Source organism: Rutidosis leptorrhynchoides, chromosome 4 (genome assembly GCF_046630445.1).
Source record: "Rutidosis leptorrhynchoides isolate AG116_Rl617_1_P2 chromosome 4, CSIRO_AGI_Rlap_v1, whole genome shotgun sequence".
In the NCBI taxonomy this organism is placed as follows: domain Eukaryota; kingdom Viridiplantae; phylum Streptophyta; class Magnoliopsida; order Asterales; family Asteraceae; genus Rutidosis; species Rutidosis leptorrhynchoides.
This window is the reverse complement of record NC_092336.1, coordinates 277,477,867-277,549,955: the sequence shown is the minus strand read 5'-3', so window position 1 is coordinate 277,549,955 and position 72,089 is coordinate 277,477,867. Positions and strand designations below refer to the sequence as shown.

Here is a 72,089-nt window from a genome sequence, read left to right as displayed (position 1 = left end):
AGTCCTCAATTATATTGAGACCAAACGAATCCTGCCCCTCTGCTGCATCTTTTGGCTATTCGAAACGTGGGCAAAAATCAGAAAAGTCTATTGATTGGATAACTTATTATAATTTTTCTTTCCTTTTAAAAACTAATAGGATATTCAGTGAATGCACCGAGCAAGACGTTCACCACCTTTTGTACGTTCACCACCTGTAACTAGATCAAGACATTTAGCAAATATAACCGCCGTTGATTTCTCTTTAGAATCGTCATCCAGTCGACCAAGTACTTCAGTTCAAATTTCCGATAATCCATTTTTTGAACCCGACCTCACAATTGAGAATCCGGAGAATATTCAGGAACGATTCGTAGATCCTGAACCACTAAACTTTCCTCCGGAACCACCAATCATTCAAACAGAGATTGTTGAGGAACGAACCATTAAATCATAATCCTCTAGTGATTCCGATTCAACAAATTCAATTATGGAGAATCTGGAACCTTTAAGTATGGAAGACCGAATGAGAGCTAAACGCACTGGCCAAGGTCACGCAATTACTCATCCAGACATTAATGCGCCAGATTATGAAATCAAAGGACAAATTCTACACATGGTGACTAATCAATGCCAATTTAGTGGTGCGCCGAAGGAAGATCCAAATGAACATCTACGTACCTTTAATAGGATCTGCACACTATTTAAAATCCGAGAAGTGGAGGATGAACAGATATATCTCATGTTATTTCCCTGGACTTTAAAGGGAGAAGCCAAAGATTGGTTGGAATCGTTACCTGAAGGGGCGATTGAGACATGGGATGTATTAGTTGAAAAATTTCTTAAACAATTCTTTCCGGCATCTAAAGACGTAAGACTTCAAGCAGAAATTGTTACGTTTACACAGAAGCCAAATGAAACTCTATATGAGGCGTGGACAAAATATGGAAAGTTATTAAGAGGATGTCCGCAACATGGTTTAGATACCTGTCAAATAGTACAAATATTCTACCAAGGATGCGACATCACTACAAGGAAAGACATAGATATAGCAGCTGGTGGTTCTATTATGAAGAAAACCGAAACTGATGCTTACAAAATTATTGATAACACTGCTTCCCACTCACATGAGTGGCACCAAGAAAAAGATATCGTTAGATCATCTAAAGCAGCTAGAGCCGATTCTAGCCATGACTTAGATTCCATTTCCGCAAAGATAGATGCTGTCGAGAGATGAATGGAAAAGATGACTAAAGATATACACTCAATACGAATTAGTTGTGAGCAGTGTGGAGGACCACATTTGACAAAAGATTGTCTTAGTATTGAATTAACAATGGAACAAAGAGAGAATATTTCATACATAAACCAAAGGCCTGGAAATAATTATCAGAATAATTATCAACCGCCAAGACCGATTTACAATCAAAACCAGAACTATAACCGAAATATTCCATACAACAACCAACAAGGTCCTAGCAATCAACAAGTATCCAATAATACTTACAATCAGCAAAGACCTAATTTTCAAAACAAACCACCACAACAAACCGATGATAAAAAGCCGAATTTAGAAGATATGATGACGAAGCTAGTTGAAACTCAAACGCAGTTTTTCACATCTCAGAAACAAACCAATGAACAAAATGCTCAAGCATTTAGAAATCAACAAGCTTCTATTCAAAATCTGGAACAAGAAGTAAGTAACCTAGCAATGTTAATAGGTGAAAGAAAACCGGGAAGTCTACCTAGTGATACAAATGCTAACCCCCGGAATGAAACAGCTAAAGCCATTACCACAAGAAGTGGTACAACACTTAAACCACCTGAAATACCTGTAACTTCTGATGAAGCTATTCCTACTCCACAAGAACCCCAACCTAATCAAGATAAGGAAAAAGAACCGGTAGTTGAAAAGGTTAATGAAGATAACACAGCTAAGGATAAACCTTATGTTAAACCATACCAACCACCACTTCCTTACCCAAGTAAAATGAAGAAAGAGAAACTTGAAGCCGAGCAATCCAAATTCTTGGATATATTTAAACAGATAAATGTAAATCTTCCTTTCATTGATGTGATTTCAGGAATGCCTAGATATGCTAAATTCTTGAAAGATCTGATCACGAATAGAAAGAAAATGGAAGAACTCTCGGCTGTTACTATGAATGCTAATTGTTCAGCAGTGCTGTTGAATAAGATACCAGAAAAACTATCTGATCCAGGAAGTTTCACAATTCCATGTTTTCTGGGTAGTCTTAGTTCAATAGAAGCATTGGCAGACTTAGGTGCTAGTATAAATCTAATGCCGTATTCACTATACGCTAAACTAGACCTTGGAGAATTGAAACCAACCAGAATAAGCATACAACTAGCCGATAGATCAATAAAATATCCTAGAGGGATAATGGAGAACATGCTAGTTAAAGTTGGTACTTTAGTATTTCCAGTAGATTTTGTTGTTCTGGACATGGAAGAAGATTCTCAAGTTCCTCTCATATTAGGAAGACCATTCTTAAACACGGCTAAAGCAATGATAGACGTGTTCGGTAAGAAACTGACCCTAAGTATAGAGGATGAGAGTGTTACCTTTTCAGTTGATAGAGCAATGCAACAACCACAATCTGCAGATGATACATGTTATTATATTCAAACTATAGATGCACATGCAGAATTGTTAGAAGAATTTCCAGAATTACAAGGAACAGGAGAATGTTCTTTAGGAGAAGGTAATGAACCAATTGATGAAGCTGAAATGTTAGCTACACTTATAGCTAATGGATATGAACCAACAACAGAAGAAATTCAAATGCTAAAAGAAGAAGACAGATATCGATACAAATCATCGATAGAAGAACCTCCGAAATTAGAGTTAAAGCCACTTCCAAACCATTTAGAATATGCTTATTTACATGGTGAATCTGAATTACCTGTAATAATATCGTCTTCTCTTACTGAAAATGAGAAATCACAACTCATTTCTGTGTTGAAAGCTCATAAACCAGCCATTGCATGGAAGATTCATGATATTAAAGGAATAAGTCCTTCGTATTGCACACATAAAATCCTTATGGAAGAAGGTCATCAAACGTATGTGCAACGCCAACGAAGACTAAATCCTAATATGCAAGATGTAGTTAAGAAAGAGATTATTAAACTGCTAGATGCAGGTTTAATTTATCCAATCTTTGATAGTCCATGGGTAAGCCCAGTTCAATGCGTGCCTAAGAAGGGTGGCATGACTATCATTACAAATGAGAAAAATGAGCTTATTCCTACTAGGACTGTAACAGGATGGCGTGTATGTATTGATTATAGAAGATTAAATGACGCCACCAGAAAAGATCACTTTCCCCTACCTTTCATAGATCAAATGTTGGAAAGATTAGCCGAAAATAGTTACTATTGTTTTCTAGATGGATTTTCCGGATATTTTCAAATTCCAATAGCACCCAAGGACCAAGAGAAAACCACGTTCACGTGCCCTTATGGTACTTTTGCTTACAAACGCATGCCATTTGGACTTTGTAACGCCCCTGCAACCTTTCAAAGGTGTATGATGGCGATTTTTCATGACATGATAGAAGAATGCATGGAAGTTTTCATGGATGACTTTTCAGTCTTCGGTGATACATTTGAATCATGTCTAGTTAATCTGGAACGAATGCTTATTAGATGCGAACAATCAAATCTAGTACTTAATTGGGAGAAATGCCATTTCATGGTTAAAGAAGGCATCGTTCTTGGTCATAAAATTTCAAAAGAAGGAATTGAAGTGGATAGAGCTAAAGTAGATGTAATTGCTAAACTTCCACATCCCACCAATGTTAGAGGAGTTAGGAGTTTTCTAGGGCATGCCGGTTTTTACCGACGTTTCATAAAAGATTTTTCTAAAATTGCCACTCCTATGAATAAACTCCTAGAAAAAGATGCTCCATTCATCTTTTCAGATGAGTGTATCAAATCTTTTAATATTCTTAAAGAAAAACTCACTAATGCGCCGATCATGATAACACCAAATTGGAATCTACCATTTGAACTAATGTGCGATGCAAGTGATTTTGCAATGGGAGCCGTTTAAGGACAAAGGATTGAAAAACGATTTCAACCTATATATTATGCTAGTAAAACGTTACAAGGAGCACAAACGAACTAGACAACTACTGAAAAAGGACTCCTTGCTATTGTCTTTGCTTTTGACAAATTTCGATCATATCTCGTTCTAGCAAAAACGGTGGTCTATACCGACCATTCTGCTCTTAGATACCTATTTTCGAAACAAGATGCTAAACCAAGATTAATCCGTTGGATCTTACTCTTACAAGAGTTCGATATTGAAATCCGAGACAAAAAGGGAGCAGAAAATCTCGCCGCTGATCATCTTTCTCGTCTTGAAAATCCCGAATTAGAAGTTCTAAATGAATCGGCCATACAAGACAACTTTTCTGATGAATATCTATTAAAGATAGATTATAATAAAATTCCATGGTTTGCAGACTATGCAAACTACTTAGTATGTGGATTCCTTGAAAAAGGATGGTCGTACCAAAAACGAAAGAAATTCTTCAGTGATATAAAACACTATTTTTGGGAAGATCCACATTTGTTTAAAAGTTGTCCCGATGGAATAATACGCCGATGTGTATTTGGAGATGAAGCTATTAAAATATTAAACCATTGTCATACAGGACCAACAGGAGGGCATTATGGGCCTCAACTAACAGCAAGAAAAGTTTATGATGCTGGATTCTATTGGCCTACAATTTACAAAGACGCACACCTTCTTTGCAAATCCTGTGATGCATGTCAAAGGGCCGGAAAAATAAGTCAACGTGATGAAATGCCACAAAATGTCATCCAAGTATGTGAAGTATTTGACATTTGGGGTATTGAATTTATGGGTTCATTTCCAAAATCTCATAATAATCTATATATACTCGTAGCCATTGATTATGTATCTAAATGGGCGGAAGCACAAGCTCTCCCAACTAACGATGCACGAGTTGTAGTCAACTTTTTAAAACGTCTTTTTGCAAGGTTTGGAACACCGAAAGCTTTAATAAGTGATCGGGGTACTCATTTCTGTAATAATCAACTTGAGAAAGTTCTTAAAAGATATGGAGTAACTCATAAAATCTCCACCGCATATCATCCACAAACAAGTGGACAAGTTGAAAATACCAACCGAGCTTTAAAACGTATTCTAGAGAAAATCGTAGGATCAAATCCGAAGAAATGGTCCATTAAATTGGAGGATGCACTCTGGACTTTTAGAATAGCCTACAAAACTCCAATTGGAACCACACCATTTAGACTTGTTTATGGAAAAGCATGTCATCTTCCAGTAGAAATTGAACACAAAGCATTTTGGGCTTTGAAGACATGTAATCTTGATTTACATGAAGCTGGACGTCTACGATTAAGTCAACTAAACGAATTAGAAGAATTAAGACATGAAGCATACGAAAATTCGTTAATCTATAAAGAAAGAACGAAGAAATGGCATGATAAAAGAATCAGAAGTTCAAAAGAATTTAAAGAAGGAGACAGAGTTCTTCTTTTCAATTCACGATTCAAGCTATTTCCTGGAAAATTGAAATCAAGATGGTCTGGACCATTCATAGTTAAAAGAGTTTTCCCATACGGAACGATAGAATTAATAAATTCAAATGGGATTGAATTTAAAGTTAATGGTCACAGAGTTAAACATTACATACATAGTCCGATGGAAGTCGACAATGAAGTTAATCACAATTTCGATACCACAGCTAACTAAGTGTGGGGAGAATCAAGTCTTTAAAGGGGTTTATGTATTTCTGTTAGAGTTAGATTGTCTGTTTTCGTGTAGTTCTCGAAAATGGAACCCGAATGGTCTTTCCCTAGCAGACCCTAAAGAACTAGTCTTCTCCCCCCATTCTGAATTTTTATTTTTTTTAGGAAATAAAGAGTGCCTGTGAACTAAACCATGGTCTAATGCTACACGCTTTGATCACTAAACGTAATAATGACACACTTCCGAGTGAAATAGTATCAGTAATCAGAGAAAGAATGGACGGAGTTAGAAAAGAATCCAGATACGAAGATAATAAGTTACAATTTGGTAAAGGAAAATCAAAATCCGCAGCGAAAATAAGAGCACGACACCTAGAAAGATGTCACAAATGCGGAAAATGGTCATATGGAGGTAAATGTTCAAATAATCAAACCTATTCAAACACCGAATTTGTTACTTTATGCAGAGACGGACCGTTCATATGTTTAGAAGAAAAAACACTGAATGCTCGAGGTTACGCCTATGTAGCTATGGAAAACCAATTAAACCGACTATCTTATGAATGGGATAGATCATATAACTAAGAATACTATCTCACAGGTAAGTCTGTACAGTTTTTATTTTTTATTTATTTTTATTTTTAAACCTTTTGATAATAAACGCTAATTTGTTCGCTATAAAGTATTAAATTGGTATTAAATAAAATTAGGTTTGGCGACCGAAATTATTGATATCATTCAAAAAAATTTATTACATCACTGCGAAATTTAACTTTTATTCTTAAGGTATAAATATCTTTAATCAATCAACCCAAAATATTTCAAAAATTCGTCATGAGTTAAATTAGGTCTTGGAACCGAAATTACTTTACCGAAAAGAGGGGCGCATATTTTTGATAATATTTGATTGATTAAAGTGGGATAAAAAGCCAAAAAGATTTTTAATTTTATTTTTACCATGTTTTTAAAATTAATATTTAAATCTTAAATTAATATTGTAAACTTTGTAAAAACAATATTTTAAAATTGTAAATATTTTAATATTTTAAAATTAATATTGTAAACTAATATTGTAAATTAATATTTTAAGTTTGGTGTGAATTTTTAATATTAATTTTGAATTTTATTTTTAAGTTGTGTGAATTTAAAAACAAAAATTTACTTTATCTCATTAAGTTAAAAATATGATTTTTAAAATTCGTCGTAAGTTGAAGACTAGGTCTTTGAACCGAAATTGCTTTACCCGAGGGAGGGACGAGAACTTTTATTATCATTATTTTTAATCTTATTGAATTAAAGTATGCAAAAAACATTAAAAAACCCAAAAATCTTTACTTTTAAAAACCGCGCTTTGATTTGACAAATTTTAAAATTTTGTCGAGGGACAGACTAGGACAACGATCCGAAACGCCCTCGCTCCTAAAGGAAAACAAAATTTTTAAAATTTAATTAATTATAAGTTTTATAAAGTATAAGGTTTTATAAAAAAAAAAAAAAAAAAAAAAAACTGAAAACACTGTACCCGGACCCCCATGCGATCGCATGGGTTTTACACTTCAACTCCATGCGATCGCATGGAGCTGAAATCCAGGCCTGATACATACAGCAGCCTGTTCTGTCTTCCTCACCACAACACACACACATTCACGAAACTCACCCAAAAAATTCACCAGTTTTCGCCATTTTTCCACCGTAATTCGTCATTTTTCTTGCTCTAATCATGCCTAGATTCTCATTCTTCAGCAAATTGGTAAAAATTACACCCCTAAACTCTATAAATTCCTAGTTTTTGTGATAATTACCAATTTTTTACCTAATGCAATTTTGTTAATTTTTAGTGTAATTAGTGTTAAATTGTTAGTATTTTATGCATATATAACCTAGATTGATGCTATTTAACATGATTTGAAGCCAAAAACTTCAAAAATTTTAGAAATCTAGGGTTTGTGTTCTTGAGCAATTTGGGGCTTTTTGATATAAACAGGTTATGGCCGATTTTTGTCATGAATTATTGCTAAATTGAGTAGTGTAACATGTTTAGATAGTTAAATGATCCAAACAATGATCCTAAACATGATTTTTGGAGATTAAAGTGGACTTTTTAAGTCCAAAATTCATGAACTTGATTAATTTGATATATTTGCCATTTGAGACTTGTTTAATTATTAGTAATGAATATCTTGACATGTTATTTGGGTTAAATGGTTATGAATTTTGTATACATTTTCATATGTGCTTATTTGAAAAGTGTAGAATTGTGAAAAATTGTGAAAATGTGTATAAGTTTAATTTTGATTTAATATGTTATAGTGATTGTTTTAAGTTGTTATTTTGCTAACACTAATGCATATTTGGATGCACAAATTTTGTGTTTAATGTGTTTTACAGAGAGCCGATACTGGAGGTTCAGGAGCATCATCATCTAGACGACCAGCACCAGCACCAGAACCAGAACCAGAAATGCAACACGAACAAGAACCACAACAGGAACAACAACAGCCTGATCAGCACATACCTTATTATGATCCGGTACAGTTTGTTGATGAATTCATAGTATTCCCAATGAGGCCGCCAGTAGAATTCCCAACGATTCCTGAGCACACTCTACATCCTAATCTGAGATTTGATAGAAGATGGAGAGATTACGAGACATATCAAAGGAACAAATTCAAATTGGTAACAAAAAATGTAGAGGTGCCAAGGGTAATCGATTGGGTCCCTTTGGAAACGGTCCATCTAGCTGACCGTGTTAGACAGCTTTTAGTTCAAATGTATGGCAGTTCTTCTTTTACAGATTGGGAACGTCTTTTCACCATTCGTAGACCTGTATATAAGGAATGGTGTGTTGAGTTGATGAGTACTGTATCACTTGATACAAATATAGTTAGAATAGATGATAGAAGATTTCTTAGGTTTATCCTTGGCGGTAGGATGTACAGAATGTCCATGCTGGACATGGCCAGGGCTTTACAGATATATACTCCTGGTGAGTTGCTATTACCCGATTGTACAAACTTGATTCATTATGGTGAACGGGTAGATAGTAACTTTGACGCTGACGCCATTTGGAGGCGTATGTCACATTTTGATGTTTTTACACGAGCAGGAGGACACTCCTATACACATATTGACAGAGCCGAGCTTCGTATTATTCATAGATTTTTGGCTAACTCGATTACACAAAGAGGTCATAATAAAGAAAAAATTACCTTATATGATTTATTCTACCTAAAGTGTACTCGGGATCCTAGAAGCTTTGTCAATATCCCTTACTGTGTTGCTTTTTATTTATCTAAAATGGTAGAGGGAATGCAGGACGGGAGTATAATAGGAGGAGGTATTTTTGTTACTCTCATTGGAGAGTATTTAGGTGTTGATAGGAACCAAGGGGGTCCATTACAGATTTGTAGAGAACAGGTTGAGCCCTTAGGATTGAAAGTTTATGTGGGTGCTAAGGTATTTAAAAGTAGACGTAACCAGGCAGTACCCTATGAGGGATCTCATCCTCAGGTAGAGAGAGGCTCAGACGAGGAAATGGAGGAGGCGGAAGACATTAGGGATGTCTTTCGAGATGCTATTCTTGACGTCCACGTTCGTATAGATGAGGAAGCAATGACGAACGTGGCCAGACATAGTATGTATGAGCAGTGGAACTCCGAGCGAGTATACGAGGATTATAGGCGACGCCAACACGATAGCTGGTTAGTTCATCAGCACCAAATCATGAGCCAGCTATCATATCAGGTACCAAATAACTATGTACCTACTCGACCTGCTCATTTTCCGCCACATAGCCCCGATATCCGACCACCCTTTAACCGGTATGACTATAACCAAGCCTATCAGAACACCTATAACCAACAATGGAACCCACCCGATGAGATGAACTGGAACCCCTATCCAGACTGATTTAGTTCCATTTGGTTATTTTTATGATTTTTATGTTTTTATCTTTTGACTTTTTCATGTTTAAACTTATGTTATTGGATATATTTGTGTAATTTTTATTATTTTATTATTATTGTGTACTAATATTTCATATTTAGAATTTGAAAGTGGGATATTAAGTCCCATTTCAAATTGCCATGCATGATTATATTTGTATGTATGTATATTGTCGATTGTACAAAACAGGGTTAAACAGCGCAATTTCAAAGACTGGCATTAAGTTCAGCAAAAGCTACTAATTTTGACGACAAGATGACAAATAAATGTGATGTAACAACAGACGAAATGAACAAATGCTATGCACCATTTATCATTCAGCAAACAAACACCAATATATTTGGAAACTTTGGTAAAATTTAATCATTTCTACGCTAATCACCCTCAATAATTTAAATTGTACTGATTTCTTGCAAATGAGGGCATTGCAAGATCTTAAGTGTGGGAAGGGGTTAAATTCTTGCGGATTTTTAAAAATTTGTATCTTTATACACTTGGTTACCATTAAAAATACTAGTAAAGCAGTAGTTGTATTAGAATCTAGTGCTCTCTGATAATAAAGAACAGCCCTAGTCTTATATACTGACTACCCAATTCTAGTAAAAAATTTCAAAATTTTCAATTAAATGAACTCAAAATCATGTTTATACATATTTATGAACGATAAAACTAGGTGTTAACACCGAAATTATTGTTACCTCGGAAAGGACATAAATTGAGAAACAAACCAAAATGTTAAAATTCATTTAAAATGGAATAGAGGACAATAAAAAGGAAAATAAAAGCCAAGTGTGGGAAAAATTACCAAGTTATCTTAAACATATGTCACATATTTCTGTAACAAATAACTCAAAATACTTTTGCTTTGGACTAAACTAAACTATTTTACCCGATGAAAGAAAAAAAGAGATGGATCTACACGATGAATCAATTCCATCATTAAAAGGAAGTAAAGTCTTCCGAAAAAGACACGCGCTTCTTGATTTAGGTCAAGAAGTTGTCGTCCAGACCAGCTGCAGGAATCCACGGACCTCAGCATTAAACAGGGTCACCAAGTGGTCAGATTTATCCTAACCATGAGAAGGATTTATCTCGTACAATGGGGGGGGGCACCATGCAAATTAGCTTGATAAGACTAATGAATCAGATCCCCAGAAAGGATAATCTCCTTAAAGATTAAAAATCAGCTTTTAAGCCTGATATTACTCAATCCTAGAGATTGACCTTAAAGATTGAGAATTCAAACTCATGGAATTCAATGATATCTAAACTCGAGCTTGAACGAGAAAATATTTTGATCAAAATTACAAACCGATTTGTTTTCTGAAAACCCTATTTTCAATGCGTTCATTACCATTGAACGTAAAATCCTAGGAATTCACCTTGAATTCATTAGGTTACCTGAACCAAATCGGGTGTCAACCGTAAGAACGGTGGTTGCATAGCATGGTCAAAGACAGGACCTTGTGCCAGACCGAAAAATCATAAGGGTGAGCTTTACTATTACTCCTACCAAGGATAGTAATTGCGTCTGACACGTTATAGACCATAATTAAAAGCATGTCAGGGGACATTGCCTTAACGGTTGCTTGTTCAACGCTTTCCTTTACAACCGGACGGTAGTTTATCGAAAGGTAATATACGGGACAAGTAAACTGGACGTGTTGCTTTCCAAATACAAGGTTAGCAAGTGGGTGACACAAAACCGCAAGTTTTGAGCTAAAATTTTCAAATCTGAAACCCAGCAAACCCACAAAAATATTTTGCAAACACCGGTGAAGGGTTATTCCGGAAAACTTATCTAGGGTAAAAGCTAGATTGAATTTTCAAAAGATCAAATATTTTCATAAAGATCCAATTTCCTTAAGGATCTACATTTTCATAGTCATGTGGGACTGTAAACCGCCTTTCAAATGTGCACTTTGCTTTGGAAACCGAAAGTAAATCGGCTATTTGATTGCAAGTGTCGTTGACCTAAACCCGAGGCAACTGTGGATGACACACCCACCTTTAACCATGGTTCTATCGTTACTATCATTGTTTATACCGCCGTATAGAAGTCACTGATGTACAAAGTGTGAAGAATAAAGAAGTGATTCTAGTATTTCAAGACAATATTGCTTGAGGACAAGCAACGCTCAAGTGTGGGAATATTTGATAATGCTAAAAACGAACATATATTTCATAGCATTATTCCTCAAGAAAGATAAGCTTTTAGTTGCAATTGTTCTATTTACAAGTGATATTCGTTTAAATAATAAAAGGTGAAGACAAAAGACAGATTCGATGAATTGAAGACGCAAACGACCAAAAAGCTCAAAAGTACAAAATACAATCCAAGAGGTTCCAATTATTGATAAGAAACGTCTCGAAATTACAAGAGTACAAGATTCAAAACGCAAAGTACAAGATATTAAATTGTACGCAAGGACATTCGAAAATCCAGAACCGGGACCAGAGTCAACTCTCAACGCTCGACGCAACGGACTAAAAATTATAAGTCAACTATGCACATAAATATAATATAATATTTAAATAATTCTTATAATTATTTAATATATTATATTATTTATAAAACCGTCGGCAGAAGAAAACAACCAAATATGAGCCTCCCGAGCTGGCCATGCGATCGCATGGCCTGGAAGGCTTAAATCCATGCGATCGCATGAGCCCCAGTTCCAGCCCACATGCCTATAAAAATCGAGCTTTGGTGCACCACAAAAAAAATCTATCTTTCTCTTCTCTCATATATACGTAAAATATATATATATATATATATAATTTATATTTTAATTTTAATTTTAATTTTAATCCTAATAATAAGGGTATGTTAGCGAATATTGTAAGGGTGTAAAGTCGAAATTCTATCCGTGTAACGCTACGCTATTTTTAATCATTGTAAGTTATGTTCAACCTTTTTACATTAATGTCTCGTAGCTAAATTATTATTATGCTTATTTAATCCGAAGTAATCATGATGTTGGGCTAATTACTAAAATTGGGTAATTGGGCTTTGTACCATAATTGGGGTTTGGACAAAAGAACGACACTTGTGGAAATTAGACTATGGGCTATTAATGGGCTTTATATTTGTTTAACTAAATGATAGTTTGTTAATGTTAATATAAAGATTTACAATTGGGCGTCCCTATAAATTACCATATACACTCGATCGGACACGATGGGCGGGGTATTTATATGTACGAATAATCGTTCATTTAACCGGATACGGGAATGGATTAATAGTCACTAGAATAATTAAAACAGGGGTGAAATTATGTACAAGGACACTTGGTATAATTAATAACAAAATATTAAATCCTTGGATTACACTCAGTCGACATCCTGGTGTAATTATTAAACAAAGTATTAAAATCTTGTTACAGTTTAAGTCCCCAATTAGTTGGAATATTTAACTTCGGGTATAAGGATAATTTGACGAGGACACTCGCACTTTATATTTATGACTGATGGACTGTTATGGACAAAAACCAGACGGACATATTAAATAATCCAGGACAAAGGACAATTAACCCATGGGCATAAAACTAAAATCAACACGTCAAACATCATGATTACGGAAGTTTAAATAAGCATAATTCTTTTATTTCATATTTAATTTTCTTTATTTTATATTTAATTGCACTTCTAATTATCGCATTTTTATTTATTGTTATTGTTATTTAATTGCACTTTTAATTATCGTACTTTTTAATTATCGCAAGTTTATTTTATCGCACTTTTATTATTCGCAATTTCATTATTGTTATTTACGTTACGCTTTAATTTAAGTCTTGTATTTATTTTTAATATTTTACATTTGGTTTTAACTGCGACTAAAGTTTTAAAATCGACAAACCGGTCATTAAACGGTAAAAACGCCCCTTTATAATAATAATATTACTTATATATATATATATATTTGTATTTTTATAAAAGTAAACTAATATAGCGTTAAGCTTTGTTTAAAAAGATTCCCTGTGGAACGAACCGGACTTACTAAAAACTACACTACTGTACGATTAGGTACACTGCCTATAAGTGTTGTAGCAAGGTTTAAGTATATCCATTCTATAAATAAATAAATATCTTGTGTAAAAATGTATCGTATTTAATAGTATTTCCTGCTAAATTTAATAGTATTTTATACCCCTTAGCTCTGACATCAGACATAAAGAGGTGAGAACTTTTAAAGTTCAATGGCGTCGTAGTAAAGGTTCCGAGTTTACTTGGGAGCCCAAAGAGTTTGTGTTGGTTTATCTTCCTTCTTGTCATGCGGCGTGGATCGCGAGGACGCGCTCTGATTTAAGTGGGGGAGAGTTGCAAGACCCGTTTATTTGTAGTGTACATAAGTGTAGTTAATGTACTTGAAGTGGAGTTTTGGTTGTACATATTAAAAAGAATGCAGAAAACTGGTCTGGGCGTTTGGCGCGCCGCGCCATTGTTCTGTGACAGATTCCTTTTAATTAGATATTTTGAGGGCAAATTGGTAAAATCACAAGGAATCCGACTTTAAGGCTTGGGATCAGTTGTTGGAGCCACATTTACTCCATTTCCACCCACTTAATCATCTTCCATTAAATCCTAGAGAGAGAGGAGGTTCTAGAGTGAGAAAGCTCCATTAAAGGAAGAAGGAGGTTGAATCGGGTCTTAGTGCGAGTTTCAAAGTTGTTCATCTTTCCTCTAGCTACGTTTTGGTGATAGTGGTATGTTCTAATCTTGATTTCTTGATTTTAATTTGATTATGGGTTAGGGTTTGGGGTAAGTGATGAACCTAAAACCCATTTGTTAGTAAATTGGGTGTTTTGGGTGAATTTGGGTCACGTAGACCCAAAGATGACTAACTAGGGTTTTCAAAGTATTAAACTATGTTTATGAGCCTAAATTGGTTAGTTAAAGTACTAGCACACTTATATATATGTAAATGGGTGTTAAGTGGGTTAGTGGGTGACCCAAAATGGGTGTATTGACTTTAAATGGTCAAATGGGTCATGATGGACCTAAGTGGGTAAATGTATGTGTTTGATGCATAAACCTTGTATTGAAAGTGTCTTAGGACCTAACTTGGATAATGATTAGGGTTTTAGGGATGTTAACCCAAATATTAGGGTTAGGGTTGCAAATGGGTTAAAATTGCACCATGGGTCAAGATAACCCTATAATGGAGTTTTGGTGGGTTGACCAACTTGAGTTTGTGTTTGATTTTATGTATAATGTAATAGGTACGTTACATTGAAGGTTCTCGAATTTGATTATCTTTCACCGAAGGCGTAAGGTGAGTGGAATAATTATATGTGTAGGTATATAATGTATCTATTTGTTGTAGCGTGAGATGTGAAGTGTCGAGGTGCCAAGACACCACGTTTCACGTTATGAGTGAAGCATCGAGGTGTTAAGATGCCACTCGGGGTGAAGCATCGAGGTGTTAAGATGCCACCTAGGGGTGTAGTGTCGAGGTGTTAAGACACCACTCCGTAAAATAATGAGTGAAGCATCGAGGTGTTAAGATGCCACTCGGGGTGAAGTGCCGAGATGTTAAGGTGCCACCCTAGGGTTTAGTGATACGAGGTGTTAAGTACCCTAACGGATGTTATGAACACCGATGGCGTTTTCGCGAGCGCCATTCCCTTGTACGATTGGTTAACCATGGTTATTTGTGTTGTAAGAGTAAGCATATTATATCATTCGAGTTATGTTTATATGCGTTGTTATGCTAGCTTGTGGTATTGGAGATTTCTAGCTTGTATTCGAGATTATAAGCTAATTGAGTTGCTAGCATGTATGCGGTATTTGAGTAAGTGATTGCAAGTAGGTATATTATATATGTATGTGTATAATTATTGCATTCACTAAGCGTTAGCTTACCCTCTCGTTGTTTACCTTTTTATAGGTTCGGTTGTGGAAAAGGGTAAGGGCATCATCTTGGATTAAAGATCCCGTTGTTGTTAGGGAACGCTTTTGGAGATATTAGCTTTTGGAGTTTGACCGAGACTTGGGTAGTTTAATCCCAAACACCATGCTCATAGTGTAGTTTGGTACTTAAACTTTTGATGGTCGAAACTCATATTTTGTACTAAACTCGTAAAACGGTCGATGTGGGCCCTGCTTCGTAAAACTCATTTTTATTAATGGATTGTGTTAGTTTTACATGTTTGAATATGTTGTTAAAAGCGTTTTGTCTAATTATGTCGGGAAGTGGCTGATCTTTTTCACGTTTCATGACTTTTGGGACAGACCAGTTTGGCGCGCCGCGCGGCCATATGGCGCGCCGCGCCATATGCTGTTCCAGCAAAAAAAAAATATTTGTTATTTTTACGCGGGTTGTTTGTGGTTTGGTTTGGGTTGTTACATTAGATATGGATCCATAGGGTTTGACATCCCCACTCGGGCTAGTAGCGCTAGCATTTAACGAGTGTTTAATACTTCGTAAATATACGCCCTCGCCAAGTGTACTTTCAAGGGGTTATAAACGTTAAGTTAGTTACCGAGTGCCCACGGTTGAACATATACTTTATCATACTGATTTGGATTACTGATTTAAACGCTTGTTGAAGCACTGAAATCTCGTGGCCTACATTACATTACTGTTATACTTAAACTATAGCTCACCATCATTCGTGTTGACATTTTTAAGCATGTTTTTCTCAGGTGCTTAAGGTTTGCTTACTTCCGCTATGTACTAGTCATGCCTTGTAGACTTTCGTTGTGCTTACTAGAGTTGTCACCGCATGAAACATACTATCTTGCATTCAAACTTTACTACTTTTGAACAATGATTTGTAACGACCTAAGGGTCACGTACTATTACTATTTGCTTATGTTCATTGAAGCATACTTTTGATTGTAGAACATTTGACGTTGGTTATGACGTCACCTTTTATCATGAATGCAAACTTGTTTTGAAAATGCATATAGTGTTTGACCTTGTAATGATCCTGTTGTTGATGGTCCGTACATGTTGATTTAGTATGGGGCATCACATTTGGTATCAGAGCGTTGGTTGTAGGGAATTAGGATGCATTAGTGAGTCTGGACCGACCCTAGTAGGATTCACTAATAGGACTAATCTACAAATTGCTAGTTTACTTGTTTATGCGGAACTGCTGTATGCTACTGCATACTTTTACTGCCATATGAACTTGCTGTATGCTGCTGCTTACTTTTACTGCCATATGAACTTGCTGTATGCTACTGCTTATCCTCGCTACCGCATGCTACTATCTACTTTTGATTGCACGTTACTTCTGTTTAGTACTGTTACTATTGCCATGCCACGTGCTGCTGTAAATGACCTAGGCTGCTGTAGTTGATATGCCTAATTACGCTCTTGCTACACGTCTATTATTCGCTGTACTGACGTGGAGAACTTATCCTTCCCAGTTCAGATGTTTTCCTGAACTACTTTCCCGCTCGTCTGACCCTAAGAACTAGTAGTGTAATCCACCTGTTACTACTGTTCCACCGTTCCAGAGATCGAAACCTTACTTCACGCAACCAGGGAGGAGTACCCCTCGGATTACACGCTCACTAAAGTTGATCCTCGGAGGAGGAGATATGTGAGGACTTCTCAGAATAACCGCACCCCGAGCTCACCCTAATTGGCCACGTACATCATATGAACATTAGAAGGACGTTCAGTTTCTGCAAGTTGACTTGTATCCCGTACGTTTTCATGACCGTCACTTATCTCTTTCATTCTTCACCACTACTCGACGATCTAACGACACTTTTGGACTTAAGTCCCTAACACTCCTAGACATTGGATAAGTCGGGAGGACATCTCCTTTCACAAGGTCATAGTATCTTCTATTGATGCTCAAACACATCGTATCACTACTTGCTACACGTACAACCCGACGAGAGACCCGGATTGAATATCTAGAAGGAACCTAACAACGTTACCTGAATCTGAACCTTTGAAGAAACCTCGGGACATTTAGGCATTAATACATGATCTACGGAACCTACGCACCCACATCGAGAAACTGTGAGATTAGTTACGTGGATTCTGTTTTGAGATGGCATAGATAAAGCACCATTAAATGAAATTGTGTATAATTGGAAGTGATCACGTTACATTGACCATATAGAATGATATTGGAATGAACGTACGATTTAGTATAATATAATGACGCCAGGCCAGCGTGATTATATTGAAGTAAATCATGTAGAAGTTCTAATGTTACCACATGAGGAATATGAGGTGATCCAGGGAAAACTTTGGCAGGGATTACTTGAACATACGCATTATAGTCTGTTAAAGGTAGGGAAGGAATAACCACGTAGCCCAGATACTGTACAAGAAAGGCCTTGATTGCAGAATTCATAACCCGGAAATTTGTTATAGATATCGATACCCTGGACATTTAAGGAAAAGGTTCTCATATAGGAAAAACCTTAAAATTACTTGCGGTAAAGCAATCGTTATGGAGACTTGCATGGATCCTGGTTTTAGTTAGGGTACGTTTCGTCACAACGTCTTATTGTTTCGGAATTGTTTAATACTAGAACGATAGAAACCTTATATCTAAGAACCTTAGCGTTATGAATAATAAGCCATTAACAACCATGAGAGTTAAGTATTCTATAGGATCAGCAAATGGTAAGCTGGCAGTGATAGAGGAATAATTTAAGGTAGTGCTTTAAGATTAACAGGTGGGTCATTTGGAGATGATCTCATATTAACCAAACTTGGGAAGTTTAATGTAGTAGTTGAAAAGGGTTAGTTACCTACGTGCAGGCATATGTTATTTGAGAAGATTGATAAAACTTTCACGGCAGTATAATAAGATTGGTTGGAATGAACCTTAAGATTAATCTAACACCCATCAATTTGGGAAGTTTTTGATTCTTTGTTTGCCATTTTGTTTTGTAATAAAAACTCTCTCTCTCCTACTGTGTTTTTCTCCCAACGTTCTAAAAATCCTACAACCACCAACAAATTTTGACTGTAAATAACAAGCTTTTACCCAAAAATTAGAAGACACCATGATAATGCTAAAAACGAACATACATTTCATAGCATTATCCCTCAAGAAAGACAAGCTTTTAGTTGCAATTGTTCTATTTACAAGTGATATTCGTTTAAATAATAAAAGGTGAAGACAAAAGACAGATTCGACAAATTGAAGACGCAAACGACCAAAAAGCTCAAAAGTACAAAATACAATCAAAGTGGTTCCAATTATTGATAAGAAACGTCTCAAAATTACAAGAGTACAAGACGCAAAACGCAAAATACAAGATATAAAATTGTACGCAAGGACGTTCGAAAATCCGGAACCGGGACCAAAGTCAACTCTCAACGCTCGACGCAACGGACTAAAAATTACAAGTCAACTATGCACATGAATATAATATAATATATAATTAATTCTTAAAATTAATATATATATTATATTATATATTAAACGTCGACAAACAAAGAAATAAAAATATGTGAGCTGGTACCTACCCCCATGGGATCGCATAGCCTGGAGGCACAAAAGCCATGCGATCGCATGGCTTCCTTTTTCAGCTCTGGTCCTATAAAGTTCGCGAGTTTTGGACGAAATGACACATCTTTTTCTTTCTCTCTATCATACGATATATATATATATATATATATATATATATATATATATATATATATATATATATATATATATATATATATATATATATATATATATATATATATATATATATTATATTTTAATTTTAATTTTAATTTCTAATAATAAGGGTATGTTAGCGAATGTTGTAAGGGTGTAAGTCGAAATTATGTCCGGGTAACGCTACGCTATTTTTAATCACTGTAAGTTATGGTTAATGTTATTTTTAATTTAATGTCTCGTAGCTAAGTTATTATTATGCTTATTTAATACCGAAGTAATCATGATGTTGGGCTAAAAATATTAAAATTGGGTAATTGGGCTTTGTACCATAATTGGGGTTTGGACAAAAGAACGACACTTGTGGAAATTAGACTATGGGCTATTAATGGGCTTCATATTTGTTTAACTAAATGATAGTTTGTTAATTTTAATATAAAGATTTACAATTGGACGTACCTAGAAATAACTATATACACTCGATCGGACACGATGGGCGGGATATTTATATGTACGAATAATCGTTCATTTAACCGGACACGGGAATGGATTAATAGTTAATAGACTTATTAAAACAAGGGTGAAATTATGTACAAGGACACTTGGCATAATTGATAACAAAGTATTAAAACCTTGGGTTACACGCAGTCGATAACCTGGTGTAATTATTAAACAAAGTATTAAAACCTTGTTACAGTTTAAGTCCCCAATTAGTTGGAATATTTGACTTCGGATATAAGGATAATTTGACGAGGACACTCGCACTTTATATTTATGACTGATGGACTGTTATGGACAAAAACCAGACGGACATATTAAATAATCCAGGACAAAGGACAATTAACCCATGGGAATAAACTAAAAATCAACACGTCAAACATCATGATTACAGAAGTTTAAATAAGCATAATTCCTTTATTTTCATATTTAATTGCACTTCTAATTATTGCACTTTTATTTATTGTCATTGTATTTAATTGCACTTTTAATTATCGTACTTTTTAATTATTGCAATTTTATTTTATCGCACTTTTATTTATCGCAATTTCATTATCGTTATTTACTTTACGTTTAAAATTAAGTTGTATTTATTTTTAATATTTTACATTAGGTTTTAACTGCGACTAAAGTTTTAAAAATCGACAAACCGGTCATTAAACGGTAAAAACCCCCTTTTTATAATAATAATATCATTTATATATATATATATATATTTGTATTTTTATAAAATTAAAACTAATATAGCGTTAAGCTTGTTTAAGTGTATCCCTGTGGAACGAACCGGACTTACTAAAAACTACACTACTGTACGATTTGGTACACTTCCTATAAGTGTTGTAGGAAGGTTTAGGTATATCCATTCTATAAATAAATAAATATCTTGTGTAAAATTGTATCATATTTAATAGTATTTCGTTATAAAAATAATACTATTTTCTAGTACGCCTCGCACACATCAAGTATTTTTGGCGCCGCTGCCGGGGACAATTCTGCTTAAACGCCGGAAGCGCAACGCTATATATATAAAAAAAAGATTTTTATTAATTTTTAAGTTTACTCTTATAAAAATACGCATTTGTAAAAATACGTTTTAAATAATATATTCAAAAATATAAAAAGAAAAACAAAATATTTATATATTTTTAAGAGTTTGTTAAATATATAAGTTCTATAAATTTTCTTTATTTTTATTTTAATATAAGTTTTATTTAATTTATATAAATATATTATATAAATATATAAATCAGATAACAGAAAAAAAAAATTAGTAAACTACTCGGCCCGATCACTGTAGCAGCCCAATATCAGGCCCGAAATCCTACTCCATGCGATCGCATGGATATTTAACTTGAGGACCATGCGATCGCATGGCCCTGTCTGACACGCCAACAGTCAACCCTAATTCTGCATTAATTACGGAGTATTATTTAATTAATAATTAGAAACCCTAATTAGGTTTTTAGTATTTAATTAATTTAGTTTAGTTTTTAATTAATTTGTTTTAATTAGTTTAATTAGTTTTAATAAATTATAAAATTAATACTTTTATAAAATAAATAATATAAAAATAATATTTATATAAAAATTGTACTTTTTACAACTTTAAGTATTTTTTTTTATATTTTGTTTCTTTTTATTTGTTTTAGCGTAATTTTTGTATTTTTCGCTCGTATTTAGTTTTAAGTCATAGTTTTTGCCATAGTCATTTTTACTTCTAGATTTTTAGGCTTCGCCGTAAAATCCCTTAAGTGCTTTTTCTTTAGACTAAGATTTAGGTGCTTTAGAATTTTGCGACGCCGTTTTTAAGTGTTAGTACCTTTTTAAGTTATTGCCATTTGGGATATAGTTTTTCTTTTAAGCTTTAATATTTTTAGACGCAACTTTTAATTCTTAGTTTTTAGTTCCTTTTTAAATTTCGACGCTCTACTTTCTTATTTTTATTTTGCGACACCTATTATTTTTCGACCTTTTATTTTTTGACGTTTTTCGACGCGCTCTTTTTCTTTCTTATTTCTCGACATTCTAGTTTTAGGACTTAGATTTTTTTTTCTATTTCTTCTCTAAAATTTCTTTAAATTACAAAAAATTATTTTAAGTGGTTAAATTGATAGACATCAAAATTTTCTGGTTCGTAGTAATAGTTAGATTTGTACGTGGACCGGGTTATTGGAGCCAAACAGCACTCAATTTTATTGAGAACAAACGAATCCTGCCCCTCTGCTGCATCTTTTGGCTATTCGAGGGCAAAATCAGAAAAATCTATTAATTTGATAACTTATATAATTTTTCTTCCTTTTTAAAAACTAATAGGATATTCAGTGAATGCACCGAGCAAAACGTTCACCACCTTTTGTACGTTCACCACCTGTAACTCGATCTAGACATCTAGCAAATATTGTCGCCGTTGATTTTTCTTTAGAATCGTCATCCAGTCGACCAAGTACTCAAATTCAAATTTCCGATAATCCATTTTTTGAACCCGACCTCACAATTGAGAATCCGGAGAATATTCAGGGACGATTCATAGATCCTGAACCATTAATCTTTCCTCCGGAACCACCAATCATTCAAACAGAGATTGTTGAGGAACTAACCATTAAATCAGAATCCTCTAGTGATTCAGATTCAACAAATTCAATCATGGAGAATCTGGAACCTTTAAGTATGGAAGACCGAATGAGAGCTAAACGCACTGGCCAAGGTCACGTAATTACTCAACCAGACATTAATGCGCCAGATTATGAAATCAAAGGACAAATCCTACACATGGTAACTAATCAATGCCAATTTAGTGGTGAACCGAAGGAAGATCCAAACGAACATCTTCGTAATTTTAATAGGATCTGCACACTATTTAAAATAAGAGAAGTGGAGGATGAACAGATCTATCTCATGTTATTTCCCTGGACTCTAAAGGGAGAAGCCAAAGATTGGTTGGAATCGTTATCTGAAGGGGCGATGGATACATGGGACATTTTAGTTGAAAAATTTCTTAAACAATTCTTTCCGGCATCTAAAGCCGTGAGACTTCAAGGAGAAATTGTTACGTTCACACAAAAGCCAAATGAAACTTTATATGAGGCTTGGACCAGATTTGGAAAATTGTTGAGAGGATGTCCGCAACATGGTTTAGACACCTGTCAAATAGTATAAATATTCTACCAAGGATGCGACATCACTACAAGAAAAGACATCGATATAGCAGCTGGTGGTTCTATTATGAAGAAAACCGCAACTGATGCTTACAAAATTATTGATAACACTGCTTCCCACTCACATGAGTGGCACCAAGAAAAAGATATCGTTAGATCATCTAAAGCAGCTAGAGCCGATTCTAGCCATGACTTAGATTCCATTTCCGCAAAGATAGATGCTGTCGAGAGACGAATGGAAAAGATGACTAAAGATATCCACTCAATACGAATTAGTTGTGAGTAGTGTGGAGGACCACATTTGACAAAAGATTGTCTCAGTATTGAACTAACAATGGAACAAAGAGAGAATGTTTCATACATAAACCAAAGGCCTGGAAATAATTATCAGAATAATTATCAACCGCCACGACCGATCTACAATCAAAATCAGAACTATAACCGAAATATTCCATACAACAACCAACAAGGTCCTAGTAATCAACAAGTATCCAATAATACTTACAATCAGCAAAGACCTAATTTTCAAAACAAACCACCACAAACCGATGATAAAAAGCCAAATTTAGAAGACATGATGTCGAAGCTAGTTGATTCTCAAACTCAATTTTTCACATCTCGGAAACAAACGAATGAACAAAATGCTCAAGCATTTAGAAATCAACAAGCTTCTATTCAAAATCTGGAACAAGAAGTAAGCAACCTAGCAAGGTTGATAGGTGAAAGAAAACCGGGAAGTCTACCTAGTGATACTAATGCTAACCCCCGAAATGAAACAGCTAAAGCCATTATCACAAGAAGTCGTATTACACTTAAACCACCTGAAATACCTGTAATTTCTGATGATGTTATTCCTACATCACAAGAACCACAACCTGAACAAGATAAGGAAAAAGAACTGGTAGTTGAAAAGGTTAATGAAGATAACACAGTTAAAGCTAAACCTTATGTTAAACCATACCAACCACCACTTCCTTACCCGAGTAAAATGAGAAAAGAGAGACTTGAAGCCGAGCAATCCAAATTCTTGGATATGTTTAAACAGATAAATGTAAATCTTCCTTTCATTGATGTAATTTTAGGAATGCCTAGATATGCTAAATTTCTGAAAGATCTAATCACAAATAGAAAGAAAATGGAAGAACTCTCGGCTGTTACTATGAATGCTAATTGTTCTGCAGTGCTGTTGAATAAGATACCAGAAAAATTATCTGATCCAGGAAGTTTCACAATTCCATGTTTTCTGGGTAGTCTTAGTTCAATAGAAGCATTGGCAGACTTAGGTGCTAGTATAAATTTAATGCCGTATTCACTATACACTAAACTAGACCTTGGAGAATTGAAACCAACACGAATAAGCATACAACTAGCCGATAGATCAGTAAAATATCCTAGAGGGACAATGGAGAACATGCTAGTTAAAATTGGAACTTTAGTATTTCCAGTAGATTTTGTTATTCTGGACATGGAAGAAGATTCTCGAGTACCTCTCATATTAGGAAGACCATTCTTAAACACGGCTAAAGCAATAATAGACGTGTTTGGTAAGAAACTGGCCCTAAGTATAGAGGACGAGAGTGTTACCTTTTCAGTCGATAGAACCATGCAACAACCGCAATCTGCAGATGATACATGTTATTATATTCAAACTATAGAATCACATGCAGAATTGTTAGAAGAATTTCCAGAATTACAAGGAACGGGAGAATGTTCTTTAGGAGAAGGAACTGAACCAATTGATGAAACTGAAATGTTAGCTACACTTATGGCTAATGGATATGAACCAACAACAGAAGAAATTCAAATACTAAAAGAAGAAGACAGATATCGATATAAATCATCGATAGAAGAACCACCGACATTAGAGTTAAAGCCACTTCCAAACCATTTGGAATATGCTTATTTACATGGTGAATATGAATTACCTGTAATAATATCGTCTTCTCTTACTGAAAATGAAAAATCTCAACTCATTTCTGTGTTGAAAGCTCATAAACCAGCTATTGCATGGAAGATTCATGATATTAAGGTAATAAGTCCTTCGTATTTCACACATAAAATCCTTATGGAAGAAGGTCATAAAACGTATGTGCAACGCCAACGAAGAATAAATCCTAATATGCAAGATGTTGTTAAGAAAGAAATTATTAAACTGCTAGATTCAGGTTTAATTTATCCAATCTCTGATAGTCCATGGGTAAGCCCAGTTCAATGCGTACCTAAGAAGGGTGGCATGATTGTCATCACAAATGAGAAAAATGAGCTTATTCCTACTAGGACTGTAACAGGATGGCGTGTTTGTATTGATTATAGAAAATTAAATGACGCCACCAGAAAAGATCACTTTCCTTTACCTTTCATTGATCAAATGTTGGAAAGATTAGCCGAAAATAGTTACTATTGTTTTCTTGATGGTTTTTTCGGATATTTTCAAATTCTAATAGCACCCGAGGACCAAGAGAAAACCATATTCACGTGCCCTTATGGTACTTTTGCTTACAAACACATGCCATTTGAACTTTGCAACGCCCCTGCAACCTTTCAAAGGTGCATGATGGCGATTTTTCACGACATGATAGAAGAATGCATGGAAGTTTTCATGGATGATTTTTCAGTCTTCAGTGATACTTTTGAAACATGTCTAGTTAATCTTGAACGAATACTTATTAGATGCGAACAATCAAATCTAGTTCTTAATTGGGAGAAATGTCATTTCATGGTTAAAGAAGGCATCGTTCTTGGACATAAAATCTCAAAGGAAGGAATTGAAGTGGATAGAGCTAAAGTAGATGTAATTGCTAAACTTTCACATCCCACCAATATTAGAGGAGTTAGGAGTTTTCTAGGGCATGCCGGTTTTTACCGACGTTTCATAAAAGATTTTTCTAAAATTGCCACTCCTATGAATAAACTCCTAGAAAAGGATGCTCCATTCATCTTTTCAGATGAATGCATCAAATCTTTTAATATACTTAAAGAAAAACTCACTAATGCGCCGATCATGATAACTCCAAATTGGAATCTACCGTTTGAACTTATGTGTGATGCAAGTGATTTTGCAATGGGAGCCGTTTTAGGACAAAGGATTGAAAAATGATTTCAACCTATATATTATGCTAGTAAGATGTTACAAGGAGTACAAACGAATTACACAACTACTAAAAAAGAACTCCTTGCTATTGTCTTTGCTTTTGACAAATTTCGTTCATATCTCGTTCTAGCTAAAACGGTGGTCTATACCGACCATTCTGCTCTTAGATACCTATTTTCGAAACAAGATGCTAAACCAAGATTAATCCGTTGGATCTTACTCTTACAAGAGTTCGATATTGAAATCCGAGACAAAAAGGGAGCAGAAAATCTCGCCGCTGATCATCTTTCTCGTCTTGAAAATCCCGAATTAGAAGTTCTAAATGAATCGGCCATACAAGACAACTTTTCTGATGAATATCTATTAAAGATAGATTATAATAAAATTCCATGGTTTGCAGACTATGCAAACTACTTAGTATGTGGATTCCTTGAAAAAGGATGGTCGTACCAAAAACGAAAGAAATTCTTTAGGGATATAAAACACTATTTTTGGGAAGATCCACATTTGTTTAAAAGTTGTCCTGATGGAATAATACGCCGATGTGTATTCGGAGATGAAGCTAGTCAAATTTTAAACCATTGTCACACAGGACCAACAGGAGGGCATTATGGGCCTCAACTCACAGCAAGAAAAGTTTACGATGCTGGATTCTATTGGCCTACAATTTACAAAGACGCACACCTTCTTTGCAAATCCTGTGATGCTTGTCAAAGGGCTGGAAAAATAAGTCAACGTGATGAAATGCCACAAAATGTCATTCAAGTATGTGAAGTATTTGACATTTGGGGTATTGACTTTATGGGTCCATTTCCAAAATCTCATAATAATCTATACATTCTCATTGCCATTGATTATGTATCTAAATGGGCGGAAGCACAAGCTCTCCCAACTAACGATGCACGAGTTGTAGTCAACTTTTTAAAACGTCTTTTTGCAAGGTTTGGAACACCGAAAGCTTTAATAAGTGATCGGGGTACTCATTTTTGTAATAATCAACTTGAGAAAGTTCTTAAAAGATATGGAGTAACTCATTAAATCTCCACTGCTTATCATCCACAAACAAGTGGACAAGTTGAAAATACCAACCGAGCATTAAAACGTATTCTAGAAAAAACCGTATGATCAAATCCGAAGAAATGGTCCATTAAATTGGAGGATGCACTCTGGGCTTTTAGAACAGCCTACAAAACTCCAATTGGAACCACACCTTTTAAACTCGTTTACGGAAAAGCATGTCATCTTCCAGTAGAAATTGAACACAAAGCATTTTGGGCTTTGAAGACATGTAATCTTGATTTACATGAAGCCGGACGTCTACGGTTAAGTCAATTAAACGAATTTGAAGAATTAACACATGAAGCATACGAAAATTCGTTAATCTATAAAGAAAGAACGAAGAAATGGCATGATAAAAGAATCAGAAGTTCAAAAGAATTTAAAGAAGGAGACAGAGTTCTTCTTTTCAATTCACGATTCAAGCTATTTCCTGGAAAATTGAAATCAAGATGGTCTGGATCATTCATAGTCAAAAGAGTTTTCTCGTACGGAACAGTAGAATTAATAAATTCAAATGGGATTGAATTTAAGGTTAATGGTCACAGAGTTAAACATTACATAGATAGTCCAATGGAAGTTGACAACGAAGTTAATCATAATTTCAACACCACAGCTAACTAAGTGTGGGGAGAATCAAGTCTTTAAAGGATAATATGTATTTCTGTTAGAGTTAGATGTTCTGTTTTCGTGTAGTTCTCGAAAATGGAATCCGAATGGTCTTTCCCTAGCAGACCCTAAAGAACTAGTCTTCTCCCCCCATTCTGAATTTTTATTTTTTTTTAGGTTTTACGAGATGAAGACTTCATGTGAACTAAACCATGGTCTAATGCTACACGCTTTGATCACTAAATGTAATAATGACACCCTTCCAAGTGAAATAGTATCATTAATCAGAGGTAAATTGGACGGAGTAAGAAAAGAATCCAGGAACGAAAATAATAAGTTACAATTTGGTAAAGGAAAATCAAAATCCGCAGCGAAAAGGAGAGCTCGACACCTTGAAAGATGTCACAAATGTGGAAAATGGTCACACGAAGGAAAATGTTCGACGAATCAGACATATTCCAATACCGAATTTGTTACTTTATGCAGAGATGGACCGTTCATATGTTTAGAAGAAAAAACGTTGAATGCTCGAGGTTACGCCTATGTAGCTATGGAAAATCAATTAGTTCGACTATCTTATGAGTGGGCTAAAGCATATCACTAAGAATACTATCTCACAGGTAAGTATGTACAGTTTTTATTTTTATTTTTATTTTTAACCTTTTGATAATAAACGCTAATTTGTTCGCTATAAAGTATTAAATTGGTATTCGATAAAATTAGGTATGCGTGACCGAAATTATTGATATCATACAAAAATTTATTACATCACTGCGAAATTTACCATTTATTCTTATGGTATAAATATCTTTAATCAATCAACCCAAAATATTTCAAAAATTCGTCAGGAGTAAAACTAGGTAATATAGCCGAAATTACTTTACCGAAAAGAGGGGCGTATAGTTTTGATAATATTTGATTGATTAAAGTGGGATAAAAGACCAAAAAGATTTTTAATTTTATTTTTACTTTGTTTTTAAAATTAATATTAAAATAATATTGTAAACTTTTTAAATCAATATATTTAAAATTGTAAATATTTAAAAAAATTAATATTTTTAATATAAGTTTGTATGTATAAAAACAAAAATATAATTTAAGTTTGGTGTGAATTTTTAATATGAATTTTTAATGTTATGCATTTTTAAATTTAAGTTTGGTGTGAATTTAAAAACAAAAATGTACTTTATTTCGCTAAGTTAAAAATATGATTTTTAAAATTCGTCGTGAGTTGAAGACTAGGTCGTTGAACCGAAATTGCTTTACCCAAGGGAGGGACGAGAACTTTTATTATCATTATTTTTAATCTTATTGAACTAAAGTATGCCAAAAACATTTAAAAAACCCAAAAATCTTTACTTTTAAAACCGCGCTTTGAATTGACAAATTTTAAAATTTTGTCGAGGGACGGACTAGGACAACGATCCAAAACTCCCACATCCTAAAAAGAAACAAATTTTTAAAATTTTATTAATTATATGTTTTATAAGTCATAAGGTTTTCATAAAAAAAAAAAAAAAAAAAAAAAAAAAAAAAAAAAAAAACAACAACAACAAAATCACTGTACCCGGACCTCCATGCGATCGCATGGAGTTTGGCCTTTGCAGCCATGCGATCGCATGGAGCTGAAAAATGGGCCAGAAATAAAAAGCTCAGAGAGCTGTGTTCTTCACTCCACACATACACAAACACACGAATATACACACACAAACCTCTCAAAATTCATCAAATTTTCACCAAATTCAACCAAATTTCTCGCTACAATCCGCTCTAAACATGAATTTGATAAGGAGTTTATCAAAAAGGGTAACAATTTCACCCCTAAATCTCTTTAAATTTAATTTTTAGTATTCTTGAGCTATATTTTACCTAATTTGATTTTGTTAATTTCTAGTGTAATTAATATTAAATTGTTAGTATTTTATGCATGTATAAACTAGATTGATGCTATTTAACATGATTTGAAGCCAAAAACTTCAAAATTTTTAGAAATCTAGGGTTTGTGTTCTTGAGCAATTTGGGGCTTTTTGATATAAACAGGTTATGGCCGATTTTTGTCATGAATTATTGCTAAATTGAGTAGTGTAACATGTTTAGGTAATTAAATGATCCAAACATTGATCCTAAACATGATTTTTGGAGATTAAAGTGGACTTTTTAGGTGCAAAATTCATGAACTTGATTAATTTGATATAATTGCCATTTGAGACTTGTTTAATTGTTATTTGAGTTAAATGCTTATGAACTTTGTCTACATTTTCATATGTGCTTATTTGAAAAAGTGTAGAATTGTAAAAATTGTGAAAATGCGTATAAGTTTAAGTTTGATTTAACATGTTATTGTGGTTAATTTAAGTTGTTATTTTGCTAACACTAATGCATATTTTGATGCACAAATTTTGTGTTTAATGTGTTTTGCAGAGAGCCGATACTGGAGGTTCATCATCGTCATCCTCTAGACGACCCGCTCCAGCTCCAGCTCCAGAACCAGAACCAGAAATGCAATATGAACCCAAACAAGAACCACAACAGGAACAACAACATCAGCCTGATCAACACGTACCTTATTATGATCCACTACAGTTTGTTAATGAATTCATAGTATTTCTGATGTATCCGCCTGTAGAATACCCAACGATTCCTGAACACACGTTGCATCCTAATCTGAGATTCGATAGACGATGGAGAGATTACCCGGCATATCAAAGTAATAAATTCAAATTAGTAAAAAATGAGGTAGAGGTGCCTAGGGTAATTGATTGGGATCCTTTGGAAAGGGTCCAACTTGCTGACCGTGTTAGGGAGCATTTGATACAAAGGTATGGCAGTTCTTCTTTTACTGATTGGGAATGCTTATTCACCATTCGTAGACCTGTATATAAGGAATGGTGTGTTGAGCTGATGAGCACTATAGCGTTAAATGTAGATGTAGATAGATTAGATGATAGAAGTTTTCTTAGGTTTATACTTGGCGATAGGATGTACAGGATGTCCATGCTGGACATGGCTAGGGCATTACAGATATATACGCCCGCTGAATTGCTACTACCCGATTGTATGAATTTGATTTATCGTGGTGAAAGGGTAGATAGGAATTTTGATGCGAACGCCGTTTGGAGGCGTATGTCTTATTATAATGTTTTTGGGCGGGGAGGAACACATACCTACTTACATATTAACAGAGCCGAGCTTCGTATAATTCATAGATTTTTGGCTAACTCGATTACACAGAGAGGTCACAACAAGGAAAAATTGACCTTACATGATTTATTTTACCTAAAGTGTATTCGAGACCCAAGAGGCTTTGTTAATATCCCTTACTGTGTTGGTTTTTATTTATCTAAGATGGTTGAAGGAATACAGGAAGGGGGGATTATAGAAGGAGGTATTTTTGTTACTCTCATTGGAGAGTATTTAGGTGTAGATAAGAACCAAGGGAGTCCACTTTTGGAATGTAGGGAACAGGTTGAACTTTTAGGATTGAGGGTTTATGCGGGTGCTAAGGTATTGAAGAGTAGACGCATCCAGGCAATACCCTATGTAGGTAGTCATCCGCAGGTAGAAAGAGGATCAGACGAGGAGATGGAGGAAGCGGATGACATTAGGGATGTCATTCGGGAGGCTATGACTGATGTCTACTAGCGTGTAGATGAGGTACACATGACAAAAACGGAGAGATTTCGTCGGATGGAGCAGTGGCAAGCCCGGAATGATTACGAGCATTCCAGGCAACGACAGCATGATAGATGAGACTATCATCAGCGTCAGATTATGAGCCGGCTGTCACCTCAGGATCACTACGTCCCGACCAGACCCGCTTACTATCCTCAACACCAGCCCGAGATGAGACCACCTTATACTCTCTACGACCCTAACCAGGCATACCAGTACACCTATCACCAACCATGGAACCCGGACGATGACATGAACTGGAACCCCTATCCAGATTGATTTAGTTCGATTGGTAATTTATATGATTTTTAATTTTTATTATTTCTGTTTATTTATGTTTAAACACATTATATTATGATACTTTTATTGTAATGTTTAATATTTTTATTATGTTGTACTAATGTTTCATTTTTGATTTGAAAGTGTGATTTTAAGTCCCATTTCAAATTGCCATGCATGTTTATATTTGTATGTATGTATATTTTCAATTGTACAAAACAGGGTAAAACAGCGCATTTTCAAAGACTGGCATTAAGTTCAGCAAAAGCTAGTACTTTTGACGACAAAACGAAAAACAAATATGATATAACAACAAGACGGAATGAACAAATGATATGCACCATTTATCATTCAGCAAACAAACACCAATATGTTTGGAAACTTTGGTAAAATTTAATCATTTTTCTACGCTAATCACCCTCAATAATTTAAATTGTTACTGATTTCTTGCAAATGAGGGCATTGCAAGATCTTAAGTGTGGGAAGGGGTTAAATTCTTTCGGATTTAAAAAAAATTTAATTTATACACTTGGTTACCATTAGAAATACTAGTAACGCAGTAGTTGTATTAGAATCTAGTGCTCTCTGATAATAAAGAACAGCCCTAGTCTTATATACTGACTACCCAATTCTAGTAAAAATTTTCAAAATTTTCAATTAAATGAACTCAAAATCATGTTTATACATATTTATGAACAATAAAACTAGGTGTTAACACCGAAATTATTGTTACCTCGGAAAGGACATAAATTGAGAAACAAACCAAAATGTTAGAATTCATTTAAAATGGAATAGAGGACAATAAAAAGGAAAATAAAAGCCAAGTGTGGGAAAATTTACCAAGTTATTTAAAACATATATCACATATTTTTGTACAAATAACTGAAGATACTTTTGCTTTGGACTAATCTAAACAGTTTTACCCAATTTACTGTAATATATTTGAAAGAAAAGATGGATCTACACGATAAATCAATTCCATCATTAAAAGAAATTAAAGTCTTCCGAAAAAGACACGCGCTTCTTGATTTAGGTCATGAAGTTGTCGTCCAGACCAGCTGTAGGTTGACGAAAAATCTAGAAAAGTCATCTTTAAAATCAGCAGGAAATCCATGGACCTCAGCATCAAACAGGGTCGCCAAGTGATCAGACTTATCCTAACCATGAGAGGATCTGTCTCATAAAATGGGGAGGACGCCGTGCAAATTAGCTGAATAAGACTAATGAATCAGATTCCCAGAAAGGATAATCTCCTTAAAGATCAAAAATCAGCTTTTAAGCCTGATATTACTCAATCTTAGAGATTGACCTTAAAGATTGAGAATTACAAACTCATGGAATTCAATGATATCTAAACTCGAGGTTGAACGAGAAAATAGTTTGATCAAAATTACAAACCGATTTGTTTTCTGAAAACCCATTTTCAATGCGTTCATTACCATTAAACGTAAAATCCTAGGAATTCACCTGGAATTCATTAGGTCACCTGAACCAAAATCGGGTGTCAACCGTAAGAACGGTGGTTGCATAGCATGGTCAAAGACAGGACCTTGTGCCAGACCGGAAAATTATAAGGGTGAGCTTTACTATTGCTCCTACCAAGGATAGTAATTGCATCTGACACATTATAGACCACAATTAAAAGCATGTCAGGGGACATTGCCTTAACAGTTGCTTGTTCAAACGCTTTCCTTTACAACCGGACGGTAGTTTATCGAAAGGTAATATACGGAGCAAGTATACTGGACGTGTTGCTTTCCCAATACAAGGATAGCAAGTGGGTGACACAAAACCGCAAGTTTTGAGCTAAAGTTTCCAAATCTGAAACCCACCAAACCCACAAAAACAATTTGCAAACACCGGTGAAGGGTTATTCTGGAAAATTTATCTAGGGTAAAAGCTAGATTTAATTTTTAAAAGATCAAATGTTTTCATAAAGATCCAATTTCCTTAAAGGATCTAAATTTTCATAGTCATGTGGGACTGTAAACCACAACGTTACTACCATTGTTTATACCGCCGTATAGAAATCACTGATGTACAAAGTGTGAAGAATAAAGAACTGATTCTAGTATTTTTATTTCAAGACTATATTGCTTGAGGACAAGCAACGCTCAAGTGTGGGAATATTTGATAATGCTAAAAACGAACATATATTTCATAGCATTATCCCTCAAGAAAGACAAGCTTTTAGTTGCAATTGTTCTATTTACAAGTGATATTCGTTTAAATAATAAAAGGTGAAGACAAAAGACAGATTCGACAAATTGAAGACGCAAATGACCAAAAAGCTCAAAAGTACAAAATACAATCAAAGTGGTTCCAATTATTGATAAGAAACGTCTCAAAATTACAAGAGTACAAGACGCGAAACGCAAAATACAAGATATAAAATTGTACGCAAGGACGTTCAAAAATCCGAAATCGGGACCAAAGTCAACTCGCAACGCTCGACGCAACGGACTAAAAATTACAAGTCAACTATGCACATGAATATAATATAATATATAATTAATTCTTAAAATTAATATATATATTATATTATATATTAAACGTCGACAAACAAAGAAATAAAAATATGTGAGCTGGTACCTACCCCCATGCGATCGCATGGCCTGGAGGCACAAAAGCCATGCGATCGTATGGCTTCCTTTTTCAGCTCTGGTCCTATAAAGTTCGCGAGTTTTGGACGAAATTACACATCTTTTTCTTTCTCTCTATCATACGAGATATATATATATATATATATATATATATATATATATATATATATATATATATATATATATATATATATATATATATTATATTTTAATTTTAATTTTAATTTTAATTTCTAATAATAAGGGTATGTTAGCGAATGTTGTAAGGGTGTAAGTCGAAATTCTGTCCGTGTAACGCTACGCTATTTTTAATCACTGTAAGTTATGGTTAATGTTATTTTTAATTTAATGTCTCGTAGCTAAGTTATTATTATGCTTATTTAATACCGAAGTAATCATGATGTTGGGCTAAAAATATTAAAATTGGGTAATTGGGCTTTGTACCATAATTGGGGTTTGGACAAAAAAACGACACTTGTGGAAATTAGACTATGGGCTATTAATGGGCTTTATATTTGTTTAACTAAATGATAGTTTGTTAATTTTAATATAAATATTTACAATTGGACGTACCTAGAAATAACTATATACACTCGATCGGACACGATGGACGGGATATTTATATGTACGAATAATCGTTCATTTAACCGGACACGGGAATGGATTAATAGTTAATAGACTTATTAAAACAGGGGTGAAATTATGTACAAGGACACTTGGCATAATTGATAACAAAGTATTAAAACCTTGGGTTACACGCAGTCGATAACCTGGTGTAATTATTAAACAAAGTATTAAAACTTTGTTACCGTTTAAGTCCCCAATTAGTTGGAATATTTGACTTCGGATATAAGGATAATTTGACGAGGACACTCGCACTTTATATTTATGACTGATGGACTGTTATGAACAAAAACCAGACGGACATATTAAATAATCCAGGACAAAGGACAATTAACCCATGGGAATAAACTAAAAATCAACACGTCAAACATCATGATTACGAAAGTTTAAATAAGCATAATTCCTTAATTTTCATATTTAATTGCACTTCTAATTATTGCACTTTTATTTATTGTCATTGTATTTAATTGCACTTTTAATTATCGTACTTTTTAATTATTGCAATTTTATTTTATCGCACTTTTATTTATCGCAATTTCATTATCGTTATTTACTTTACGTTTAAAATTAAGTTGTATTTATTTTTAATATTTTACATTAGGTTTTAACTGCGACTAAAGTTTTAAAAATCGACAAACCGGTCATTAAACGGTAAAAACCCCCTTTTATAATAATAATATCATTTATATATATATATTTGTATTTTTATAAAATTAAAACTAATATAGCGTTAAGCTTGTTTAAGTGTATCCCTGTGGAACGAACCGGACTTACTAAAAACTACACTACTGTACGATTAGGTACACTGCCTATAAGTGTTGTAGCAAGGTTTAGGTATATACATTCTATAAATAAATAAATATCTTGTGTAAAATTGTATCATATTTAATAGTATTTCGTTATAAAAATAATACTATTTCCTAGTACGCCTCGCACACATCACACCACCACTTCCATTCAACTGGAAATTATCTTACGAACCTACCCAGCCTGGTCTTGCCGTCGTCGGAGCTCCCACACGCCACCAGGAATAATTCGTCAGAGGTGCGTTTTTCGGCGAATAAATTGGGTTTTCTCAGCCATTTTCCGGCAAGTGGGATACCACCTTCTATGGAACGGGCTAAGGAACGTTTTTCCTCACAAGAAACAACCACTTTTGTTTCTCGCCGGCCTCACCGTTTCACGTCAATTGCCGTCGGTTGCTACCGGAAAATAACTTTCCGGCCGGTTACCTCTTACCAATTTTTTTTTTTTTTTTTTGGTTAACTGCTTCTGTCTGCTGCCTGTTTTGCTTGTATATATATATATATATATATATATATATATATATATATATATATATATATATATATATATATATATATCTATCTTATCTCTTATTCATTTTCTTATTTCACTTATTCATATATTAACATATATTATATCTTTTGAGCACATAAAATTACTAATACTACTAAAATTACTGTCCACTTCTATATAAAATTACCTAAAGGGCTTTTTCTTCTTTTACATTCATTTCTTTTTCAGTTTTAAATATTTTAATTTTAACATATTCATTTTTTAGCTTGTTTTGGAGTATATAGGTTAATATAGACCCTACACATACTTAAGGTTACTTGAGGTCATGTCCTCCTACTTTAGGGGTGGGTAGGCCTAGAGGGGTTAGAAGAGGTAGTAGGGTTGCCACCTTTGGTAGGATTAGAGTGGGTAGTTGGAATATAGGAACCTTGACGGGCAAGAGGATCGAGCTCGTTGATACCTTTCTTAAGAGCAAGGTGGACATAGGGTGTGTTCAAGAGACTAGATGGAGGGGTGAAGGGGCGGTTGATGTTAAGGACTATAGGTTGTGGTACTCGGTTCTAGGATAGCACGGAACGGGGTAGGTATCTTTTTGGGAAAACTACATAAGGATAATGTCGTTGACGTGGCTAGGTTTAGCGATAGGATTATGTCAGTTAGTCTAATTATCAAGGAGGAGACTTTTACGGTCATTAGCGCATACGCACCTCATGCGGGTTTAAGTGATGCGGAAAAGAAGAGTTTTTGGGATTTGTTAGATGAGGTAGTGAGGGGGTTCCCAGCTGACCATTGACTGATTATAGGGGGTGATCTGAATGGACACATAGGAGCGGAGGCAGAAGGTTACGAGGGAGCTCATGGGGGCTTTGGGTTTGGTCCTAGAAATGAAGAAGGGCGCTCAATTCTTGAGTTTTCCATTGCCCACGAGTTGGTTGTACCAAACTCTTTCTTCAAGAAGAGGGATGCTCAGTTAGCCACTTTTTATAGCGGGGGTCGTAGCACCCAGATTGACTTTTTGCTCCTTCGTAAAGGGGAACTCAGGACATGTAAGGACTGTATGGTCCTTCCAGCCTTGACGTGCTCCTCCTAGCATAGATTGTTGGTCATGGACCTAGTCACCCGGGGAAGAGTTGGCAGGAGGGCCAGGGTTGTGCAACATAGAATCCTTTGGAAGAACCTACATGGTGCGAAGGCGGAGACTTTTAGAGTGACTGTTGCTGATAGATTGAGTGTAGAAGGGGATAACGTAGCTCATACTGACGTAGACCATATATTGAACCGCATGGCATCTACTATCAGAGAGGTGGCAAAAGAAGCTTTAGGGGTGACATTAGGGACATCGAGAGCCCACAAGAGTAGTAGAGAATCGTGGTGGCTTAGTGATGATGTCCAAACGAAAGTCGCGTTAAAGCAGACGAGGTTTAGGGAGCTCATTACTTTTGAAGAAGGAACGCCTGCAGAGAGGACTAGGGTAGAAGAAAGATATAAAGAAGCTAAAAGAGAAGCAAAGAAGGACGTAGCAATTGCAAAAGACAAAGCTTATGAAGATTTATGTAGGAAACTAGACTCCAAGGAGGGAGCCAATGACATATATAGAATAGATAAAGCTAGGGAGCGAAGAGGCAGAGACTTAGTTAACGTTAAATATATCAAGGATGAAGCAGGTCAAAGTATAGTGAGAGAAGTCCTCATTAGGAAAAGATGGGAAGAGTATTTTTCATCCCTTTTCGGTAGGGATAGACCTGAGCGGAACGGGGAACTCCACGACGAGGTTCGTGAATATCAAAACAACTATTTCTGTACGAGGATTAACCATGAGGAAGTTAGAACGGCCCTACGAAAGATGGGGAGAAACAAAGCAGTAGGACCAGACCAAATCCCGATCGAGGCGCGGAGGTGCCTAGGAGATGATAGGGTTAGATGGTTGACAAACCTTTTAAACATGACGTTTAGAAGTGCAAAGATGCCTATGGAATGGAGACTCAGTGAGGTTATTCCCATTTACAAGAACAAGGGAGATGCGCAAATATGTAGTAATTACAGAGGCATTAAGTTACTTAGTCATACTATGAAGCTTTGGGAGAGAGTGATTGAGACGAGGCTTCGACGCGAGACAAAGGTTTCAGAGAACCAATTCGGCTTCATGCCAGGACGCTCATCCATGGAGGCAATTCACATCGTTAGAAGCCTTATGGAGAAATATAGGGAAAAACAAAAGAACCTACACATGGCGTTCTTAGACTTGGAAAAGGCTTATGACTGTGTCCCGCGCGAGCTGATTTGGAAGAGTCTTAATGTTAAGGGTGTCCCAAGTAGATATATAAGAACGATTAGAGATATGTACGAGGGGGCGAAGACTCGTGTACGTACGACGGTAGGAAACACAAAGTTTTTCCCGGTAGAGGTAGGCTTACATCAGGGATCGGCCCTTAGCCCATATCTTTTCGCTTTGATCCTAGACGAACTAACTCAAAGGATACAAGATGACATCCCATGGTGCCTAATATTCGCCGACGATATTGTATTAGTTTCGGATTCTCAGGATGAGCTTAACAGAAGGCTAAAGCAATGGAGGATCGCTCTAGAATCAAATGGCCTACGGATTAGCAGACTTAAATCGGAGTACCTTAGATGCGATTTCAAGACGAGCGAAGAGGAACAAGAGAATATAGTGGATGTCCGAATTGGGGATCAGACTTTACCTCTACGAGAGTCCTTTAGATATTTAGGCTCGATGCGGCACAAATCGAGAAGGATAGATGAGGACGTGGCGCATCGTATACGGGCAGGATGGTTGAAGTGGAGGGCAGCGAAAGGGGTGTTGTGCGACAAGAAGATACCCCTCAAATTGAAAGGGAAATTCTACAAGGTGGCAATCAGACCAGCCATGCTGTACAGATCAGAGTGTTGGCCAATGATGAAAGCCCAAGAGAGGAGGATGGAGGTGGCAGAAATGAGGATGCTTAGGTGGACGTGTGGCAAGACCATGCTTGATATGATACCAAATGGAGTTTTTAGGGAGAACTTGGAAGTTGGGAACATAACCAACAAGCTGAGGGAAGGAAGACTTAGATGGTTTGGGCATGTTATGAGGCGCCCACTTTTAGCCCCGGTTAGGAGAGTCGAGACCCTCGTTGTTGGGGGCATAAGGAGAAGGGGTAGACCCAGACGTAGGTTGGAGGATAGATTGAAGCTTGACTTGAAAGAGCTTCTACTGACGGAGGACATGACTTCTGATAGGAGCCTGTGGAGGAGTAGAATTAGTGTAATTGAGTAGGACTCTTTTTCAAGCATATTAGAACTAATATAGGCGCTAGAGGTTTTTTTTTTTTTTTTTTTACTATAACTATATAATATATAGCTACACTACATATTTATATATATATATATATATATATATATATATATATATATATATATATATATATATATATATATATATATATATATATATTAGAACTAATATAGGCGCTAGAGGTTTTTTTTTTTTTTTACTATAACTATATAATATATAGCTACACTACATATTATATATATATATATATATATATATATATATATATATATATATATATATATATATATATATATATATATATATATATATATATATATATATATATATATCCCTTTACATGGTATCTGTTTTACCTCTATAGCCGTATATTGCATCTCGGTATCTAGATGTTTCTGTTTATGTATGTATGTATCTAACTGTTTATGTATGTCTGTATCTATATGTATACATGTTTAGTTATAAGTATTTTTACATGCTTTTGTGTATGTGGGAGCATATATATATATATATATATATATATATATATATATATATATATATATATATATATATATATATATATATATATATATATATAGCGGGTTGTGTGCCTTTTTTTCCGGAATTTACTTATTACTGCGCATTATATTTTTCATGCTATCTGTCATACTGTTGTGCATTACTGCTATTTGTGTTTTCTTTTTTGGCTTCTTCGTTTGGTTTCATCTTCCTAGACGCATGTAACGCTTACAGGTACGTATGCCCGCACTTTCTCGTTCTATTGAGCTTTCCTGGCCGGAGGTCCCTCAGGAAGCAATCTCTTGGCTCTCGAGTAGAGGGTGGGACGATCTTATCTAGTCGTGGGTTCTATACCCGCGGGTGGAGTAGTGACTTCCCTCTAATCTAGGGTTCGAGGAATGATTGTCTACACTCCACCTCCCCCATACCCTACACTCGTGGGATTGGGTATTGTTGTTGTTGTTGTTGTTGTTGTTGTTGTGGGGATGAACTTTAAGATTAACTTAATACTCATCAAGTTAGGAAACTTGATAAAATTGATGGAACGAACTGACTTTCAAGGATGAAAGCGGAATTTATTTGTAATGAGGAAAATTTATTCGTATACCTCGCAAGAATGGTGAAACTATTATGGGAAGAGATATAGCCCGAAAACTGAACCTTATTAGCTACATGACAACAACCCAAAATCCCACAATGGATATGGGAAGAAATTCATCACTAAACTACCAAAGACGGTAAGGCGGTTAGGACATCATCTGGGTTATTATTGACCATCTCACCAAAACTGCTCACTTTCTAGCCATGAAAGAAACCGATACAATGGATAAACTTGCACAACGACACTTAAAGGAAATTGTATTCGGTCACTTCAGCAATTCAAATTCTATATTAAAAGATTTCCCAAGAATCTCATTTGATACTCATTCTTACGCAACTCTAAATCCTAACTTATTACGAGGAAATTTCTTATTCGATGATAACTACAACATCATCCTTCTTACCTCAATATTAGTCATACCAGTTCAAAATTTTTCCTAAAATCAATGAGTGGTTAACTCTCATCCTCATACTCTCCCATTCGTATCTCACTTATAAGCAACAACTTCACACTTAAACATTTTTGGTCAAAGGACTTATGCCCTACTAATAGACGTCAATCACATATAAATTCAATGGTTTTTATTACCTCAAATATCACTCGAAATTTTCAAAAGTCTTTTACTCGATTCTCATCAATCTTTTTCAACTTGTAACCTCCGAAATATGAAAATTTTGTTTGCCAAAATTTTACACACATTATTTTACTGTGCTATCCTCTCAAAGCTTTATAAAAATAAATTTATTTTATTTGCCATTCATGCAAATTTTTGAAATCGTACCCGTTATATAAAATAAATTAAATGATTACTTATTTTTGACAAATACATATGAAACTTTACTTTCACCTTTACAAATCAAACCTTTCATTCAAAAGATATTATACTTTGAACGGTACGTGTTGTACATAACCCTAATTTACTAAGAACTTCGTTTCTTCTCTTACATTGTCACCATAAGCAACTTCTATAAAACTTTCGTTGCTTATTATATAAAACTTTTCGTGTTATTCGTATCCAAGTCATCATAAAGGCTTTATAACCGTCGAAATCGAGAGATTCATGTGTATATGATAAAGGCACTGACTACCACGTCATACAAGACCTTCGAGCATCCGCTAACACGTAAACCATTCAAAACTATTGCGTTACCCCATGAAATTATTTCACCACACCTGTTGGAACAATGCTCTTCCTTACATAACTCGAAGTCCTGACTTATTCCAAGAGACCCTCATCTAGTGATATTAACACCATCAGTATTCCGACTTTATTATTAGTCATCACCTGTTTGGCATTTTTCAAAGCCAAGAAGCGATTAACTTCTCGTCCTCGTGCTTTATCCTTCATGCCTCACTTTTTAACAACGGCTTCACACGTGAACATTTTTTGCCCAAAGACTTATGTCCTGATAATTATCAAAACTACATTTATGTCATTAGTTTTCATTGCCTAGTAACTTGTCACCCGATGATTTAAAGATTTTCCACTCAATCTTTTTCAAATCGATATACGAAAAGCTATGTTTATTAAAATTTCTACACGTTGATTATTCGTGCGGTCCTCACGGGATTTATGGACAAATGAAAGTAATGGAGTTTTTCTATCACTTATGCGATTTATAAAATTTTATATGTATGTACATAATTAAGTTAATAAATTTACCTTTACTCATTTTGGTTAGTACATACTAAGTTATATCTTCAAAATTATTTAAAAATCGCTCCTTTATCGGGTTATACAACTTAAGTCAAAATAGTTTTGTGCAAAATGGTACACGTTGTACCTACTTCTAAACTTACCAGGAACTTCGTTCCGTTTATGTTGTCGCATCAAACGTTTAAAGGTTTTTCAAAACTTCCTTGGCGGATTTTATTAAAGGTTTTCGTATTAGACTACACCATGTATGGATTACACTTCTTCTCGCCCTCCGATAGGGATGAATCTTACTATTAAGATCTTTGTTAAAAACTCTTGAGCCACTTGGACGGAAGTTTTATAAAATTTGTTAGAAAATCTTTGCACCCATAAAATGTCCCTTTTGAGGATAGACATGACAAAGACGCGGGCCAATAAATCAGTTTTTCTGAGGTACACTCAGTGGTCACCCTATTGTAGGAAAGGCACTAGGTGAGTTTCTACTCTCAATGTTTCACGGCAAATCGCAACACCCTCGTAACCATCATCTCCATGAAACAGTAGGTTGAGGTACAAGAGTCATTTTTGGAAATTCTTTTCACTCGGATTAAACCATTCTTTATGACCAAGGGTTCACGTATCTTCTCATCCGCACATCCCCTTTAGTACACTGATAAATTCAGAACAAACCGCTCGAAGAGTTCACCCTAGTTCGAAGATCACACCTTTCGTGCGACTTCCTTTCGGAAATGTAAGATACTTTGAGAACTTATGAATCTTGTTATCCCTTTGGGAGGGGACTACTTAAAACACTTACGACACTGATGTGGATACTCTATATATTTCCTCCTTCGTTGGTTGCAACTATCTACTGTCCTAGTTAACGTTAACCCTAACTTCAACATGTAACTGAAAGGATAAAGTTACCTTATGGAACTGTGTTTTCATTTCATCCAAGGATAAGTCCACACACTGTATGATAAACTGGGTGATATCTTTCATTTTTCATTCAGACCGTCCTAAAGACACTATAAATAATTATGGCTTGCAAGTCCGATTGGTCACTTTTAGCTAAAATTTCAACTCATTTATTCAAATGAAACATTCTTAAATATCGGGTTCCTTATGCCTATGGCCTCCTCCCGAAATCAAGGGGTTTTGTAAAATATGTGGCTAACACTATCCAGACATCAAAGCGCATGGTTGTGATCACCATGTTTTCCATTCTACCTGTCAGCTTTATATTACGACATAAACGCTTGATGTTTTAAATGAGTTTAGAAACATTCATGATGCATTTCACGCATCCAGCTCACTGAAGATGCCCGTAAGGCTAAACACACCATTTTTCCTTTTGTGGATATACATTCAGATGACATACTCATGTTAATCAGAAACGAAATCAATTTGTTGATCTCTTAGGACAAGAGACTTAATTAATGGCATATACCTATCCTTACTTTCATACGCCGAAGTACCTTTCAAGGTAAATAACTCACTTCTGAGCCTACGAGTCTCACGGAACTATGATACGCTCCTTCTTATTCAAATACGGTACCATTGTTGGTCACTCCTTAAAATTTCGGGACGAAATTTTCTTTAACAGGTGGGTAATGTAACGACCCTGGTTTTCTCAACGTTTAATTAATAATTATTATTATTAATACTTGTGATTTAATGAATGTATTGTTTATATACATTTACTTGTTACCATACTTGACTTTAAATGCCCAAAACGTCTTTGTGACACACGTACATTACACGAATAATATTTTTAGAATATTATTTACATTCATGATTAAGTTTTATTAATCATTTTAATTAACTAAGGTTATTAGTTAATTACTTGGGCTTTGTTGGATTTAAATTGTTAATCACTTAAAGTTGAGCTTTTATTAATGTTAATGGACTTAAGAGCCCACCCTACATCCTTAATGGACTAGTTAGCCCATCTTATTTATGCAAGTATTACCTTGTGATGGAACTAGATTAATTAACTAGTAAGAATCTAGTTACTTGTTACTTGCACCTTATCCCCATGAAAACACCCCTTGTAACCACCTTTTTAAGACATTACATGAAGTAACTTGTGGATCTTACTCCTCCCCCTTTTCCTTGCAAGCCGTCGGCCAAAGAGGCCTTTAGAGGGTTTTTGGTTTCATTTTTTTTATTTACTTCATTCACTAGTCTCCATTTTATTACACACACACAATACTTGCAACTCATTTTTCTCTCATTTTGCTCTTTACTTGTAAGTAACTTGAGCTTTTTCTTCTCTTTTTTTCCTTGCAAAAACCGAATTCATAACCCTCCATCATCATCATTTCTACTTGTTTAATTACTTGTTCTTGATTATTGTTTACTTACTTGTTGTTGTTTACTTACTTGTTATTGTTTACTTACTAGTTAACAAGAATCAAACTCTTTAGTTTGTTCTTCATATTATCTTGATTATTCAAGAACATACAAGAACAAAACTTTCTAGTTTATGTTCTACATTTATTGTTTCAAAAGATTGTAAGTTCATGTGTTGTAAATCATTACTTGAAGCTCATGTTGTAAACTTAAAGTTTACTTCCTTAAAGATCAAGACTTTGGCTTGAATCTTTAAAGTATGAACAACCATGAACTAGCTACTTGTTTATTTAGTTTATGTCTTCATTTTGAACATATTTAATTTCATGATTCATGTTGTAAAATCATACTTGTGATTCATGATTGTAAACTTAAAGTTTACTCTCTTAAAGATCAAGACTTTGGCTTGAATCTTTAAAGTATGAACAACCATGACTTGTTACTTGTTTACTTAGCTTATTTCTTCATTTTCTTGCATTTTAAATTCGTGTTTGATGTTATAATGGTCAAGTGTTACTAGTTAATCTTGATCTCATACTTTCTTGAACTAAAGTTAACTTTATTACTTAAGATTTAACTTAATAACTTTAGATCTAGACTTTTGGGTCTTGGATCTTCAAGATCAAACTAAGAACTATGTTCTACAACTTAAGATCTTGATTAGTTAGTTTACTTTCAAGTTTGTAGTTCAAATTTTACTTTTATAATTCATGTTGTGTCAAACCTAAGATCTTGATGTAACTTTGGTTCATCAAACTACTTGCAACACTTAATTGAGTTCTGCTACTTATCTTAGACTTACACTTGGGTTATGATGGTCAAAACTTGGTAAAGATGATGTAAACACATCAACGAGTTGTACACTTGAAGCTATATGCATCAAGGATGAGAACCGTGATGAACATCAAGCACCAAGAACCCACCGGAACCTACTGTTTACTGTTTCTGGGTCTGATCAGTACAACCTGGGCTACTGTAATGTTTATATTCAGTTATCTCTGTTCGAGTAGATAACTTTTCATTTAAGACTCGTCTTAATCCGAGTTACGGTTTAGGATCTATGGCCTTTCGAATGTCACTATGTCCTTTAACGTTGTGCTGAAAATTCTGACCTACTCGCACTTAGACCGTCGCCACGGTCAAACGAAGACGAGTTTGCATCTGTAAATTTTACCACAACTAAAGGACTCATATACGGAGCCATGGCCACTGGTCTCACCTCATTTCAGTAGGTATAGAGGCCGTGGTGACTGATCCAAGTCAGCCTTTGTTTTAAACTCTTTTATTGAACGAAACTTACTTTACACCTTTTATTTGATGATGAATAATGATGACCTTTAAGACCTAATTTACATACTTTTAAACCTATTGGGACGATTTACTGACTTAGTAATATTTGACTTAGGTTGAGGACTTTCCGGACCTACATACTTGCTTACTTCCCGACTCATACTTTACCACTACTTTATCACTGTGAGTTATAGCATCCCTTTTTACTTTAACTGTTTTGGGAACTGAGAATACATGCGCATTTTATGTTTTACATACTAGGCACGAGTACTTAAACTTTATATATGTGTGGGTTATACAACGGCATAAACATTCCCTTTAGCTCGGTAACGTTTAGTCATTGGTTTTTGAACTGGTGAACGCGAATCTTAGATATGGATCCATAGGGTTTGACATCCCCACTCGGGCAAGTAGCGCTAGCATTTAACGAGTGTTTAATACTTCGTAAACATACGCACTCGCCAAGTGTACTTTCAGGGGGTTATAAACGTTAAGTTAGTTACCGAGTGCCCACGGTTGAACATATACTTTATCATACTGATTTGGATTACTGATTTAAACGCTTGTTGAAGCACTGAAATCTCGTGGCCTACATTACATTACTGTTATACTTAAACTATAGCTCACCAACATTCGTGTTGACGTTTTTAAGCATGTTTTTCTCAGGTGCTTAAGGTTTGCTTGCTTCCGCTGTATACTAGTCATGCCTTGTAGACTTCCGCTGTGCTTACTAGAGTTGTCACCGCATGAAACATACTATCTTGCATTCAAACTTTACTACTTTTGAACAATGATTTGTAACGACCTAAGGGTCACGTACTATTACTATTTGCTTCTGTTCATTGAAGCATACTTTTGATTGTAGAACATTTGACGTTGGTTATGACGTCACCTTTTATCATGAATGCAAACTTGTTTTGAAAACGCATATAGTGTTTGACCTTGTAATGATCCTGTTGTTGATGGTCCGTACATGTTCATTTAGTACGGGGCATCACAAAATCGACCCTCTGACGATCCAATACCGACTGGTCCTATGACCAACATGAGAGCAAATCATGTAACCCATACTTAAGTTGTAACTGTAATACGGATCGTGTAAATAGTAAACCAACAATGTACTTTATGTCATGGAGTAGGGAGAGGTCATGGGTTCGATTTTTAAGGATGACATGATTTTCCTTAAAACAATTGAACACCAATAATGGTTATTGGTAGTATATATTGACCGGGAAGTTTTACCGAATTCGTTCACGGACCTATACTGAGGAACACTGCCCGAATAAATGTGTTCCTGGGTACCGTCGATCAGGTTCGGGCTTCCGCCCGAACGTGTGTGATACGTGCAAATAATGAGGGTTATTAAAATAAATGATCTACTCATTCCAAAAAATCGCCGTTAAAAAAAAAAAAAAAAATAGTAAACCCACCAATCCAATAGTAAGATCAGCTACACCAGTTAAGAATCCATGTGCATGTCAACGGCAACGCAATGTTATAATCTGTGAATGAGATCAAATAATACAAATCGATAAACTAAAAGTAATCTACAAATGAGCATAAAGTACAATTCAACAACTTTTAACAAGGGTAACGCTTCTTTTTCCTAAAAGAAAAAGACGAGTCAAAACAAAATAAATTGCAATGTATATCTTTTAATAATTCATCAAGTAACAACTCACTATAAAATAACTGCATTAATCTTCTTCCACAACAATATAAGAAACCGCATTGATAATCTTTCTTCTCACTTCACATTGAGTAGTACACTATGGTCTGGACCGTTTTAAGCAGTAAGGGCATTTGTATTGTTTTATGCTCTCAGCCTTTGCGGGTGTTATTTTAACACATTTGCCATGATACCACCGCTCGCAAATGTCGCACCCGATCCAGAACTCGTCTCCGCTGTAGTTTCCACCACAGCTGCCGCACTGCGTGTCACCGTGTTCATCGTCGTCTTCTTCCTCTTCCTCAAAACTCTCTTCGGCTAATTTTGGAGCGCTTTTAATCTGTCCATCACTTGATCTCTGAATATATAGAATAATTATCGTGTAAATTCAATGGAGTCAGAATCAAGATCAGATCAGAATACTAGTAAAGTGTTTCCATAAACGTTAAGAAGGTTCACCTTCTTTAATGTTCTAAAGAAGAGCTTAAACTAGAGGTGGCAAAATGGGTAGGTCAGGTAATAGGAGAATCGGATGTCTTTAGTCTACATCAAGTTTACTTGTAAATATTTACTGTGGATTTCTAGTATACGATTCATACATCAAAGATGGTTACAAATTACAGAATGTATAGTTTCATACAGAGAACCGGATTTTATATATAAACTTGTAAAGGGTATTGCACCAGATACACTCACTGAACTTTTGAAATAATACAAACAGAGCCTAATAATAATTAATAATAATACAGATAACGGAATTTTAATAACAGTGGACCAAAGTCATTACACCCATTTGACTTGTTTCTTTGTAGCTAATCTTTGTAGTTGCCCATTTAATATTAAACATAATCCAAATTTACTCGATTCTGTAACAGAACCAATTGAGCACCAGATACAGTTCTCAAATTTAACTAATAATAATAATAATAATAATAATTCTTTGGTTTCGATTCAGTTCTAGTTTTGGCTGGATGGAAATCAATAGAACACGGTACATTTCATATGTTTTTTTTATGAATGGCTTAATGGATGCCATTATTATATCCAAACAGGTCAACCATATCTAAATAAATGAATTGCATAAGGTCAACAGGCCAGAAAGATACCCCTGAGTGTGTACATGAATGCATAAAACGTCTAAAATATTTTATGCAACATATAATATTATTGTTAAAACCATATAACACACAGTAACATATGTTATCATTCAAAACGAATTTTCAATAGAAGTTTTGAGTAGTATGGCAATAGTAGTAGTAGTTAGAATGAAAATACTGCATTTCATAGCAAAACCAATTTGAAAAATAGATTACTTACCCAGACCACCTGACCCGCCCATTTAGAACATCTAATAGTTATACATACAACTTTTATTACCTTTGTGCTGCCCTTAGATTTGCTTCCGCTATCTGTGGTAGGCTTGTCTTTTACAAGTTTCCGTTCAGTTACAACTTCAAAGACATTGGGCAGATCATTGATCAAGCTAAACAGACGCTTTCTGTAAAATGAAAGATTTGTATAAGAACACAAGTCCAGCTAAAATAACCATGTTGCAAGTCAAATAGAACAGTTATAAAAGTCAAATGCACTGCAGAGCATGAACATTATTAGATGTTGTGACGCTAAGCTAATAATGAAACTTGATAAACTAAGCTAACTAATGGGCGGACTTGTCACTTTTTCAGGCATTGAAGAACCCAACTTTAGTGCAAAGGAATAATGGAATTATTATAGTATTTTTTCAAGCATAAAAAGAGAGATTGTGATATTTGAACATCCAAACACCGCATAAAAGTTGATATATATGCAAGACTTAGAAGCCAGATATCAGTAATTGCAGACCACATTTAAGCAAACATCAAGAATATTATTTGGATCTGATTTCATAAAGGACAAAACTACAAATGCTTTTTGAGAAACTGTTTTCATACTCGGTGAATAAATAACAAAACATAAACACTTGCAACTCTACCATAAAGCCCAGCAGTAAACACATTCATTCATATTCATACTTTCATAAAAAGTATAGCAGTAGACAAAGAAGAACATATTTTATGCTCATACAAACGCTTATACAAGATACAATAAGACATCACTTCACTTAAAATCTATAAATCTAATGACTTATTTAGATGATAAACTGAGTGGATCAACATAGGATAATGAACACACATAATCAGCAGAGCGCATAAAACACTATCAAGAAGATAAACATTTGATATACAAATATAAATAAAGGATCGAACCAATGTAGTATATGAAATAGTAAATTGATAAAATAAGCACTACCTTTCGTTTCGGTTGAGTCGTGCACCAAGATAGAAAGCGACAGAGAGCAGCCAACAGTCACTATGAACCGCAACTAAAGAGAGCCAGTCTTTTCGATTCATTCCGTCTCTAGCAAAATTAATTCCAAGGGCCGGTTCAGGTAGCTCTGGAGGAACTTCTTCTGCTGGAAGAGCAACTTCCCACTTTTCATTTGGATGCCCATATAGACATAAGTTGTCTTTTTCTAAAAAAACAAATTAAAAAAAAAAAAAATTCATCTAATATTGTGCAGCACCACATCTAAAATTGATGCACAGGTTTAGTTTCAAAAAGGTTACACACATTGAGGATGACTGTCTTGACTACTGAACAGAACCATTTGTTGACACACAAAACAATAAATAAAAATCAAATTCAAATTTTCACAAATACCCATTTGTGCAAAACAACGCATGACCTAACTTTATTTTGTTTAAAATGTTCATGGATTAAATTACATATGCACATTCAACCATACACAAAGAGAAACAAATCTACAGCAGAATGTAAACCTAATTTATTAAAATAAAAAAAGAGTAATACAAAGACCGAAAATATTCAAATTAAAACAAAAATATACCTGGATCACAAAGTCCATAGAAATCATCGACATCTGAGTAAATTAAATGAAAAGAAGAATTCAAAAGTCAGTAGGTCGAAACAAAAAAGGGGAATTTGTAGAGTTTGAAATTAGGGTTTGTTTATATAAAATTAATAATTGTTACCATAAGTTAAGGCACGAACGATTCCGGAACGGCGGCCGCTGTAATCTTTGAAAATATCTTCCACTGTTCGAAGACTAGAAGCCATGTCCGTAAAAAATGAATTAAATTTAATTTAAATTTAATAATATTTGACTGTATTCTCTCTGTGTGTTGATGAAGGGTATTTGATTAGATACTCGTAATAATACGATATGCGGAGTAATTAAAAGGCAAACGAGTAGATATGGATCTATCTATTTAAGACAAAATTTCATTGTTTATATCAAATTTAACTTCACATTCTTTTTTTTTATTATTATTTTTGTGCATTCCTCGTTCATAATGTATCACAATTCTACATTCTTCGTCCTCCAGTTTAAATTCTGTCAATTTCAGCCGTTTGTTCAGTCATGTGCAAAGCATGTGAGGATAATTTAATTTTTTTATTTTATTTTTTTCTTTATTATTTAACTTATCATTTCACCCTCATCCTCATCATCTCATCTTCATAATTCTCAAATTAAAAACCCTAGTTTTATACTTTTATAAAATCAACAAATCAAATTATATTATGAATGTATACAAAAAAGTTCCACCTTCATAAATTCTAGCAAATGGTGTAATGACTCGAACTTTTCCATGTTTATATATATTAAATGAAATTGATATTTACATGATTAAGTGTTTCCAACATGTTAAGCAATCAAACTTGTTAAGACTTGATTAATTGAAATAGGTTTCATATAAACAATTGACCACCCAAGTTGACCGGTGATTCACGAACGTTAAAACTTGTAAAAACTATATGATGACATATATATGACTATATATATAGTTAACATGATATTATGATAAGTAAGTATCTCATTAGGTATTTTAACAATGAGTTATATACATAAAAATGAGACTATTGAATTTAAGAAACTCGAAAACGTTATATATAACGATTATCGTTATATCAACGTCTTACTAAGTACATATGAATCATATTAAGATATTGATACACTTGGTTAATTATGTTAAATGATAAGTAAATATATCATTGAGTGTATTAACAATGAACTACATATGTAAAAATAAGACTACTAACTTAATGATTTCGAAACGAGACATATATGTAACGATTATCGTTGTAACGACATTTAAATGTATATATATATATATATCATATTAAGATATATTAATATATCATAATATCATGATAATATAATAATTTAACATCTCATTAGATATAATAAACATTGGGTTAACAACATTTAACAAGATCGTTAACTTAAAGGTTTCAAATCAACATTTACATGTAACGACTAACGATGACTTAACGACTCAGTTAAAATGTATATACATGTAGTGTTTTAATATGTATTCATACACTTTTGAAAGACTTCAAGACACATATCAAAGTACTTCTACTTAACAAAAATGCTTACAATTACATCCTAGTTCAGTTTCATCAACAATTCTACTCGTATGCACCCGTATTCGTACTCGTACAATACACAGCTTTTAGATGTATGTACTATTGGTATATACACTCCAATGATCAGCTCTTAGCAGCCATGTGAGTCACCTAACACATATGGGAACCATCATTTGGCAACTAGCATGAAATATCTCATAAAATTACAAAAATATTAGTAATCATTCATGACTTATTTACATGAAAACAAAATTACATATCCTTTATATCTAATCCATATACCAACGATCAAAAACACCTACAAACACTTTCATTTTTCAATTTTCTTCATCTAATTGATCTCTCTCAAGTTCCATCTTCAAGTTCTAAGTGTTCTTCATAAATTCCATAAGTATAGTTTCATAAAAATCAAGAATACTTCTAAGTTTGCTAGCTTACTTCCAATCTTATAAAGTGATCATCCAACCTCAAGAAATCTTTCTTATTTACAGTAAGATATCTTTCTAATACAAGGTAATACTCATATTCAAACTTTGGTTCAATTTCTATAACTATAACAATCTTATTTCGAGTGATGATCTTACTTGAATTTGTTTTCGTGTCATGATTCTGCTTCAAGAACTTTCAAGCCATCCGAGGATCCTTTGAAGCTAGATCCATTTGTTTCTTTTCCAGTAGGTTTATCCACAAAACTTGAGTTAGTAATGATGTTCTTAACATCATTCGATTCATACATATAAAGCTATCTTATTCGAAGGTTTAAACTTGTAATCACTAGAACATAGTTTAGTTAATTCTAAACTTGTTCGCAAACAAAAGTTAATCCTTCTAACTTGACTTTTAAAATCAACTAAACACAGGTTCTATATCTATATGATATGCTAACTTAAGGATTTAAAACCAGAAAACACGAAAAACACCGTAAAACCGGATATACGCCGTTGTAGTAACACCGCGGGCTGTTTTGGGTTAGTTAATTAAAAACTATGATAAAATTTGATTTAAAAGTTGTTCTTCTGGGAAAATGATTTTTCTTATGAACATGAAACTATATCCAAAAATCATGGTTAAACTCAAAGTGGAAGTATGTTTTCCAAAATGGTCATCTAGACGTTGTTCTTTCGACTGAAATGACTACCTTTATAAAAATGACTTGTAACCTGTAATTCCGACTATAAACTTATCCTTTTTCTGTATAAATTCATAAACTTAAGTTCAATATGAAACCATAGCAATTGGATTCACTCAAAACGGATTTAAAACGAAGAAATTATGGGTAAAACAAGATTGGTTATTTTTGCTTGTTGTAGCTACGTGAAAATTGGTAACAAATCAATATTAATCATATCCTAGCTAACTTATATTGTATTATACATGTATTCTAATATATTATGTAATCTTGGGATACCATAGACACGTATGCAAATGTTTTCGACCCATCTATATATATTATTTGGAACAACCATAGACACTCTATATGCAGTAATGTTGGAGTTAGCTATACATGGTTGAGGTTGATTCCAAAAATATATATAGTTTGAGTTGTGATCTAGCCTGAGATGTGTATACACTGGGTCGTGGATTGCTTCAAGATAATATATATCGATTTATTTCTGTACATCTAATTATGGACAACTAGTTGTAGGTTACTAACGAGGACAGCTGACTTAATACACTCAAATCTTTAAAACATAATAAAAATGGCTGTAATTATATTTTGATCATAATTTGATATATATATACATATTTGTATAGGTTCGTGAATCGATCCGTGGACAAGTCTTATTTCCGAGGAAGGAAATATCTGTGAAAGTGAGTTATAGTCCCACTTTTAAAATCTAATATTTTTGGGATGAGAATACATGCAGGTTTTATAAATGATTTACAAAATAGACACAAGTACGTGAAACTACATTCTATGGTTGAATTATCGAAATCGAATATGCCCCTTTTTATTAAGTATGGTAATCTAAGAATTAGGGAACAGACACCCTAATTGACGCGAATCCTAAAGATAGATCTATTGGGCCTAACAAACCCCATCCAAAGTACCGGATGCTTTAGTACTTCGAAATTTATATCATATCCGAAGGGTGTCCCGAAATGATGGGGATATTCTTATATATGCATCTTGTTAATGTCGGTTACCAGGTGTTCACCATATGAATGATTTTTATCTCTATGTATGGGATGTGTATTGAAATATGAAATCTTGTGGTCTATTGTTACGATTTGATATATATAGGTTAAACCTATAACTCACCAACATTTTTGTTGACGTTTAAAGCATGTTTATTCTCAGGTGAATATTAAGAGCTTCCGCTGTTGCATACTAAAATAAGGACAAGATTTGGAGTCCATGTTTGTATGATATTGTGTAAAAACTGCATTCAAGAAACATATGTCGATGTAATATATTTCTATTGTAAACCATTATGTAATGGTCGTGTGTAAACAGTATATTTTAGATTATCATTATTTGATAATCTACGTAATATTTTTAAAACCTTTATTGATAAAATAAAGGTTATGGTTGTTTTAAAAATGAATGCAGTCTTTGAAAAACGTCTCATATAGAGGTCAAAACCTCGCAACGAAATCAATTAATATGGAACGTTTATAATTAATATGAATGGGACATTTCAGTTGGTATCCGAGCGTTGGTCTTAGAGAACCAGAAAATTTGCATTAGTGTGTCTTATCGAGTTTGTTAGGATGCATTAGTGAGTCTGGACTTCGACCGTGTTTTATTTAAAAATGTTTGCTTAACATTTTTGTTGGAAACTATATATTATTAACATGTAAATATTATGTGATATATTAATCTCTTAAAATGTTTGATATTGTGTGATAGATGTCTACCTCTAGCATAAATCCCATTGACTCACCTAATAATAACGAAGAGTCGAATATATATTGGAAAGATTCACAAGTTCCCGAAGAACCGGAAGAAGAAACGGAATCGGAAGAAGAGGAACCAGAAGAAGAGGAACCGGAAAAAGAAGAGGTTCTGGAGGGGGAATAGTAGGAACCACAGAAAACCGGTCAAATAAAAGAAAATCCTCAACCAATAGACCAAAGTTAATAATGGTCAATGGTGTTTCCGCTAAGGAAGCAAAATATTGGGAAAATTACCAATTTTCTGATGAATCGGATCCTGATGAGGATTCCGATGATATTATAGAAATTACCCCGACCTAATTTAATGAGGCAAAAGAAAATAATAACGGAAAAGGCATCGAAATAGATAAATCTGATTCCGACCCCGATGAACTTTATATGTACCGTCAACACCCATATTTTTAATATCGTGACAATAACCCGGGAACCTTTAAACCACCAGGTTTTTCTAAACCATTGTGGAAAACGACGGCTCGTATTAGAGGAACACCATATATTCCTAGAAAATTAGGAAAACGAACCAAGTCCGAAGAAGAAGAAACCAGTGATTCAGATTATAAGGTTGTAATCATGTTGTGTATTATATGTATTATAATGTGCTTGTACTTTTATGTTCTATGTAAAAATTGCTTGTATTGTTTGTTAATTATCTTTTACGAATCTAATCCTTGTCTATTTTACAGTATAAAAACAAAATGGACGTTAAGGGTAGACAACCGAATATTTTAGAAGACCTACCAGAGGATATGATTGAGGAAATCTTGTCTAGAGTCGGTCAGAATTCATCAGCACATTTAGTTATGGTGAAATTAACTTGTCAAACATTTGAAAGACTTTCCAGAAATGCCTTAGTTTATAAAAGGCTTTCCTTTGATAGGTGGGGTATATCACATTGGGGAGACCGTAAGTTACGCCGTGTTTTCTTTAAAACGTTAAATGCAGGGAACCCAAATGCAATTTTACGCTACGGGTTAAGAACCTATTTTGACTCAACATATCCCAACATAGGATTTCGTGAATTAGAAAGAGCTTCTAACATGCAACATAAAGAAGCATGTTATGCGTACGGGTTAGTGATGCTCGCTTCTTACCAAAGTGAGAAAAAGAACATTGGATTGCAACTTTTAAATAAAACCTTCCCACAAGTGACGGATTCAGTATTTGGGGTGAGAAACAAGGTTTTTAGATTATTACAGGGCTGTTGGACATTACGAAACCCTCGTCCTTTTGACGACATTACAACATGCTGCCTAGTTAATGGTCATAACGGTTATTTTCCACAAGACCAAGAATGGGAAGTCGTCTTAGTAAAACCAGAATGCATGACTTGTTTCTGGACTTATGACTTACGTGTCTTTATTTCCTTTGCTGAACAACTTGCGTATTAACTAGATTTATCTTCAAAACTGTCCTGTATCATAGCGTACTATATTTCATGTTATATGTAATATAGCGAAGTTGTAAGTTTGAAGAATATTTGTATGTGATATATTATTATAATCAGTTTTTCATATGGAATTGTAGTAGTTGAATTGTATATTAGCTACTAAGTATGAACTTAACGGGTAGGTAGTACCCGAATTTAAACTTATAAAACGCTAATATGAAGAAAAAGCTTTTATAAATGAGTTCATATTATGCTACGAGATACTATTGACTACTCTTAATATTCTGTATGATTAAATTGTTTCATTTGACTATTTTGAAGGAAATGGCACCGACTACTCGACACACCTTGAATATGAGCGAAGAGGAATTTCGTGCCTTTCTTGCTTCAAACATAGCCGCAGTACAGGCCGCGCTACATACCAACAATAACTCTAAATCTAGCAATACAGCTAACGGCACAAGAAATCGTGTAGGATGCTCCTACAAAGAATTCATTGCCTGCAAACCTTTGGAATTTGATGGAACCGAAGGACCAATTGGATTGAAACGGTGGACCGAGAAAGTTGAATCGGTGTTTGCCATAAGTAAGTGTACTGAAGAGGACAAAGTTAAGTACGCTATGCATACCTTCACATGTATTGCGTTAACATGGTGGAATACCTATCTAGAGCAAGTGGGACAAGATGCTGCTTACGCGCTACCGTGGTCAGCATTCAAGCACTTGATGTGTAGTGACCCGAACTTTTCCATGTTTATATATATTAATTGAGATTCATATTTACATGATTAAATGTTTCTAACATGTTAAGCAATCAAACTTGTTAAGACTTGATTAATTGAAATATGTTTCATATAGACAATTGACCACCTAAGTTGACCGGCGATTCACGAACGTTAAAACTTGTAAAAACGACATGACGATATATATATGGATATACATATGGTTAACATGAGATTATGATAAGTAAGTATCTCCATAAGTATATTAACAATGAGTTATATACATATAAACAAGACTACTAACTTAAGGATTTCGAAACGAGACATATATGTAACGATTATCGTTGTAACGACATTTAAATGTATATATATCATATTAAGATATATTAATATATCATAATATCATGATAATATAATAATTTAACATCTCATTAGATATAATAAACAATGGGTTAACAACATTAATTGAGATCGTTAACTTAAAGGTTTCAAAACAACACTTACATGTAACGACTAACGATGACTTAACGACTCAGTTAAAATGTATATACATGTAGTGTATTTAGATGTATTAAAATACTTTTGGAAGACTTCAAGACATATATCAAAACACTCATACTTAACGAAAATGGTTACAGTTATTTTCCCATTCTTTTCTTTCATCAAGAATTCTAGTCGTATTCTTACCCGTATTATACACAGCTTCAAAACGTACTTACTATGGGTATATACCAATAGGAACTAGCATGGGATTCCACTCTTGATTATGTCATGTATGACTAATCAATTTTAACTTCTACCATGAGCTAGTCAACTAACTAGAACTCCTTTTAACCCCACTCACCACTCACCAATTACCACTCATCATTCACTCCATTTCACTTCCAATTCTCTTTGTAATTCTCTCTCAACACACACACACTATTATGAACGTATTTTTCCAGTAGTTAATCATCATCTTCATCAAAAATCACTTCAAGAATCAAGCTATAATCATCATAGGAAGAACACTTCAAGAACACTTCAAAAATCCCTTCAAGTTTACTAATTTACTTCCAAGCTTTCTAATCCATTCCAAGTAATCATCTAAGATTAAGAAACCTTTGTTATATACAGTTGGTTATCTTTCTTATTCAAGGTAATATTCATATTCAAACTTTGATTCAATTTCTATAACTATAAACTATCTTAATTCGAGTAAAAATCTTACTTGAACTTGTTTTTGTGTCATGATCCTACTTCAAGAACTTTCAAGCCATCCAAGATCCTTTGAAGCTAGATCATTTCTTGTCACTTCCAGTAGGTTTACCTACTAAACTTGAGGTAGTAATGATGTTCATAACATCATTCGATTCATATATATAAAACTATCTTATTCGAAGGTTTAAACTCGTAATCACTAGAACATAGTTTAGTTAATTCTAAACTTGTTCGCCAACAAAAGTTAATCCTTCTAAATTGAATTTTAAAATTAACTAAAAACATGTTTTATATCTATATGATATGCTAACTTAATGATTTAAAACCTGAAAACACGAAAAACACCGTAAAACCGGATTTACGCCGTCGTAGTAACACCGCGGGCTGTTTTGGGTTAGTTAATTAAAAACTATGATAAACTTTGATTTAAAAGTTGTTATTCTGAGAAAATGATTTTTATTATGAACATGAAACTATATCCAAAAATTATGGTTAAACTCAAAGTGGAAGTATGTTTTCTAAAATGGTCATCTAGACGTCGTTCTTTCGACTGAAATGACTACCTTTACAAAAATGACTTGTAACTTATTTTTCCGACTATAAACCTATACTTTTTCTGTTTAGATTCATAAAATAGAGTTCAATATGAAACCATAGCAATTTGATTCACTCAAAACGGATTTAAAATGAAGAAGTTATGGGTAAAACAAGATTGGATAATTTTTCTCATTTTAGCTACGTGAAAATTGGTAACAAATCTATTCCAACCATAACTTAATCAACTTGTATTGTATGTTATGTAATCTTGAGATACCATAGACACGTATACAATGTTTCGACCTATCATGTCGACACATCTATATATATTTCGGAACAACCATAGACACTCTATATGTGAATGTTGGAGTTAGCTATACAGGGTTGAGATTGATTCCAAAATATATATAGTTTGAGTTGTGATCAATACTGAGATACGTATACACTGGGTCGTGGATTGATTCAAGATAATATTTATCGATTTATTTCTGTACATCTAACTGTGGACAACTAGTTGTAGGTTACTAACGAGGACAGCCGACTTAATAAACTTAAAACATCAAAATATATTAAAAGTGTTGTAAATATATTTTGAACATACTTTAATATATATGTATATATTGTTATAGGTTCGTGAATCAACAGTGGCCAATTCTTACTTCTCGACGAAGTAAAAATCTGTGAAAGTGAGTTATAGTCCCACTTTTAAAATCTAATATTTTTGGGATGAGAATACATGCAGGTTTTATAAATGATTTACAAAATAGACACAAGTACGTGAAACTACATTCTATGGTTGAATTATCGAAATCGAATATGCCCCTTTTTATTAAGTCTGGTAATCTAAGAATTAGGGAACAGACACTCTAATTGACGCGAATCCTAAAGATAGATCTATTGGGCCTAACAAACCTCATCCAAAGTACCGGATGCTTTAGTACTTCGAAATTTATATCATATCCGAAGGGTGTCCCGGAATGATGGGGATATTCTTATATATGTATCTTGTTAATGTCGGTTACCAGGTGTTCACCATATGAATGATTTTTATCTCTATGTATGGGATGTGTATTGAAATATGAAATCTTGGGGTCTATTGTTACGATTTGATATATATAGGTTAAACCTATAACTCACCAACATTTTTGTTGACGTTTAAAGCATGTTTATTCTCAGGTGAATATTAAGAGCTTCCGCTGTTGCATACTAAAATAAGGACAAGATTTGGAGTCCATGTTTATATGATATTGTGTAAAAACTGCATTCAAGAAACTGATTTCGATGTAACATATTTGTATTGTAAACCATTATGTAATGGTCGTGTGTAAACAGGATATTTTAGATTATCATTATTTAATAATCTACGTAAAGTTTTTTTTAAACCTTTATTTATGAAATAAAGGTTATGGTTTGTTTTAAAAATGAATGCAGTCTTTGAAAAACGTCTCATATAGAGGTCAAAACCTCGCAACGAAATCAATTAATATGGAACGTTTTTAATCAATAAGAACGGGACATTTCAGTTGGTATCCGAGCGTTGGTCTTAGAGAACCAGAATTTTGCATTAGTGTGTCTTATCAAGTTTGTTAGGATGCATTAGTGAGTCTGGACTTCGACCGTGTTTACTTAAAAAATTATTGCTTAACAAATTTTGTTGGAAACTATATATTTTTAACATGTGAATATTATGTGATATATTAATCTCTTAAGGCGTTTGATATTATGTGATAGATGTCTACCTCTAGAACAAGTCCCATTGACTTACCTAATAATAATGAAGAGTCAAATGTAAATTGGAATGATTCGTGGACTGATTCACAAGTTTCCGAAGAGGAACCGGAAGAAAAGTCGGAACCAGAAGAAGAATCGGAACCGGAAGAAGAATCGGAACCGGATGAAGAAATAGAACCGGTGGGGGAAATAATAAAACGGTTAAGTAAATGAAAATCCTCAACCAACCGACCAAGGTTAATTATGGTCAATGGTGTTTCCGCTAAGGAAGCAAAATATTGGGAGGATTACCAATTCTCCGATGAATCGGATTCTGACGAGAATTCCGATGATGTTATAGAAATTACCCCAACTGAATTTAAAAAGGCAAAAGAAAATAATAAGGGAAAGGGCATAAAAATAGAGAAATCTAATTCCAACCCCGATGAACTTTATATGTATCGTTAACCCCCGAAGTCCTTAAGTTGTAACAATGACCCGGGAACCTCTAAACCACCAGGTTTTTCTAAACCAATGTGGAAAACGACGGCTCGTATTAGGGGAACATCATATATCCCTAGAAACTTGGCAAAACGAACCAAAACCGAAGAAGAAGAAACAAGCGAGTTGGAATAAGATAGTTGTATTCGTGTGGTGTAATATATGTAATATAGTGTGCTTATGCTTTATGATATATGTAAAAATTGCTTGTATTAATAAGTATTTTTTTTATGAATCTAACTCTTGTCTATTTTACAGTATAAAAACACAAAATGGATAGACAACCCAATATTTTAAGAGACCTACCCGGAGACATGATTGATGAAATCTTGTCTAGAGTCGGTCAGAATTCTTCGGCACAACTATTTAAGGCGAGATCAGTTTGTAAGACATTCGAAGAACGTTCCAAGAATGCCTTGGTTTATAAAAGGCTTTCGTTCGAAAGATGGGGGATATCACATTGGGAAATCTATAAGTTACGATGTGTTTACTTTGACGCATATATTGCGGGGAACCCAAATGCTATTTTACGCAATGGGTTAAGAAATTATTTTGACTCAATATATTCGAATATTGGACTTCGTGATTTAGAAAAAGCGGCTAACATGCAACATAAAGAAGCATGTTATGCTTACGGATTAGTAATGTTCGCTTCTCACCAAAGTGAGAACAAGAACATCGGCCTACAACTATTAAACAAAACGTTCTCACAAGTGACGGAGTCGGTAATTGGGGTAAGAAATGAGGTTTTTAGATTGTTACGGGACTGTTGGACATTACGTAACCCTCGTCCCTTTGACGACATTACAACACGCTGTCTTATCAACGGCCATAACGGTTATGTTCCACAAGACCAAGGATGGGAAGTAGTCCTAGTAAAACCAGAATGCATGACTTGTTTCTGGACGTATGAATTACGTGTCTTTATTGTTTTTGCTGAACGACTTGTGTACTAGCTAGAATTATCTTCACAACTATCTTGTATCAAAGTTATTGTGTGCTATATTTCATGCTTTATGTAAAATAAGCGGTATTGTAAGTTTGTAAAATATTGTATAAAAGTTTGAACGCGAAATATTATTATAATCAGTTTTTCATATAGAATTGTAGTAGTTGAATTGTATATTAGTTACTAAGTATGAACTTAACGGGTAGGTACTACCCGAATTTAAACTTATAAAATGCTAATATGAAGAAAAAGCTTTTATAAATGAGTTCATATTATGCTACGAAATACTATTAACTACTCTTAATATTCTGTATGATTAACTTGTTCCATTTGACTATTTTGAAGGAAATGGCACCGACTACTCGACACACCGTGAATATGAATGAAGAGGAATTCCGTACTTTTCTAGCTTCAAACATAGCCGCAGTACAGGCTGCGCTACATACCAACAATAACCTTGGATCTAGCAGTACAGGAAATCGTGTAGGATGCACCTACAAAGAATTCACTGCCTGCAAACCTTTGGAATTTGATGGAACCGAAGGACCGATCGGATTGAAACAGTGGACCGAGAAGGTCGAATCGGTGTTTGCCATAAGTAAGTGTACTGAAGAGGACAAAGTAAAGTACGCTATGCATACCTTCACAGGTTCTGCGTTAACATGGTGGAATACCTATCTAGAGCAAGTGGGACAAGACGATGCGTACGCACTACCGTGGTCAGCATTCAAGCACTTGATGAACGAGAAGTACCGTCCCAGAACCGAGGTCAATAAGCTTAAGACAGAACTTAGAGGGTTACGAACCCAAGGATTTGATATTACCACGTACGAAAGACGATTCACAGAATTGTGCCTATTGTGTCCGGGAGCCTTCGAAGATGAGGAAGAGAAGATCGACGCGTTTGTGAAAGGATTACCGGAAAGAATCCAAGAAGATATAAGTTCACACGAGCCCGCCTCCATACAACAGGCATGTAGAATGGCTCACAATCTAGTGAACCAGATTGAAGAAAGAATTAAAGAACAGACTGCTGAAGAGGCCAATGTGAAGCAAGTCAAAAGAAAGTGGGAGGAAAACGGTGATAAGAATCACCAATACAACAACAACAGCAATTACAACAATAATCGCAACAATTATCCCAACAATCGCAACATCAATCGCAACTACAATAAACGGCCCAACAACAACAACAACAACAACAACAACAGCAACTACAACAATCATCCCAACAACAATAATAACCGCAACAACAACAACAATCAGAAGCAGCTATGCCAAAGGTGTGAAAAGTATCACTCAGGGTTCTGCACTAAATTTTGCAATAAGTGTAAAATAAATGGTCATAGCGCGGCGAAGTGTGAGGTCTACGGACCAGGGGTTAATAGAACGAAAGGAACAAATGGTGTCGGAACGAGTAATGGCGGAGCAAGTAGTGTCGGAGCAAGTTATGCCAATGTAGTTTGTTATAAATGTGGAAAACCGGGCCACATTATAAGAAATTGCCCAAACCAGGAGAACACGAATGGACTAGGCCGCTGAAGAGTTTTCAATATTAATGCGGCAGAGGCACAGGAAGACCCGGAGCTTGTTACGGGTACGTTTCTTATTGACAATAAATCTGCTTACGTTTTATTTGATTCGGGTGCGGATAGAAGCTATATGAGTAGAGATTTTTGTGCTAAATTAAGTTGTCCATTGACGCCTTTGGATAGTAAATTTTTACTCGAATTAGCAAATGGTAAATTAATTTCAGCAGATAATATATGTCGGAATCGAGAAATTAAACTGGTTAGCGAAACATTTAAGATTGATTTGATACCAGTAGAGTTAGGGAGTTTTGATGTGATAATCGGTATGGACTGGTTGAAAGAAGTGAAAGCAGAGATCGTTTGTTACAAAAATGCAATTCGCATTATACGAGAAAAAGGAAAACCCTTAATGGTGTACGGAGAAAAGGGCAACACGAAGCTACATCTTATTAGTAATTTGAAGGCACAAAAACTAATAAGAAAAGGTTGCTATGCTGTTCTAGCACACGTCGAGAAAGTACAAACTGAAGAAAAGAGCATCAACGATGTTCCCATTGCAAAAGAATTTCCCGATGTATTTCCGAAAGAATTACCGGGATTACCCCCACATCGATCCGTTGAATTTCAAATAGATCTTGTACCAGGAGCTGCACCAATAGCTCGTGCTCCTTACAGACTCGCACCCAGCAAGATGAAAGAACTGCAAAGCCAATTACAAGAACTTTTAGAGCGTGGTTTCATTCGACCCAGCACATCACCGTGGGGAGCTCCTGTTTTGTTTGTCAAGAAGAAAGATGGTACATTCAGGTTGTGTATCGACTACCGAGAGTTGAACAAACTTACCATCAAGAACCGCTACCCACTACCGAGAATCGACAACTTATTTGATCAACTACAAGGCTCGTCTGTTTATTCAAAGATTGACTTACGTTCCGGGTATCATCAAATGCGGGTGAAAGAAGATGATATTCCAAAGACTGCTTTCAGAACACGTTACGGTCATTACGAGTTTATGGTCATGCCGTTTGGTTTAACTAATGCACCAGCTGTGTTCATGGACCTTATGAACCAAGTGTGTGGACCATACCTTGACAAGTTTATCATTGTTTTCATTGATGACATACTTATTTACTCAAAGAATGACCAAGAACACGGTGAACATTTGAAAAAGGTATTAGAAGTATTGAGGAAGGAAGAATTGTACGCCAAGTTTTCAAAGTGTGCATTTTGGTTGGAAGAAGTTCAATTCCTCGGTCACATAGTGAACAAAGAAGGTATTAAGGTGGATCCGGCAAAGATAGAAACTGTTGAAAAGTGGAAAACCCCGAAAACTCCGAAACACCTACGCCAGTTTTTAGGACTAGCTGGTTACTACAGAAGGTTCATCCAAGACTTTTCCAGAATAGCAAAACCCTTGACTGCATTAACGCATAAAGGGAAGAAATTTGAATGGAATGATAAACAAGAGAAAGCGTTTCAGTTATTGAAGAAAAAGCTAACTACGGCACCTATATTGTCATTGCCTGAAGGGAATGATGATTTTGTGATTTATTGTGACGCATCAAAGCAAGGTCTCGGTTGTGTATTAATGCAACGAACGAAGGTGATTGCTTATGCGTCTAGACAACTGAAGATTCACGAACAAAATTATACGATGCATGATTTGGAATTAGGCGCGGTTGTTTTTGCATTAAAGACTTGGAGGAACTACTTATATGGGGTCAAAAGTATTATATATACCGACCACAAAAGTCTTCAACACATATTTAATCAGAAACAACTGAATATGAGGCAGCGTAGGTGGATTGAATTATTGAATGATTACGACTTTGAGATTCGTTACCACCCGGGGAAGGCAAATGTGGTAGCCGATGCCTTGAGCAGGAAGGACAGAGAACCTATTCGAGTAAAATCTATGAATATAATGATTCATAATAACCTTACTACTCCAATAAAGGAGGCGCAACAAGGAGTTTTAAAAGAAGGAAATTTAAAGGATGAAATACCCAAAGGATCAGAGCAGCATCTTAATATTCGGGAAGACGGAACCCGGTATAGGGCTAAAAGGATTTGGGTATCAAAATTTGGAGATATGAGAGAAATGGTACTTAGAGAAGCTCATAAAACCAGATACTCAATACATCCTGGAACGGGGAAGATGTACAAGGATCTCAAGAAACATTTTTGGTGGCCGGGTATGAAAGCCGATGTTGCTAAATACGTAGGAGAATGTTTGACGTGTTTTAAGGTCAAAGCTGAGCATCAGAAACCATCAGGTCTACTTCAATAACCCGAAATCCCAGAATGGAAATGGGAAAACATTACCATGGATTTCATTACTAAATTGCCAAGGACTGCAAGTGGTTTTGATACTATTTGGGTAATAGTTGATCGTCTCACCAAATCAGCACACTTCCTGCCAATAAGAGAAGATGACAAGATGGAGAAGTTAGCACGACTATATTTGAAGGAAGTCATCTCCAGACATGGAATACCAATCTCTATTATCTCTGATAGGGATGGCAGATTTATTTCAAGATTCTGGCAAACATTACAGCAAGCATTAGGAACTCGTCTAGACATGAGTACTGCCTATCATCCACAAACTGATGGGCAGAGCAAAAGTACGATACACACGCTTGAAGACATGCTACGAGCATGTGTTATTGATTTCGGAAACAGTTGGGATCGACATCTACCGTTAGCAGAATTTTCCTACAACAACAGCTACCATTCAAGCATTGAGATGGCGCCTTTTGAAGCACTTTATGATAGAAAGTGCAGGTCTCCGATTTGTTGGAGTGAAGTGGGGGATAGACAGATTACGGGTCCGGAGATTATACAAGAAACTACCGAGAAGATCATCCAAATTCAACAACGGTTGAAAACCGCCCAAAGTCGACAAAAGAGCTACGCTGACATTAAAAGAAAAGATATAGAATTTGAAATTGGAGAGATGGTCATGCTTAAATTTGCACCTTGGAAAGGCGTTGTTCAATTTGGTAAACGAGGGAAATTAAATCCAAGGTATATTGGACCATTCAAGATTATTGATCGTGTCGGACCAGTAGCTTACCGACTTGAGTTACCTCAACAACTCGCGGCTGTACATAACACTTTCCACGTCTCGAATTTGAAGAAATGTTTTGCTAAAGAAGATCTCACTATTCCGTTAGATGAAATCCAAATCAACGAAAAACTCCAATTCATCGAAGAACCCGTCGAAATAATGGATCGTGAGGTTAAAAGACTTAAGCAAAACAAGATACCAATTGTTAAGGTTTGATGGAATGCTCGTAGAGGACCCGAGTTCACCTGGGAGTGTGAAGATCAGATGAAGAAGAAATTCCCGCATCTATTTCCAGAAGATTCGTCAACACCTTCAACAGCTTAAAATTAAGGGACGAAATTTATTTAACGGGTAGGTACTGTAGTGACCTGAACTTTTCCATGTTTATATATATTAATTGAGATTGATATTTACATGATTAAATGTTTCTAACATGTTAAGCAATCAAACTTGTTAAGACTTGATTAATTGAAATATGTTTCATATAGACAATTGGCCACCCAAGTTGACCGGCGATTCACGAACGTTAAAACTTGTAAAAATGACATGACGATATATATATGGATATACATATGGTTAACATGAGATTATGATAAGTAAGTATCTCCATAAGTATATTAACAATGAGTTATATACATATAAACAAGACTACTAACTTAAGGATTTCGAAACGAGACATATATGTAACGATTATCGTTGTAACGACATTTAAATGTATATATATCATATTAAGATATATTAATATATCATAATATCATGATAATATAATAATTTAACATCTCATTAGATATAATAAATAATGGGTTAACAACATTAATTGAGATCGTTAACTTAAAGGTTTCAAAACAACACTTACATGTAACGACTAACGATGACTTAACGACTCAGTTAGAATGTATATACATGTAGTGTACTTAGATGTATTAAAATACTTTTGGAAGACTTCAAGACATATATCAAAACACTCATACTTAACGAAAATGGTTACAGTTATTTTCCCATTCTTTTCTTTCATCAAGAATTCTAGTCGTATTCTTACCCGTATTATACACAGCTTCAAAACGTACTTACTATGGGTATATACCAATAGGAACTAGCATGGGATTCCACTCTTGATTATGTCATGTATGACTAATCAATTTTAACTTCTACCATGAGCTAGTCAACTAACTAAAACTCCTTTTAACCCCACTCACCACTCACCAATTACCACTCATCATTCACTCCATTTCACTTCCAATTCTCTTTCTAATTCTCTCTCAACACACACACACACTATTATGAACGTATTTTTCCAGTAGTTAATCATCATCTTCATCAAAAATCACTTCAAGAATCAAGCTATAATCATCATAGGAAGAACACTTCAAGAACACTTCAAAAATCCCTTCAAGTTTACTAATTTACTTCCAAGCTTTCTAATCCATTCCAAGTAATCATCTAAGATCAAGAAACCTTTGTTATATACAGTAGGTTATCTTCCTTATTCAAGGTAATATTCATATTCAAACTTTGATTCAATTTCTATAACTATAAACTATCTTAATTCGAGTAAAAATCTTACTTGAACTTGTTTTTGTGTCATGATCCTACTTCAAGAACTTTCAAGCCATCCAAGATCCTTTGAAGCTAGATCATTTCTTGTCACTTCCAGTAGGTTTACCTACTAAACTTGAGGTAGTAATGATGTTCATAACATCATTCGATTCATATATATAAAACTATCTTATTCGAAGGTTTAAACTCGTAATCACTAGAACATAGTTTAGTTAATTCTAAACTTGTTCACAAACAAAAGTTAATCCTTCTAACTTGACTTTTAAAATTAACTAAACACATTTTCTATATCTATATTATATGCTAACTTAATGATTTAAAACCTGGAAACACGAAAAACACCGTAAAACCGGATTTACGCCGTCGTAGTAACACCGCGGGCTGTTTTGGGTTAGTTAATTAAAAACTATGATAAACTTTGATTTAAAAGTTGTTATTCTGTGAAAATGATTTTTATTATGAACATGAAACTATATCCAAAAATTATGGTTAAACTCAAAGTGGAAGTATGTTTTCTAAAATGGTCATCTAGACGTCGTTCTTTCGACTGAAATGACTACCTTTACAAAAATGACTTATAATTTATTTTTACGACTATAAACCTATACTTTTTCTGTTTAGATTCATAAAATAGAGTTCAATATGAAACCATGGCAATTTGATTCACTCAAAACGGATTTAAAATGAAGAAGTTATGGGTAAAACAAGATTGGATAATTTTTCTCATTTTAGCTACGTAAAAATTGGTAACAAATCTATTCCAACCATAACTTAATCAACTTGTATTGTATATTATGTAATCTTGAGATACCATAGACACGTATACAATGTTTTGACCTATCATGTTGACACATCTATATATATTTCGGAACAACCATAGACACTCTATATGTGAATGTTGGAGTTAGCTATACAGGGTTGAGGTTGATTCCAAAATATATATAGTTTGAGTTGTGATCAATACTGAGATACGTATACACTGGGTCGTGGATTGATTCAAGATAATATTTATCGATTTATTTCTGTACATCTAACTGTGGACAACTAGTTGTAGGTTACTAACGAGGACAGCTGACTTAATAAACTTAAAACATCAAAATATATGAAAAGTGTTGTAAATATATTTTGAACATACTTTAATATATATGTATATATTGTTATAGGTTCGTGAATCAACAGTGGCCAAGTCTTACTTCTCGACGAAGTAAAAATCTGTGAAAGTGAGTTATAGTCCCACTTTTAAAATCTAATATTTTTGGGATGAGAATACATGCAGGTTTTATAAATGATTTACAAAATAGACACAAGTACGTGAAACTACATTCTATGGTTGAATTATCGAAATCGAATATGCCCCTTTTTATTAAGTCTGGTAATCTAAGAATTAGGGAACAGACACCCTAATTGACGCGAATCCTAAAGATAGATCTATTGGGCCTAACAAACCCCATCCAAAGTACCGGATGCTTTAGTACTTCGAAATTTATATCATATCCGAAGGGTGTCCCGGAATGATGGGGATATTCTTATATATGCATCTTGTTAATGTCGGTTACCAGGTGTTCACCATATGAATGATTTTTATCTCTATGTATGGGATGTGTATTGAAATATGAAATCTTGTGGTCTATTGTTACGATTTGATATATATAGGTTAAACCTATAACTCACCAACATTTTTGTTGACATTTAAAGCATGTTTATTCTCAGGTGAATATTAAGAGCTTCCGCTGTTGCATACTAAAATAAGGACAAGATTTGGAGTCCATGTTTGTATGATATTGTGTAAAAACTGCATTCAAGAAACTGATTTCGATGTAACATATTTGTATTGTAAACCATTATGTAATGGTCGTGTGTAAACAGGATATTTTAGATTATCATTATTTGATAATCTACGTAAAGTTTTTTTTAAACCTTTATTTATGAAATAAAGGTTATGGTTTGTTTTAAAAATGAATGCAGTCTTTGAAAAACGTCTCATATAGAGGTCAAAACCTCGCAACGAAATCAATTAATATGGAACGTTTTTAATCAATAAGAACGGGACATTTCATGATGAACGAGAAGTACCGTCCCAGAACCGAGGTCAATAAGCTCAAGTCAGAACTTAGAGGGTTACTAACACAGAGATTCGATATTACTTCGTACGAAAGACGATTCACAGAATTGTGCCTATTGTGTCCGAGAGCGTTCAAAGATGAGGAAGAGAAGATAGACGCGTTTGTGAAAGGGTTACCGGAGAGAATCCAAGAAGATATAAGTTCACACGAGCCTGCCTCCATACAAAAGGCATGTAGAATGGCTCACAAACTAGTGAACCAGATTGAGGGAAGAATTAAAGAACAGGCGGCCGAAGAGGCCAACGTGAAGTTAGTCAAAAGAAAGTGGGAGGAAAACGGTGATAAGAGTCACCAAAACAACAACAACTATCCCAACAATCGCAACATCAATCGCAACTACAACAAATGGCACAACAACAACAACTACTACAACAATCATCCCAACAACAATAACAACCTCAACAATAACAACAATTAGAAGCAGCTATGCCAAAGGTGTGAAAAGTATCACTCAGGGTTCTGCACCAAATTTTGCAACAAGTGTAACAGAAATGGTCATAGCGCGGCGAAGTATGAGGTCTACGGACCAGGGGTTAACAGAACGAAAGGAACAAATGGTGTCAGAATGAGTAATGGCGGAGCAAGTAGTGTCGGAGCAAGTTATGCCAATGTAGTTTGTTATAAATGTGGAAAACCGGGCCACATTATTAGAAATTGCCCGAACCAGGAGAACACGAATGGTCAAGGCCGCGGAAGAGTTTTCAATATTAATGCGGCAGAGGCACAGAAAGACCCGGAGCTTGTTACGGGTACGTTTCTTATTGACAATAAATCTGCTTACGTTTTATTTGATTCGGGTGCGGATAGAAGCTATATGAGTAGATATTTTTGTGCTAAATTAAGTTGTCCATTGACGCCGTTGGATAGTAAATTTTTACTCAAATTAGCAAACGGTAAATTAATTTCAGCAGATTATATATGCCGGAATCGAGAAATTAAACTGGGTAGCGATATATTTAAGATTGATCTGATACCAGTAGAGTTAGGGAGTTTTGATATAATAGTTGGCATGGACTGGATGAAGGAGATGAAAGCAGAGATCGTATGTTACTAAAATGCAATTCGCATTGTACGAGAAGAAGGAGAACCCTTAATGGTGTACAGAGAAAAGGGCAACACGAAGCTACATCTTATTAGTAATTTGAAGGAACAAAAATTAATAAGAAAAGGTTGCTATGCTGTTCTAGCATACGTCGAGAAAGTACAAACTGAAGAAAAGAGCATCAATGATGTTCCCGTCGCAAAAGAATTTCCTGATGTATTTCCGAAAGAATTACCGGGACTACCTCCACATCGATCTGTTGAATTTCAAATAGATCTTGTACCAGGAGCTGCACCAGCGAGATGAAAGAACTGCAAAGCCAACTGCAAGAACTATTAGAACGTGGTTTCATTCGACCAAGCACATCACCATGGGGAGCTCCTGTTTTGTTTGTCAAGAAGAAGGATGGTACATTTAGGTTGTGTATTGACTACAGAGAGTTGAACAAACTTACCATCAAAAACCGTTATCCACTGCCGAGAATTGATGACTTATTTGATCAACTACAAGGCTCGTCGGTTTATTCAAAAATCGATTTACGTTCTGGATATCATCAAATGCGAGTAAAGGAGGATGATATTCCAAAAACTGCTTTTAGGACGCGTTATGGTCATTACGAGTTTATGGTTATGCCGTTTAGATTGACTAACGCACCAGCTGTGTTCATGGATCTTATGAACCGAGTGTGTGGGCTATATCTTGACAAGTTTGTCATTGTTTTCATCGATGACATACTTATTTACTCAAAGAATGATCAAGAGCACGAAGAACATTTGAGAAAAGTGCTAGAAGTATTGAGGAAAGAAAAACTGTACGCTAAGTTTTCAAAGTGTGCATTTTGGTTGGAAGAAGTTCAATTCCTCGGTCACATAGTGAACAAAGAAGGTATCCAGGTGGACCCGGAA

The 72,089-nt window shown here is 34.7% G+C and overlaps 3 protein-coding genes across 3 annotated transcripts; 2 read left to right on the top strand and 1 right to left on the bottom strand.

Annotated features, from left to right (window-relative positions):
* The first annotated feature begins 35,986 nt into the window (after positions 1-35,986).
* On the top strand, positions 35,987-37,265 carry LOC139841624 (uncharacterized). The gene is made up of 4 exons (XM_071831835.1): positions 35,987-36,074; positions 36,488-36,725; positions 36,809-36,915; positions 37,003-37,265. The coding sequence occupies exons 1-4, from the start codon at positions 35,987-35,989 to the stop codon at positions 37,263-37,265; spliced, it is 696 nt and encodes a 231-aa protein (XP_071687936.1).
* A 15-nt stretch (positions 37,266-37,280) lies between these two features.
* On the top strand, positions 37,281-38,782 carry LOC139841623 (uncharacterized). The gene is made up of 2 exons (XM_071831834.1): positions 37,281-38,090; positions 38,732-38,782. Exons 1-2 carry the CDS (start codon positions 37,281-37,283, stop codon positions 38,780-38,782), a joined length of 861 nt encoding a protein of 286 aa, XP_071687935.1.
* Positions 38,783-47,385: 8,603 nt separating this feature from the next.
* On the bottom strand, positions 47,386-50,732 carry LOC139843570 (PHD finger protein ALFIN-LIKE 2-like). The gene is made up of 5 exons (XM_071833679.1): positions 50,555-50,732; positions 50,410-50,442; positions 49,812-50,034; positions 48,900-49,020; positions 47,386-47,880 (listed from the first exon to the last, which is right to left on the bottom strand). The coding sequence occupies exons 1-5, from the start codon at positions 50,637-50,639 to the stop codon at positions 47,623-47,625; spliced, it is 720 nt and encodes a 239-aa protein (XP_071689780.1). The 5' UTR covers positions 50,640-50,732; the 3' UTR covers positions 47,386-47,622.
* Between the last annotated feature and the right edge of the window lie 21,357 nt (positions 50,733-72,089).

Coding starts and splice junctions, on each gene's coding strand:
- LOC139841624 (XM_071831835.1), top strand. CDS start 35,987: ATGGAACGGGCTAAGGAACGTTTTTCCTCACAAGAAACAACCACTTTT. Junction 36,075..36,487: donor TTTCACGTCAATTGCCGTCG/GTTGCTACCGGA, acceptor CACATACTTAAG/GTTACTTGAGGTCATGTCCT. Junction 36,726..36,808: donor GTTAAGGACTATAGGTTGTG/GTACTCGGTTCT, acceptor TGACGTGGCTAG/GTTTAGCGATAGGATTATGT.
- LOC139843570 (XM_071833679.1), bottom strand. CDS start 50,639: ATGGCTTCTAGTCTTCGAACAGTGGAAGATATTTTCAAAGATTACAGC. Junction 50,035..50,409: donor CTATGGACTTTGTGATCCAG/GTATATTTTTGT, acceptor TTGTTTTTTTAG/AAAAAGACAACTTATGTCTA. Junction 47,881..48,899: donor AATCTAAGGGCAGCACAAAG/GTAATAAAAGTT, acceptor CTATATATTCAG/AGATCAAGTGATGGACAGAT.
- LOC139841623 (XM_071831834.1), top strand. CDS start 37,281: ATGGACCTAGTCACCCGGGGAAGAGTTGGCAGGAGGGCCAGGGTTGTG. Junction 38,091..38,731: donor GGTGCCTAGGAGATGATAGG/GTTAGATGGTTG, acceptor TGAGCTTAACAG/AAGGCTAAAGCAATGGAGGA.